The sequence below is a fragment of the Coregonus clupeaformis genome, unplaced genomic scaffold, assembly GCF_020615455.1.
Source record: "Coregonus clupeaformis isolate EN_2021a unplaced genomic scaffold, ASM2061545v1 scaf1238, whole genome shotgun sequence".
Lineage (NCBI taxonomy): Eukaryota > Metazoa > Chordata > Actinopteri > Salmoniformes > Salmonidae > Coregonus > Coregonus clupeaformis.
The window spans coordinates 31,181-103,269 of record NW_025534692.1 but is presented as its reverse complement, the minus strand read 5'-3'; the positions used below and the strand labels follow the sequence as shown (position 1 = coordinate 103,269).

At 46.4% G+C, this 72,089-nt stretch overlaps 2 protein-coding genes across 3 annotated transcripts in view; one reads left to right on the top strand and one right to left on the bottom strand.

Moving 5' to 3' along the window:
• Positions 1-28,560: 28,560 nt before the first annotated feature.
• LOC121561470 (profilin-2) lies at positions 28,561-36,692 on the bottom strand. 2 transcript variants are annotated; one of them, XM_041874019.1, is made up of 4 exons: positions 36,586-36,692; positions 36,143-36,355; positions 29,482-29,677; positions 28,561-28,928 (listed from the first exon to the last, which is right to left on the bottom strand). In XM_041874019.1, the coding sequence occupies exons 2-4, from the start codon at positions 36,278-36,280 to the stop codon at positions 28,831-28,833; spliced, it is 432 nt and encodes a 143-aa protein (XP_041729953.1). In that variant the 5' UTR covers positions 36,281-36,355; positions 36,586-36,692; the 3' UTR covers positions 28,561-28,830. The 2 variants fall into 2 exon arrangements, with proteins under 2 accessions (XP_041729953.1, XP_041729954.1); XM_041874020.1 differs by having other exon boundaries at positions 36,143-36,318; positions 36,586-36,685.
• A 34,785-nt stretch (positions 36,693-71,477) lies between these two features.
• LOC121561469 (motile sperm domain-containing protein 1-like) overlaps positions 71,478-72,089 on the top strand; it is a 5,546-nt gene continuing 4,934 nt past the window's right edge. The window contains exons 1-3 of the mRNA XM_041874018.2: positions 71,478-71,540; positions 71,682-71,838; positions 71,989-72,064. Coding sequence (XP_041729952.1) covers positions 71,478-71,540; positions 71,682-71,838; positions 71,989-72,064 — 296 coding nt within the window. The remainder of the gene's footprint in view (positions 71,541-71,681; positions 71,839-71,988; positions 72,065-72,089) is intronic.

The following is a 72,089-nucleotide window of genomic DNA, read 5'->3' as shown; positions in this document are numbered from 1 at the left end:
TTGAACACGGCAGCGTGACCTAGTTATACAGTTAACAGTCCTCAGGTTGAACACGGCAGCGTGACCTGGTTATACAGTTAACAGTCCTCAGGTTGAACACGGCAGCGTGACCTAGTTATACAGTTAACAGTCCTCAGGTTGAACACGGCAGCGTGACCTGGTTATACAGTTAACAGTCCTCAGGTTGAACACGGCAGCGTGACCTAGTTATACAGTTAACAGTCCTCAGGTTGAACACGGCAGCGTGACCTAGTTATACAGTTAACAGTCCTCAGGTTGAACACGGCAGCGTGACCTGGTTATACAGTTAACAGTCCTCAGGTTGAACACGGCAGCGTGACCTAGTTATACAGTTAACAGTCCTCAGGTTGAACACGGCAGCGTGACCTAGTTATACAGTTAACAGTCCTCAGGTTGAACACGGCAGCGTGACCTAGTTATACAGTTAACAGTCCTCAGGTTGAACACGGCAGCGTGACCTAGTTATACAGTTAACAGTCCTCAGGTTGAACACGGCAGCGTGACCTAGTTATACAGTTAACAGTCCTCAGGTTGAACACGGCAGCGTGACCTAGTTATACAGTTAACAGTCCTCAGGTTGAACACGGCAGCGTGACCTAGTTATACAGTTAACAGTCCTCAGGTTGAACACGGCAGCGTGACCTAGTTATACAGTTAACAGTCCTCAGGTTGAACACGGCAGCGTGACCTGGTTATACAGTTAACAGTCCTCAGGTTGAACACGGCAGCGTGACCTAGTTATACAGTTAACAGTCCTCAGGTTGAACACGGCAGCGTGACCTAGTTATACAGTTAACAGTCCTCAGGTTGAACACGGCAGCGTGACCTAGTTATACAGTTAACAGTCCTCAGGTTGAACACGGCAGCGTGACCTAGTTATACAGTTAACAGTCCTCAGGTTGAACACGGCAGCGTGACCTAGTTATACAGTTAACAGTCCTCAGGTTGAACACGGCAGCGTGACCTAGTTATACAGTTAACAGTCCTCAGGTTGAACACGGCAGCGTGACCTAGTTATACAGTTAACAGTCCTCAGGTTGAACACGGCAGCGTGACCTAGTTATACAGTTAACAGTCCTCAGGTTGAACACGGCAGCGTGACCTGGTTATACAGTTAACAGTCCTCAGGTTGAACACGGCAGCGTGACCTAGTTATACAGTTAACAGTCCTCAGGTTGAACACGGCAGCGTGACCTAGTTATACAGTTAACAGTCCTCAGGTTGAACACGGCAGCGTGACCTAGTTATACAGTTAACAGTCCTCAGGTTGAACACGGCAGCGTGACCTAGTTATACAGTTAACAGTCCTCAGGTTGAACACGGCAGCGTGACCTGGTTATACAGTTAACAGTCCTCAGGTTGAACACGGCAGCGTGACCTAGTTATACAGTTAACAGTCCTCAGGTTGAACACGGCAGCGTGACCTAGTTATACAGTTAACAGTCCTCAGGTTGAACACGGCAGCGTGACCTAGTTATACAGTTAACAGTCCTCAGGTTGAACACGGCAGCGTGACCTAGTTATACAGTTAACAGTCCTCAGGTTGAACACGGCAGCGTGACCTAGTTATACAGTTAACAGTCCTCAGGTTGAACACGGCAGCGTGACCTAGTTATACAGTTAACAGTCCTCAGGTTGAACACGGCAGCGTGACCTAGTTATACAGTTAACAGTCCTCAGGTTGAACACGGCAGCGTGACCTAGTTATACAGTTAACAGTCCTCAGGTTGAACACGGCAGCGTGACCTAGTTATACAGTTAACAGTCCTCAGGTTGAACACGGCAGCGTGACCTAGTTATACAGTTAACAGTCCTCAGGTTGAACACGGCAGCGTGACCTAGTTATACAGTTAACAGTCCTCAGGTTGAACACGGCAGCGTGACCTAGTTATACAGTTAACAGTCCTCAGGTTGAACACGGCAGCGTGACCTAGTTATACAGTTAACAGTCCTCAGGTTGAACACGGCAGCGTGACCTAGTTATACAGTTAACAGTCCTCAGGTTGAACACGGCAGCGTGACCTAGTTATACAGTTAACAGTCCTCAGGTTGAACACGGCAGCGTGACCTAGTTATACAGTTAACAGTCCTCAGGTTGAACACGGCAGCGTGACCTAGTTATACAGTTAACAGTCCTCAGGTTGAACACGGCAGCGTGACCTGGTTATACAGTTAACAGTCCTCAGGTTGAACACGGCAGCGTGACCTAGTTATACAGTTAACAGTCCTCAGGTTGAACACGGCAGCGTGACCTAGTTATACAGTTAACAGTCCTCAGGTTGAACACGGCAGCGTGACCTAGTTATACAGTTAACAGTCCTCAGGTTGAACACGGCAGCGTGACCTAGTTATACAGTTAACAGTCCTCAGGTTGAACACGGCAGCGTGACCTAGTTATACAGTTAACAGTCCTCAGGTTGAACACGGCAGCGTGACCTAGTTATACAGTTAACAGTCCTCAGGTTGAACACGGCAGCGTGACCTAGTTATACAGTTAACAGTCCTCAGGTTGAACACGGCAGCGTGACCTAGTTATACAGTTAACAGTCCTCAGGTTGAACACGGCAGCGTGACCTGGTTATACAGTTAACAGTCCTCAGGTTGAACACGGCAGCGTGACCTAGTTATACAGTTAACAGTCCTCAGGTTGAACACGGCAGCGTGACCTAGTTATACAGTTAACAGTCCTCAGGTTGAACACGGCAGCGTGACCTAGTTATACAGTTAACAGTCCTCAGGTTGAACACGGCAGCGTGACCTAGTTATACAGTTAACAGTCCTCAGGTTGAACACGGCAGCGTGACCTAGTTATACAGTTAACAGTCCTCAGGTTGAACACGGCAGCGTGACCTAGTTATACAGTTAACAGTCCTCAGGTTGAACACGGCAGCGTGACCTAGTTATACAGTTAACAGTCCTCAGGTTGAACACGGCAGCGTGACCTGGTTATACAGTTAACAGTCCTCAGGTTGAACACGGCAGCGTGACCTAGTTATACAGTTAACAGTCCTCAGGTTGAACACGGCAGCGTGACCTAGTTATACAGTTAACAGTCCTCAGGTTGAACACGGCAGCGTGACCTAGTTATACAGTTAACAGTCCTCAGGTTGAACACGGCAGCGTGACCTAGTTATACAGTTAACAGTCCTCAGGTTGAACACGGCAGCGTGACCTAGTTATACAGTTAACAGTCCTCAGGTTGAACACGGCAGCGTGACCTAGTTATACAGTTAACAGTCCTCAGGTTGAACACGGCAGCGTGACCTAGTTATACAGTTAACAGTCCTCAGGTTGAACACGGCAGCGTGACCTAGTTATACAGTTAACAGTCCTCAGGTTGAACACGGCAGCGTGACCTAGTTATACAGTTAACAGTCCTCAGGTTGAACACGGCAGCGTGACCTAGTTATACAGTTAACAGTCCTCAGGTTGAACACGGCAGCGTGACCTAGTTATACAGTTAACAGTCCTCAGGTTGAACACGGCAGCGTGACCTAGTTATACAGTTAACAGTCCTCAGGTTGAACACGGCAGCGTGACCTAGTTATACAGTTAACAGTCCTCAGGTTGAACACGGCAGCGTGACCTAGTTATACAGTTAACAGTCCTCAGGTTGAACACGGCAGCGTGACCTAGTTATACAGTTAACAGTCCTCAGGTTGAACACGGCAGCGTGACCTAGTTATACAGTTAACAGTCCTCAGGTTGAACACGGCAGCGTGACCTAGTTATACAGTTAACAGTCCTCAGGTTGAACACGGCAGCGTGACCTGGTTATACAGTTAACAGTCCTCAGGTTGAACACGGCAGCGTGACCTAGTTATACAGTTAACAGTCCTCAGGTTGAACACGGCAGCGTGACCTAGTTATACAGTTAACAGTCCTCAGGTTGAACACGGCAGCGTGACCTAGTTATACAGTTAACAGTCCTCAGGTTGAACACGGCAGCGTGACCTAGTTATACAGTTAACAGTCCTCAGGTTGAACACGGCAGCGTGACCTAGTTATACAGTTAACAGTCCTCAGGTTGAACACGGCAGCGTGACCTAGTTATACAGTTAACAGTCCTCAGGTTGAACACGGCAGCGTGACCTAGTTATACAGTTAACAGTCCTCAGGTTGAACACGGCAGCGTGACCTAGTTATACAGTTAACAGTCCTCAGGTTGAACACGGCAGCGTGACCTAGTTATACAGTTAACAGTCCTCAGGTTGAACACGGCAGCGTGACCTAGTTATACAGTTAACAGTCCTCAGGTTGAACACGGCAGCGTGACCTAGTTATACAGTTAACAGTCCTCAGGTTGAACACGGCAGCGTGACCTAGTTATACAGTTAACAGTCCTCAGGTTGAACACGGCAGCGTGACCTAGTTATACAGTTAACAGTCCTCAGGTTGAACACGGCAGCGTGACCTAGTTATACAGTTAACAGTCCTCAGGTTGAACACGGCAGCGTGACCTAGTTATACAGTTAACAGTCCTCAGGTTGAACACGGCAGCGTGACCTAGTTATACAGTTAACAGTCCTCAGGTTGAACACGGCAGCGTGACCTAGTTATACAGTTAACAGTCCTCAGGTTGAACACGGCAGCGTGACCTAGTTATACAGTTAACAGTCCTCAGGTTGAACACGGCAGCGTGACCTAGTTATACAGTTAACAGTCCTCAGGTTGAACACGGCAGCGTGACCTAGTTATACAGTTAACAGTCCTCAGGTTGAACACGGCAGCGTGACCTAGTTATACAGTTAACAGTCCTCAGGTTGAACACGGCAGCGTGACCTAGTTATACAGTTAACAGTCCTCAGGTTGAACACGGCAGCGTGACCTGGTTATACAGTTAACAGTCCTCAGGTTGAACACGGCAGCGTGACCTAGTTATACAGTTAACAGTCCTCAGGTTGAACACGGCAGCGTGACCTAGTTATACAGTTAACAGTCCTCAGGTTGAACACGGCAGCGTGACCTAGTTATACAGTTAACAGTCCTCAGGTTGAACACGGCAGCGTGACCTAGTTATACAGTTAACAGTCCTCAGGTTGAACACGGCAGCGTGACCTAGTTATACAGTTAACAGTCCTCAGGTTGAACACGGCAGCGTGACCTAGTTATACAGTTAACAGTCCTCAGGTTGAACACGGCAGCGTGACCTAGTTATACAGTTAACAGTCCTCAGGTTGAACACGGCAGCGTGACCTAGTTATACAGTTAACAGTCCTCAGGTTGAACACGGCAGCGTGACCTAGTTATACAGTTAACAGTCCTCAGGTTGAACACGGCAGCGTGACCTAGTTATACAGTTAACAGTCCTCAGGTTGAACACGGCAGCGTGACCTAGTTATACAGTTAACAGTCCTCAGGTTGAACACGGCAGCGTGACCTGGTTATACAGTTAACAGTCCTCAGGTTGAACACGGCAGCGTGACCTAGTTATACAGTTAACAGTCCTCAGGTTGAACACGGCAGCGTGACCTGGTTATACAGTTAACAGTCCTCAGGTTGAACACGGCAGCGTGACCTAGTTATACAGTTAACAGTCCTCAGGTTGAACACGGCAGCGTGACCTAGTTATACAGTTAACAGTCCTCAGGTTGAACACGGCAGCGTGACCTAGTTATACAGTTAACAGTCCTCAGGTTGAACACGGCAGCGTGACCTAGTTATACAGTTAACAGTCCTCAGGTTGAACACGGCAGCGTGACCTAGTTATACAGTTAACAGTCCTCAGGTTGAACACGGCAGCGTGACCTAGTTATACAGTTAACAGTCCTCAGGTTGAACACGGCAGCGTGACCTAGTTATACAGTTAACAGTCCTCAGGTTGAACACGGCAGCGTGACCTGGTTATACAGTTAACAGTCCTCAGGTTGAACACGGCAGCGTGACCTAGTTATACAGTTAACAGTCCTCAGGTTGAACACGGCAGCGTGACCTAGTTATACAGTTAACAGTCCTCAGGTTGAACACGGCAGCGTGACCTAGTTATACAGTTAACAGTCCTCAGGTTGAACACGGCAGCGTGACCTAGTTATACAGTTAACAGTCCTCAGGTTGAACACGGCAGCGTGACCTGGTTATACAGTTAACAGTCCTCAGGTTGAACACGGCAGCGTGACCTAGTTATACAGTTAACAGTCCTCAGGTTGAACACGGCAGCGTGACCTAGTTATACAGTTAACAGTCCTCAGGTTGAACACGGCAGCGTGACCTAGTTATACAGTTAACAGTCCTCAGGTTGAACACGGCAGCGTGACCTAGTTATACAGTTAACAGTCCTCAGGTTGAACACGGCAGCGTGACCTAGTTATACAGTTAACAGTCCTCAGGTTGAACACGGCAGCGTGACCTAGTTATACAGTTAACAGTCCTCAGGTTGAACACGGCAGCGTGACCTAGTTATACAGTTAACAGTCCTCAGGTTGAACACGGCAGCGTGACCTAGTTATACAGTTAACAGTCCTCAGGTTGAACACGGCAGCGTGACCTGGTTATACAGTTAACAGTCCTCAGGTTGAACACGGCAGCGTGACCTAGTTATACAGTTAACAGTCCTCAGGTTGAACACGGCAGCGTGACCTAGTTATACAGTTAACAGTCCTCAGGTTGAACACGGCAGCGTGACCTGGTTATACAGTTAACAGTCCTCAGGTTGAACACGGCAGCGTGACCTAGTTATACAGTTAACAGTCCTCAGGTTGAACACGGCAGCGTGACCTAGTTATACAGTTAACAGTCCTCAGGTTGAACACGGCAGCGTGACCTAGTTATACAGTTAACAGTCCTCAGGTTGAACACGGCAGCGTGACCTAGTTATACAGTTAACAGTCCTCAGGTTGAACACGGCAGCGTGACCTAGTTATACAGTTAACAGTCCTCAGGTTGAACACGGCAGCGTGACCTAGTTATACAGTTAACAGTCCTCAGGTTGAACACGGCAGCGTGACCTAGTTATACAGTTAACAGTCCTCAGGTTGAACACGGCAGCGTGACCTAGTTATACAGTTAACAGTCCTCAGGTTGAACACGGCAGCGTGACCTAGTTATACAGTTAACAGTCCTCAGGTTGAACACGGCAGCGTGACCTAGTTATACAGTTAACAGTCCTCAGGTTGAACACGGCAGCGTGACCTAGTTATACAGTTAACAGTCCTCAGGTTGAACACGGCAGCGTGACCTAGTTATACAGTTAACAGTCCTCAGGTTGAACACGGCAGCGTGACCTAGTTATACAGTTAACAGTCCTCAGGTTGAACACGGCAGCGTGACCTAGTTATACAGTTAACAGTCCTCAGGTTGAACACGGCAGCGTGACCTAGTTATACAGTTAACAGTCCTCAGGTTGAACACGGCAGCGTGACCTAGTTATACAGTTAACAGTCCTCAGGTTGAACACGGCAGCGTGACCTAGTTATACAGTTAACAGTCCTCAGGTTGAACACGGCAGCGTGACCTAGTTATACAGTTAACAGTCCTCAGGTTGAACACGGCAGCGTGACCTAGTTATACAGTTAACAGTCCTCAGGTTGAACACGGCAGCGTGACCTAGTTATACAGTTAACAGTCCTCAGGTTGAACACGGCAGCGTGACCTAGTTATACAGTTAACAGTCCTCAGGTTGAACACGGCAGCGTGACCTAGTTATACAGTTAACAGTCCTCAGGTTGAACACGGCAGCGTGACCTAGTTATACAGTTAACAGTCCTCAGGTTGAACACGGCAGCGTGACCTAGTTATACAGTTAACAGTCCTCAGGTTGAACACGGCAGCGTGACCTAGTTATACAGTTAACAGTCCTCAGGTTGAACACGGCAGCGTGACCTAGTTATACAGTTAACAGTCCTCAGGTTGAACACGGCAGCGTGACCTAGTTATACAGTTAACAGTCCTCAGGTTGAACACGGCAGCGTGACCTAGTTATACAGTTAACAGTCCTCAGGTTGAACACGGCAGCGTGACCTAGTTATACAGTTAACAGTCCTCAGGTTGAACACGGCAGCGTGACCTAGTTATACAGTTAACAGTCCTCAGGTTGAACACGGCAGCGTGACCTAGTTATACAGTTAACAGTCCTCAGGTTGAACACGGCAGCGTGACCTGGTTATACAGTTAACAGTCCTCAGGTTGAACACGGCAGCGTGACCTAGTTATACAGTTAACAGTCCTCAGGTTGAACACGGCAGCGTGACCTGGTTATACAGTTAACAGTCCTCAGGTTGAACACGGCAGCGTGACCTAGTTATACAGTTAACAGTCCTCAGGTTGAACACGGCAGCGTGACCTAGTTATACAGTTAACAGTCCTCAGGTTGAACACGGCAGCGTGACCTAGTTATACAGTTAACAGTCCTCAGGTTGAACACGGCAGCGTGACCTAGTTATACAGTTAACAGTCCTCAGGTTGAACACGGCAGCGTGACCTAGTTATACAGTTAACAGTCCTCAGGTTGAACACGGCAGCGTGACCTAGTTATACAGTTAACAGTCCTCAGGTTGAACACGGCAGCGTGACCTAGTTATACAGTTAACAGTCCTCAGGTTGAACACGGCAGCGTGACCTAGTTATACAGTTAACAGTCCTCAGGTTGAACACGGCAGCGTGACCTAGTTATACAGTTAACAGTCCTCAGGTTGAACACGGCAGCGTGACCTGGTTATACAGTTAACAGTCCTCAGGTTGAACACGGCAGCGTGACCTAGTTATACAGTTAACAGTCCTCAGGTTGAACACGGCAGCGTGACCTAGTTATACAGTTAACAGTCCTCAGGTTGAACACGGCAGCGTGACCTAGTTATACAGTTAACAGTCCTCAGGTTGAACACGGCAGCGTGACCTAGTTATACAGTTAACAGTCCTCAGGTTGAACACGGCAGCGTGACCTAGTTATACAGTTAACAGTCCTCAGGTTGAACACGGCAGCGTGACCTAGTTATACAGTTAACAGTCCTCAGGTTGAACACGGCAGCGTGACCTAGTTATACAGTTAACAGTCCTCAGGTTGAACACGGCAGCGTGACCTAGTTATACAGTTAACAGTCCTCAGGTTGAACACGGCAGCGTGACCTAGTTATACAGTTAACAGTCCTCAGGTTGAACACGGCAGCGTGACCTAGTTATACAGTTAACAGTCCTCAGGTTGAACACGGCAGCGTGACCTAGTTATACAGTTAACAGTCCTCAGGTTGAACACGGCAGCGTGACCTAGTTATACAGTTAACAGTCCTCAGGTTGAACACGGCAGCGTGACCTAGTTATACAGTTAACAGTCCTCAGGTTGAACACGGCAGCGTGACCTGGTTATACAGTTAACAGTCCTCAGGTTGAACACGGCAGCGTGACCTAGTTATACAGTTAACAGTCCTCAGGTTGAACACGGCAGCGTGACCTAGTTATACAGTTAACAGTCCTCAGGTTGAACACGGCAGCGTGACCTAGTTATACAGTTAACAGTCCTCAGGTTGAACACGGCAGCGTGACCTAGTTATACAGTTAACAGTCCTCAGGTTGAACACGGCAGCGTGACCTAGTTATACAGTTAACAGTCCTCAGGTTGAACACGGCAGCGTGACCTAGTTATACAGTTAACAGTCCTCAGGTTGAACACGGCAGCGTGACCTAGTTATACAGTTAACAGTCCTCAGGTTGAACACGGCAGCGTGACCTAGTTATACAGTTAACAGTCCTCAGGTTGAACACGGCAGCGTGACCTAGTTATACAGTTAACAGTCCTCAGGTTGAACACGGCAGCGTGACCTAGTTATACAGTTAACAGTCCTCAGGTTGAACACGGCAGCGTGACCTAGTTATACAGTTAACAGTCCTCAGGTTGAACACGGCAGCGTGACCTGGTTATACAGTTAACAGTCCTCAGGTTGAACACGGCAGCGTGACCTAGTTATACAGTTAACAGTCCTCAGGTTGAACACGGCAGCGTGACCTGGTTATACAGTTAACAGTCCTCAGGTTGAACACGGCAGCGTGACCTAGTTATACAGTTAACAGTCCTCAGGTTGAACACGGCAGCGTGACCTAGTTATACAGTTAACAGTCCTCAGGTTGAACACGGCAGCGTGACCTAGTTATACAGTTAACAGTCCTCAGGTTGAACACGGCAGCGTGACCTAGTTATACAGTTAACAGTCCTCAGGTTGAACACGGCAGCGTGACCTAGTTAAATTAACAGTCCTCAGGTTGAACACGGCAGCGTGACCAGTTATACAGTTAACAGTCCTCAGGTTGAACACGGCAGCGTGACCTGGTTATACAGTTAACAGTCCTCAGGTTGAACACGGCAGCGTGACCTAGTTATACAGTTAACAGTCCTCAGGTTGAACACGGCAGCGTGACCTAGTTATACAGTTAACAGTCCTCAGGTTGAACACGGCAGCGTGACCTAGTTATACAGTTAACAGTCCTCAGGTTGAACACGGCAGCGTGACCTAGTTATACAGTTAACAGTCCTCAGGTTGAACACGGCAGCGTGACCTAGTTATACAGTTAACAGCTCAGTTGAACAGCTCCTCAGGTTGTAACACCCGGGCACGCAGCGTGACCTAGTTATACAGTTAACAGTCCTCAGGTTGAACACGGCAGCGTGACCTAGTTATACAGTTAACAGTCCTCAGGTTGAACACGGCAGCGTGACCTAGTTATACAGTTAACAGTCCTCAGGTTGAACACGGCAGCGTGACCTAGTTATACAGTTAACAGTCCTCAGGTTGAACACGGCAGCGTGACCTAGTTATACAGTTAACAGTCCTCAGGTTGAACACGGCAGCGTGACCTAGTTATACAGTTAACAGTCCTCAGGTTGAACACGGCAGCGTGACCTAGTTATACAGTTAACAGTCCTCAGGTTGAACACGGCAGCGTGACCTAGTTATACAGTTAACAGTCCTCAGGTTGAACACGGCAGCGTGACCTAGTTATACAGTTAACAGTCCTCAGGTTGAACACGGCAGCGTGACCTAGTTATACAGTTAACAGTCCTCAGGTTGAACACGGCAGCGTGACCTAGTTATACAGTTAACAGTCCTCAGGTTGAACACGGCAGCGTGACCTAGTTATACAGTTAACAGTCCTCAGGTTGAACACGGCAGCGTGACCTAGTTATACAGTTAACAGTCCTCAGGTTGAACACGGCAGCGTGACCTAGTTATACAGTTAACAGTCCTCAGGTTGAACACGGCAGCGTGACCTAGTTATACAGTTAACAGTCCTCAGGTTGAACACGGCAGCGTGACCTAGTTATACAGTTAACAGTCCTCAGGTTGAACACGGCAGCGTGACCTAGTTATACAGTTAACAGTCCTCAGGTTGAACACGGCAGCGTGACCTAGTTATACAGTTAACAGTCCTCAGGTTGAACACGGCAGCGTGACCTAGTTATACAGTTAACAGTCCTCAGGTTGAACACGGCAGCGTGACCTAGTTATACAGTTAACAGTCCTCAGGTTGAACACGGCAGCGTGACCTAGTTATACAGTTAACAGTCCTCAGGTTGAACACGGCAGCGTGACCTAGTTATACAGTTAACAGTCCTCAGGTTGAACACGGCAGCGTGACCTAGTTATACAGTTAACAGTCCTCAGGTTGAACACGGCAGCGTGACCTAGTTATACAGTTAACAGTCCTCAGGTTGAACACGGCAGCGTGACCTAGTTATACAGTTAACAGTCCTCAGGTTGAACACGGCAGCGTGACCTAGTTATACAGTTAACAGTCCTCAGGTTGAACACGGCAGCGTGACCTAGTTATACAGTTAACAGTCCTCAGGTTGAACACGGCAGCGTGACCTAGTTATACAGTTAACAGTCCTCAGGTTGAACACGGCAGCGTGACCTAGTTATACAGTTAACAGTCCTCAGGTTGAACACGGCAGCGTGACCTAGTTATACAGTTAACAGTCCTCAGGTTGAACACGGCAGCGTGACCTAGTTATACAGTTAACAGTCCTCAGGTTGAACACGGCAGCGTGACCTAGTTATACAGTTAACAGTCCTCAGGTTGAACACGGCAGCGTGACCTAGTTATACAGTTAACAGTCCTCAGGTTGAACACGGCAGCGTGACCTAGTTATACAGTTAACAGTCCTCAGGTTGAACACGGCAGCGTGACCTAGTTATACAGTTAACAGTCCTCAGGTTGAACACGGCAGCGTGACCTGGTTATACAGTTAACAGTCCTCAGGTTGAACACGGCAGCGTGACCTAGTTATACAGTTAACAGTCCTCAGGTTGAACACGGCAGCGTGACCTAGTTATACAGTTAACAGTCCTCAGGTTGAACACGGCAGCGTGACCTAGTTATACAGTTAACAGTCCTCAGGTTGAACACGGCAGCGTGACCTAGTTATACAGTTAACAGTCCTCAGGTTGAACACGGCAGCGTGACCTAGTTATACAGTTAACAGTCCTCAGGTTGAACACGGCAGCGTGACCTAGTTATACAGTTAACAGTCCTCAGGTTGAACACGGCAGCGTGACCTAGTTATACAGTTAACAGTCCTCAGGTTGAACACGGCAGCGTGACCTAGTTATACAGTTAACAGTCCTCAGGTTGAACACGGCAGCGTGACCTAGTTATACAGTTAACAGTCCTCAGGTTGAACACGGCAGCGTGACCTAGTTATACAGTTAACAGTCCTCAGGTTGAACACGGCAGCGTGACCTAGTTATACAGTTAACAGTCCTCAGGTTGAACACGGCAGCGTGACCTAGTTATACAGTTAACAGTCCTCAGGTTGAACACGGCAGCGTGACCTAGTTATACAGTTAACAGTCCTCAGGTTGAACACGGCAGCGTGACCTAGTTATACAGTTAACAGTCCTCAGGTTGAACACGGCAGCGTGACCTAGTTATACAGTTAACAGTCCTCAGGTTGAACACGGCAGCGTGACCTAGTTATACAGTTAACAGTCCTCAGGTTGAACACGGCAGCGTGACCTAGTTATACAGTTAACAGTCCTCAGGTTGAACACGGCAGCGTGACCTAGTTATACAGTTAACAGTCCTCAGGTTGAACACGGCAGCGTGACCTAGTTATACAGTTAACAGTCCTCAGGTTGAACACGGCAGCGTGACCTAGTTATACAGTTAACAGTCCTCAGGTTGAACACGGCAGCGTGACCTAGTTATACAGTTAACAGTCCTCAGGTTGAACACGGCAGCGTGACCTAGTTATACAGTTAACAGTCCTCAGGTTGAACACGGCAGCGTGACCTAGTTATACAGTTAACAGTCCTCAGGTTGAACACGGCAGCGTGACCTAGTTATACAGTTAACAGTCCTCAGGTTGAACACGGCAGCGTGACCTAGTTATACAGTTAACAGTCCTCAGGTTGAACACGGCAGCGTGACCTAGTTATACAGTTAACAGTCCTCAGGTTGAACACGGCAGCGTGACCTAGTTATACAGTTAACAGTCCTCAGGTTGAACACGGCAGCGTGACCTAGTTATACAGTTAACAGTCCTCAGGTTGAACACGGCAGCGTGACCTAGTTATACAGTTAACAGTCCTCAGGTTGAACACGGCAGCGTGACCTAGTTATACAGTTAACAGTCCTCAGGTTGAACACGGCAGCGTGACCTAGTTATACAGTTAACAGTCCTCAGGTTGAACACGGCAGCGTGACCTAGTTATACAGTTAACAGTCCTCAGGTTGAACACGGCAGCGTGACCTAGTTATACAGTTAACAGTCCTCAGGTTGAACACGGCAGCGTGACCTAGTTATACAGTTAACAGTCCTCAGGTTGAACACGGCAGCGTGACCTAGTTATACAGTTAACAGTCCTCAGGTTGAACACGGCAGCGTGACCTAGTTATACAGTTAACAGTCCTCAGGTTGAACACGGCAGCGTGACCTAGTTATACAGTTAACAGTCCTCAGGTTGAACACGGCAGCGTGACCTAGTTATACAGTTAACAGTCCTCAGGTTGAACACGGCAGCGTGACCTAGTTATACAGTTAACAGTCCTCAGGTTGAACACGGCAGCGTGACCTAGTTATACAGTTAACAGTCCTCAGGTTGAACACGGCAGCGTGACCTAGTTATACAGTTAACAGTCCTCAGGTTGAACACGGCAGCGTGACCTAGTTATACAGTTAACAGTCCTCAGGTTGAACACGGCAGCGTGACCTAGTTATACAGTTAACAGTCCTCAGGTTGAACACGGCAGCGTGACCTAGTTATACAGTTAACAGTCCTCAGGTTGAACACGGCAGCGTGACCTAGTTATACAGTTAACAGTCCTCAGGTTGAACACGGCAGCGTGACCTAGTTATACAGTTAACAGTCCTCAGGTTGAACACGGCAGCGTGACCTGGTTATACAGTTAACAGTCCTCAGGTTGAACACGGCAGCGTGACCTAGTTATACAGTTAACAGTCCTCAGGTTGAACACGGCAGCGTGACCTAGTTATACAGTTAACAGTCCTCAGGTTGAACACGGCAGCGTGACCTAGTTATACAGTTAACAGTCCTCAGGTTGAACACGGCAGCGTGACCTAGTTATACAGTTAACAGTCCTCAGGTTGAACACGGCAGCGTGACCTAGTTATACAGTTAACAGTCCTCAGGTTGAACACGGCAGCGTGACCTAGTTATACAGTTAACAGTCCTCAGGTTGAACACGGCAGCGTGACCTAGTTATACAGTTAACAGTCCTCAGGTTGAACACGGCAGCGTGACCTAGTTATACAGTTAACAGTCCTCAGGTTGAACACGGCAGCGTGACCTAGTTATACAGTTAACAGTCCTCAGGTTGAACACGGCAGCGTGACCTAGTTATACAGTTAACAGTCCTCAGGTTGAACACGGCAGCGTGACCTAGTTATACAGTTAACAGTCCTCAGGTTGAACACGGCAGCGTGACCTAGTTATACAGTTAACAGTCCTCAGGTTGAACACGGCAGCGTGACCTAGTTATACAGTTAACAGTCCTCAGGTTGAACACGGCAGCGTGACCTGGTTATACAGTTAACAGTCCTCAGGTTGAACACGGCAGCGTGACCTAGTTATACAGTTAACAGTCCTCAGGTTGAACACGGCAGCGTGACCTGGTTATACAGTTAACAGTCCTCAGGTTGAACACGGCAGCGTGACCTAGTTATACAGTTAACAGTCCTCAGGTTGAACACGGCAGCGTGACCTAGTTATACAGTTAACAGTCCTCAGGTTGAACACGGCAGCGTGACCTAGTTATACAGTTAACAGTCCTCAGGTTGAACACGGCAGCGTGACCTAGTTATACAGTTAACAGTCCTCAGGTTGAACACGGCAGCGTGACCTAGTTATACAGTTAACAGTCCTCAGGTTGAACACGGCAGCGTGACCTAGTTATACAGTTAACAGTCCTCAGGTTGAACACGGCAGCGTGACCTAGTTATACAGTTAACAGTCCTCAGGTTGAACACGGCAGCGTGACCTAGTTATACAGTTAACAGTCCTCAGGTTGAACACGGCAGCGTGACCTAGTTATACAGTTAACAGTCCTCAGGTTGAACACGGCAGCGTGACCTAGTTATACAGTTAACAGTCCTCAGGTTGAACACGGCAGCGTGACCTAGTTATACAGTTAACAGTCCTCAGGTTGAACACGGCAGCGTGACCTAGTTATACAGTTAACAGTCCTCAGGTTGAACACGGCAGCGTGACCTAGTTATACAGTTAACAGTCCTCAGGTTGAACACGGCAGCGTGACCTAGTTATACAGTTAACAGTCCTCAGGTTGAACACGGCAGCGTGACCTAGTTATACAGTTAACAGTCCTCAGGTTGAACACGGCAGCGTGACCTGGTTATACAGTTAACAGTCCTCAGGTTGAACACGGCAGCGTGACCTAGTTATACAGTTAACAGTCCTCAGGTTGAACACGGCAGCGTGACCTAGTTATACAGTTAACAGTCCTCAGGTTGAACACGGCAGCGTGACCTAGTTATACAGTTAACAGTCCTCAGGTTGAACACGGCAGCGTGACCTAGTTATACAGTTAACAGTCCTCAGGTTGAACACGGCAGCGTGACCTAGTTATACAGTTAACAGTCCTCAGGTTGAACACGGCAGCGTGACCTAGTTATACAGTTAACAGTCCTCAGGTTGAACACGGCAGCGTGACCTAGTTATACAGTTAACAGTCCTCAGGTTGAACACGGCAGCGTGACCTAGTTATACAGTTAACAGTCCTCAGGTTGAACACGGCAGCGTGACCTAGTTATACAGTTAACAGTCCTCAGGTTGAACACGGCAGCGTGACCTAGTTATACAGTTAACAGTCCTCAGGTTGAACACGGCAGCGTGACCTAGTTATACAGTTAACAGTCCTCAGGTTGAACACGGCAGCGTGACCTAGTTATACAGTTAACAGTCCTCAGGTTGAACACGGCAGCGTGACCTGGTTATACAGTTAACAGTCCTCAGGTTGAACACGGCAGCGTGACCTGGTTATACAGTTAACAGTCCTCAGGTTGAACACGGCAGCGTGACCTAGTTATACAGTTAACAGTCCTCAGGTTGAACACGGCAGCGTGACCTAGTTATACAGTTAACAGTCCTCAGGTTGAACACGGCAGCGTGACCTAGTTATACAGTTAACAGTCCTCAGGTTGAACACGGCAGCGTGACCTAGTTATACAGTTAACAGTCCTCAGGTTGAACACGGCAGCGTGACCTAGTTATACAGTTAACAGTCCTCAGGTTGAACACGGCAGCGTGACCTAGTTATACAGTTAACAGTCCTCAGGTTGAACACGGCAGCGTGACCTAGTTATACAGTTAACAGTCCTCAGGTTGAACACGGCAGCGTGACCTAGTTATACAGTTAACAGTCCTCAGGTTGAACACGGCAGCGTGACCTAGTTATACAGTTAACAGTCCTCAGGTTGAACACGGCAGCGTGACCTAGTTATACAGTTAACAGTCCTCAGGTTGAACACGGCAGCGTGACCTAGTTATACAGTTAACAGTCCTCAGGTTGAACACGGCAGCGTGACCTAGTTATACAGTTAACAGTCCTCAGGTTGAACACGGCAGCGTGACCTAGTTATACAGTTAACAGTCCTCAGGTTGAACACGGCAGCGTGACCTAGTTATACAGTTAACAGTCCTCAGGTTGAACACGGCAGCGTGACCTAGTTATACAGTTAACAGTCCTCAGGTTGAACACGGCAGCGTGACCTAGTTATACAGTTAACAGTCCTCAGGTTGAACACGGCAGCGTGACCTAGTTATACAGTTAACAGTCCTCAGGTTGAACACGGCAGCGTGACCTAGTTATACAGTTAACAGTCCTCAGGTTGAACACGGCAGCGTGACCTAGTTATACAGTTAACAGTCCTCAGGTTGAACACGGCAGCGTGACCTAGTTATACAGTTAACAGTCCTCAGGTTGAACACGGCAGCGTGACCTAGTTATACAGTTAACAGTCCTCAGGTTGAACACGGCAGCGTGACCTAGTTATACAGTTAACAGTCCTCAGGTTGAACACGGCAGCGTGACCTAGTTATACAGTTAACAGTCCTCAGGTTGAACACGGCAGCGTGACCTGGTTATACAGTTAACAGTCCTCAGGTTGAACACGGCAGCGTGACCTAGTTATACAGTTAACAGTCCTCAGGTTGAACACGGCAGCGTGACCTAGTTATACAGTTAACAGTCCTCAGGTTGAACACGGCAGCGTGACCTAGTTATACAGTTAACAGTCCTCAGGTTGAACACGGCAGCGTGACCTAGTTATACAGTTAACAGTCCTCAGGTTGAACACGGCAGCGTGACCTAGTTATACAGTTAACAGTCCTCAGGTTGAACACGGCAGCGTGACCTAGTTATACAGTTAACAGTCCTCAGGTTGAACACGGCAGCGTGACCTAGTTATACAGTTAACAGTCCTCAGGTTGAACACGGCAGCGTGACCTAGTTATACAGTTAACAGTCCTCAGGTTGAACACGGCAGCGTGACCTAGTTATACAGTTAACAGTCCTCAGGTTGAACACGGCAGCGTGACCTAGTTATACAGTTAACAGTCCTCAGGTTGAACACGGCAGCGTGACCTAGTTATACAGTTAACAGTCCTCAGGTTGAACACGGCAGCGTGACCTAGTTATACAGTTAACAGTCCTCAGGTTGAACACGGCAGCGTGACCTAGTTATACAGTTAACAGTCCTCAGGTTGAACACGGCAGCGTGACCTAGTTATACAGTTAACAGTCCTCAGGTTGAACACGGCAGCGTGACCTAGTTATACAGTTAACAGTCCTCAGGTTGAACACGGCAGCGTGACCTGGTTATACAGTTAACAGTCCTCAGGTTGAACACGGCAGCGTGACCTAGTTATACAGTTAACAGTCCTCAGGTTGAACACGGCAGCGTGACCTAGTTATACAGTTAACAGTCCTCAGGTTGAACACGGCAGCGTGACCTAGTTATACAGTTAACAGTCCTCAGGTTGAACACGGCAGCGTGACCTAGTTATACAGTTAACAGTCCTCAGGTTGAACACGGCAGCGTGACCTAGTTATACAGTTAACAGTCCTCAGGTTGAACACGGCAGCGTGACCTAGTTATACAGTTAACAGTCCTCAGGTTGAACACGGCAGCGTGACCTAGTTATACAGTTAACAGTCCTCAGGTTGAACACGGCAGCGTGACCTAGTTATACAGTTAACAGTCCTCAGGTTGAACACGGCAGCGTGACCTAGTTATACAGTTAACAGTCCTCAGGTTGAACACGGCAGCGTGACCTAGTTATACAGTTAACAGTCCTCAGGTTGAACACGGCAGCGTGACCTAGTTATACAGTTAACAGTCCTCAGGTTGAACACGGCAGCGTGACCTAGTTATACAGTTAACAGTCCTCAGGTTGAACACGGCAGCGTGACCTGGTTATACAGTTAACAGTCCTCAGGTTGAACACGGCAGCGTGACCTAGTTATACAGTTAACAGTCCTCAGGTTGAACACGGCAGCGTGACCTAGTTATACAGTTAACAGTCCTCAGGTTGAACACGGCAGCGTGACCTAGTTATACAGTTAACAGTCCTCAGGTTGAACACGGCAGCGTGACCTAGTTATACAGTTAACAGTCCTCAGGTTGAACACGGCAGCGTGACCTAGTTATACAGTTAACAGTCCTCAGGTTGAACACGGCAGCGTGACCTAGTTATACCAGTTAACAGTCCTCAGGTTGAACACGGCAGCGTGACCTAGTTATACAGTTAACAGTCCTCAGGTTGAACACGGCAGCGTGACCTAGTTATACAGTTAACAGTCCTCAGGTTGAACACGGCAGCGTGACCTAGTTATACAGTTAACAGTCCTCAGGTTGAACACGGCAGCGTGACCTAGTTATACAGTTAACAGTCCTCAGGTTGAACACGGCAGCGTGACCTAGTTATACAGTTAACAGTCCTCAGGTTGAACACGGCAGCGTGACCTAGTTATACAGTTAACAGTCCTCAGGTTGAACACGGCAGCGTGACCTGGTTATACAGTTAACAGTCCTCAGGTTGAACACGGCAGCGTGACCTAGTTATACAGTTAACAGTCCTCAGGTTGAACACGGCAGCGTGACCTAGTTATACAGTTAACAGTCCTCAGGTTGAACACGGCAGCGTGACCTAGTTATACAGTTAACAGTCCTCAGGTTGAACACGGCAGCGTGACCTAGTTATACAGTTAACAGTCCTCAGGTTGAACACGGCAGCGTGACCTGGTTATACAGTTAACAGTCCTCAGGTTGAACACGGCAGCGTGACCTAGTTATACAGTTAACAGTCCTCAGGTTGAACACGGCAGCGTGACCTAGTTATACAGTTAACAGTCCTCAGGTTGAACACGGCAGCGTGACCTAGTTATACAGTTAACAGTCCTCAGGTTGAACACGGCAGCGTGACCTAGTTATACAGTTAACAGTCCTCAGGTTGAACACGGCAGCGTGACCTAGTTATACAGTTAACAGTCCTCAGGTTGAACACGGCAGCGTGACCTAGTTATACAGTTAACAGTCCTCAGGTTGAACACGGCAGCGTGACCTAGTTATACAGTTAACAGTCCTCAGGTTGAACACGGCAGCGTGACCTAGTTATACAGTTAACAGTCCTCAGGTTGAACACGGCAGCGTGACCTAGTTATACAGTTAACAGTCCTCAGGTTGAACACGGCAGCGTGACCTAGTTATACAGTTAACAGTCCTCAGGTTGAACACGGCAGCGTGACCTAGTTATACAGTTAACAGTCCTCAGGTTGAACACGGCAGCGTGACCTAGTTATACAGTTAACAGTCCTCAGGTTGAACACGGCAGCGTGACCTAGTTATACAGTTAACAGTCCTCAGGTTGAACACGGCAGCGTGACCTAGTTATACAGTTAACAGTCCTCAGGTTGAACACGGCAGCGTGACCTGGTTATACAGTTAACAGTCCTCAGGTTGAACACGGCAGCGTGACCTAGTTATACAGTTAACAGTCCTCAGGTTGAACACGGCAGCGTGACCTAGTTATACAGTTAACAGTCCTCAGGTTGAACACGGCAGCGTGACCTAGTTATACAGTTAACAGTCCTCAGGTTGAACACGGCAGCGTGACCTAGTTATACAGTTAACAGTCCTCAGGTTGAACACGGCAGCGTGACCTAGTTATACAGTTAACAGTCCTCAGGTTGAACACGGCAGCGTGACCTAGTTATACAGTTAACAGTCCTCAGGTTGAACACGGCAGCGTGACCTAGTTATACAGTTAACAGTCCTCAGGTTGAACACGGCAGCGTGACCTAGTTATACAGTTAACAGTCCTCAGGTTGAACACGGCAGCGTGACCTAGTTATACAGTTAACAGTCCTCAGGTTGAACACGGCAGCGTGACCTAGTTATACAGTTAACAGTCCTCAGGTTGAACACGGCAGCGTGACCTAGTTATACAGTTAACAGTCCTCAGGTTGAACACGGCAGCGTGACCTAGTTATACAGTTAACAGTCCTCAGGTTGAACACGGCAGCGTGACCTAGTTATACAGTTAACAGTCCTCAGGTTGAACACGGCAGCGTGACCTAGTTATACAGTTAACAGTCCTCAGGTTGAACACGGCAGCGTGACCTAGTTATACAGTTAACAGTCCTCAGGTTGAACACGGCAGCGTGACCTAGTTATACAGTTAACAGTCCTCAGGTTGAACACGGCAGCGTGACCTAGTTATACAGTTAACAGTCCTCAGGTTGAACACGGCAGCGTGACCTAGTTATACAGTTAACAGTCCTCAGGTTGAACACGGCAGCGTGACCTAGTTATACAGTTAACAGTCCTCAGGTTGAACACGGCAGCGTGACCTAGTTATACAGTTAACAGTCCTCAGGTTGAACACGGCAGCGTGACCTAGTTATACAGTTAACAGTCCTCAGGTTGAACACGGCAGCGTGACCTAGTTATACAGTTAACAGTCCTCAGGTTGAACACGGCAGCGTGACCTAGTTATACAGTTAACAGTCCTCAGGTTGAACACGGCAGCGTGACCTAGTTATACAGTTAACAGTCCTCAGGTTGAACACGGCAGCGTGACCTAGTTATACAGTTAACAGTCCTCAGGTTGAACACGGCAGCGTGACCTAGTTATACAGTTAACAGTCCTCAGGTTGAACACGGCAGCGTGACCTAGTTATACAGTTAACAGTCCTCAGGTTGAACACGGCAGCGTGACCTAGTTATACAGTTAACAGTCCTCAGGTTGAACACGGCAGCGTGACCTAGTTATACAGTTAACAGTCCTCAGGTTGAACACGGCAGCGTGACCTAGTTATACAGTTAACAGTCCTCAGGTTGAACACGGCAGCGTGACCTAGTTATACAGTTAACAGTCCTCAGGTTGAACACGGCAGCGTGACCTAGTTATACAGTTAACAGTCCTCAGGTTGAACACGGCAGCGTGACCTAGTTATACAGTTAACAGTCCTCAGGTTGAACACGGCAGCGTGACCTAGTTATACAGTTAACAGTCCTCAGGTTGAACACGGCAGCGTGACCTAGTTATACAGTTAACAGTCCTCAGGTTGAACACGGCAGCGTGACCTGGTTATACAGTTAACAGTCCTCAGGTTGAACACGGCAGCGTGACCTAGTTATACAGTTAACAGTCCTCAGGTTGAACACGGCAGCGTGACCTAGTTATACAGTTAACAGTCCTCAGGTTGAACACGGCAGCGTGACCTAGTTATACAGTTAACAGTCCTCAGGTTGAACACGGCAGCGTGACCTAGTTATACAGTTAACAGTCCTCAGGTTGAACACGGCAGCGTGACCTAGTTATACAGTTAACAGTCCTCAGGTTGAACACGGCAGCGTGACCTAGTTATACAGTTAACAGTCCTCAGGTTGAACACGGCAGCGTGACCTAGTTATACAGTTAACAGTCCTCAGGTTGAACACGGCAGCGTGACCTGGTTATACAGTTAACAGTCCTCAGGTTGAACACGGCAGCGTGACCTAGTTATACAGTTAACAGTCCTCAGGTTGAACACGGCAGCGTGACCTAGTTATACAGTTAACAGTCCTCAGGTTGAACACGGCAGCGTGACCTAGTTATACAGTTAACAGTCCTCAGGTTGAACACGGCAGCGTGACCTAGTTATACAGTTAACAGTCCTCAGGTTGAACACGGCAGCGTGACCTAGTTATACAGTTAACAGTCCTCAGGTTGAACACGGCAGCGTGACCTAGTTATACAGTTAACAGTCCTCAGGTTGAACACGGCAGCGTGACCTAGTTATACAGTTAACAGTCCTCAGGTTGAACACGGCAGCGTGACCTAGTTATACAGTTAACAGTCCTCAGGTTGAACACGGCAGCGTGACCTAGTTATACAGTTAACAGTCCTCAGGTTGAACACGGCAGCGTGACCTAGTTATACAGTTAACAGTCCTCAGGTTGAACACGGCAGCGTGACCTAGTTATACAGTTAACAGTCCTCAGGTTGAACACGGCAGCGTGACCTAGTTATACAGTTAACAGTCCTCAGGTTGAACACGGCAGCGTGACCTAGTTATACAGTTAACAGTCCTCAGGTTGAACACGGCAGCGTGACCTAGTTATACAGTTAACAGTCCTCAGGTTGAACACGGCAGCGTGACCTAGTTATACAGTTAACAGTCCTCAGGTTGAACACGGCAGCGTGACCTAGTTATACAGTTAACAGTCCTCAGGTTGAACACGGCAGCGTGACCTAGTTATACAGTTAACAGTCCTCAGGTTGAACACGGCAGCGTGACCTAGTTATACAGTTAACAGTCCTCAGGTTGAACACGGCAGCGTGACCTAGTTATACAGTTAACAGTCCTCAGGTTGAACACGGCAGCGTGACCTAGTTATACAGTTAACAGTCCTCAGGTTGAACACGGCAGCGTGACCTAGTTATACAGTTAACAGTCCTCAGGTTGAACACGGCAGCGTGACCTAGTTATACAGTTAACAGTCCTCAGGTTGAACACGGCAGCGTGACCTAGTTATACAGTTAACAGTCCTCAGGTTGAACACGGCAGCGTGACCTAGTTATACAGTTAACAGTCCTCAGGTTGAACACGGCAGCGTGACCTAGTTATACAGTTAACAGTCCTCAGGTTGAACACGGCAGCGTGACCTAGTTATACAGTTAACAGTCCTCAGGTTGAACACGGCAGCGTGACCTAGTTATACAGTTAACAGTCCTCAGGTTGAACACGGCAGCGTGACCTAGTTATACAGTTAACAGTCCTCAGGTTGAACACGGCAGCGTGACCTAGTTATACAGTTAACAGTCCTCAGGTTGAACACGGCAGCGTGACCTAGTTATACAGTTAACAGTCCTCAGGTTGAACACGGCAGCGTGACCTAGTTATACAGTTAACAGTCCTCAGGTTGAACACGGCAGCGTGACCTAGTTATACAGTTAACAGTCCTCAGGTTGAACACGGCAGCGTGACCTGGTTATACAGTTAACAGTCCTCAGGTTGAACACGGCAGCGTGACCTAGTTATACAGTTAACAGTCCTCAGGTTGAACACGGCAGCGTGACCTAGTTATACAGTTAACAGTCCTCAGGTTGAACACGGCAGCGTGACCTAGTTATACAGTTAACAGTCCTCAGGTTGAACACGGCAGCGTGACCTAGTTATACAGTTAACAGTCCTCAGGTTGAACACGGCAGCGTGACCTAGTTATACAGTTAACAGTCCTCAGGTTGAACACGGCAGCGTGACCTAGTTATACAGTTAACAGTCCTCAGGTTGAACACGGCAGCGTGACCTAGTTATACAGTTAACAGTCCTCAGGTTGAACACGGCAGCGTGACCTAGTTATACAGTTAACAGTCCTCAGGTTGAACACGGCAGCGTGACCTAGTTATACAGTTAACAGTCCTCAGGTTGAACACGGCAGCGTGACCTAGTTATACAGTTAACAGTCCTCAGGTTGAACACGGCAGCGTGACCTAGTTATACAGTTAACAGTCCTCAGGTTGAACACGGCAGCGTGACCTAGTTATACAGTTAACAGTCCTCAGGTTGAACACGGCAGCGTGACCTAGTTATACAGTTAACAGTCCTCAGGTTGAACACGGCAGCGTGACCTAGTTATACAGTTAACAGTCCTCAGGTTGAACACGGCAGCGTGACCTAGTTATACAGTTAACAGTCCTCAGGTTGAACACGGCAGCGTGACCTAGTTATACAGTTAACAGTCCTCAGGTTGAACACGGCAGCGTGACCTAGTTATACAGTTAACAGTCCTCAGGTTGAACACGGCAGCGTGACCTAGTTATACAGTTAACAGTCCTCAGGTTGAACACGGCAGCGTGACCTAGTTATACAGTTAACAGTCCTCAGGTTGAACACGGCAGCGTGACCTAGTTATACAGTTAACAGTCCTCAGGTTGAACACGGCAGCGTGACCTAGTTATACAGTTAACAGTCCTCAGGTTGAACACGGCAGCGTGACCTAGTTATACAGTTAACAGTCCTCAGGTTGAACACGGCAGCGTGACCTGGTTATACAGTTAACAGTCCTCAGGTTGAACACGGCAGCGTGACCTAGTTATACAGTTAACAGTCCTCAGGTTGAACACGGCAGCGTGACCTAGTTATACAGTTAACAGTCCTCAGGTTGAACACGGCAGCGTGACCTAGTTATACAGTTAACAGTCCTCAGGTTGAACACGGCAGCGTGACCTAGTTATACAGTTAACAGTCCTCAGGTTGAACACGGCAGCGTGACCTAGTTATACAGTTAACAGTCCTCAGGTTGAACACGGCAGCGTGACCTAGTTATACAGTTAACAGTCCTCAGGTTGAACACGGCAGCGTGACCTAGTTATACAGTTAACAGTCCTCAGGTTGAACACGGCAGCGTGACCTAGTTATACAGTTAACAGTCCTCAGGTTGAACACGGCAGCGTGACCTAGTTATACAGTTAACAGTCCTCAGGTTGAACACGGCAGCGTGACCTAGTTATACAGTTAACAGTCCTCAGGTTGAACACGGCAGCGTGACCTAGTTATACAGTTAACAGTCCTCAGGTTGAACACGGCAGCGTGACCTAGTTATACAGTTAACAGTCCTCAGGTTGAACACGGCAGCGTGACCTAGTTATACAGTTAACAGTCCTCAGGTTGAACACGGCAGCGTGACCTAGTTATACAGTTAACAGTCCTCAGGTTGAACACGGCAGCGTGACCTAGTTATACAGTTAACAGTCCTCAGGTTGAACACGGCAGCGTGACCTAGTTATACAGTTAACAGTCCTCAGGTTGAACACGGCAGCGTGACCTAGTTATACAGTTAACAGTCCTCAGGTTGAACACGGCAGCGTGACCTAGTTATACAGTTAACAGTCCTCAGGTTGAACACGGCAGCGTGACCTAGTTATACAGTTAACAGTCCTCAGGTTGAACACGGCAGCGTGACCTAGTTATACAGTTAACAGTCCTCAGGTTGAACACGGCAGCGTGACCTAGTTATACAGTTAACAGTCCTCAGGTTGAACACGGCAGCGTGACCTAGTTATACAGTTAACAGTCCTCAGGTTGAACACGGCAGCGTGACCTAGTTATACAGTTAACAGTCCTCAGGTTGAACACGGCAGCGTGACCTAGTTATACAGTTAACAGTCCTCAGGTTGAACACGGCAGCGTGACCTAGTTATACAGTTAACAGTCCTCAGGTTGAACACGGCAGCGTGACCTAGTTATACAGTTAACAGTCCTCAGGTTGAACACGGCAGCGTGACCTAGTTATACAGTTAACAGTCCTCAGGTTGAACACGGCAGCGTGACCTAGTTATACAGTTAACAGTCCTCAGGTTGAACACGGCAGCGTGACCTAGTTATACAGTTAACAGTCCTCAGGTTGAACACGGCAGCGTGACCTAGTTATACAGTTAACAGTCCTCAGGTTGAACACGGCAGCGTGACCTAGTTATACAGTTAACAGTCCTCAGGTTGAACACGGCAGCGTGACCTAGTTATACAGTTAACAGTCCTCAGGTTGAACACGGCAGCGTGACCTAGTTATACAGTTAACAGTCCTCAGGTTGAACACGGCAGCGTGACCTAGTTATACAGTTAACAGTCCTCAGGTTGAACACGGCAGCGTGACCTAGTTATACAGTTAACAGTCCTCAGGTTGAACACGGCAGCGTGACCTAGTTATACAGTTAACAGTCCTCAGGTTGAACACGGCAGCGTGACCTAGTTATACAGTTAACAGTCCTCAGGTTGAACACGGCAGCGTGACCTAGTTATACAGTTAACAGTCCTCAGGTTGAACACGGCAGCGTGACCTAGTTATACAGTTAACAGTCCTCAGGTTGAACACGGCAGCGTGACCTAGTTATACAGTTAACAGTCCTCAGGTTGAACACGGCAGCGTGACCTAGTTATACAGTTAACAGTCCTCAGGTTGAACACGGCAGCGTGACCTAGTTATACAGTTAACAGTCCTCAGGTTGAACACGGCAGCGTGACCTAGTTATACAGTTAACAGTCCTCAGGTTGAACACGGCAGCGTGACCTAGTTATACAGTTAACAGTCCTCAGGTTGAACACGGCAGCGTGACCTAGTTATACAGTTAACAGTCCTCAGGTTGAACACGGCAGCGTGACCTAGTTATACAGTTAACAGTCCTCAGGTTGAACACGGCAGCGTGACCTAGTTATACAGTTAACAGTCCTCAGGTTGAACACGGCAGCGTGACCTAGTTATACAGTTAACAGTCCTCAGGTTGAACACGGCAGCGTGACCTAGTTATACAGTTAACAGTCCTCAGGTTGAACACGGCAGCGTGACCTAGTTATACAGTTAACAGTCCTCAGGTTGAACACGGCAGCGTGACCTAGTTATACAGTTAACAGTCCTCAGGTTGAACACGGCAGCGTGACCTGGTTATACAGTTAACAGTCCTCAGGTTGAACACGGCAGCGTGACCTAGTTATACAGTTAACAGTCCTCAGGTTGAACACGGCAGCGTGACCTAGTTATACAGTTAACAGTCCTCAGGTTGAACACGGCAGCGTGACCCAGTTATACAGTTAACAGTCCTCAGGTTGAACACGGCAGCGTGACCTAGTTATACAGTTAACAGTCCTCAGGTTGAACACGGCAGCGTGACCTAGTTATACAGTTAACAGTCCTCAGGTTGAACACGGCAGCGTGACCTAGTTATACAGTTAACAGTCCTCAGGTTGAACACGGCAGCGTGACCTAGTTATACAGTTAACAGTCCTCAGGTTGAACACGGCAGCGTGACCTGGTTATACAGTTAACAGTCCTCAGGTTGAACACGGCAGCGTGACCTAGTTATACAGTTAACAGTCCTCAGGTTGAACACGGCAGCGTGACCTAGTTATACAGTTAACAGTCCTCAGGTTGAACACGGCAGCGTGACCTAGTTATACAGTTAACAGTCCTCAGGTTGAACACGGCAGCGTGACCCTAGTTATACAGTTAACAGTCCTCAGGTTGAACACGGCAGCGTGACCTAGTTATACAGTTAACAGTCCTCAGGTTGAACACGGCAGCGTGACCTAGTTATACAGTTAACAGTCCTCAGGTTGAACACGGCAGCGTGACCTAGTTATACAGTTAACAGTCCTCAGGTTGAACACGGCAGCGTGACCTAGTTATACAGTTAACAGTCCTCAGGTTGAACACGGCAGCGTGACCTAGTTATACAGTTAACAGTCCTCAGGTTGAACACGGCAGCGTGACCTAGTTATACAGTTAACAGTCCTCAGGTTGAACACGGCAGCGTGACCTAGTTATACAGTTAACAGTCCTCAGGTTGAACACGGCAGCGTGACCTAGTTATACAGTTAACAGTCCTCAGGTTGAACACGGCAGCGTGACCTAGTTATACAGTTAACAGTCCTCAGGTTGAACACGGCAGCGTGACCTAGTTATACAGAGAGAGAACGAGAGAGAGACACAGTACACACACCGACACACACTACTCATTAACATAAGTAATTTAACCACATTTCACAGTAAGTGCATTTTTCCACAATAAAGAATTAATCAGCAGTCAGAATAAATATTTTCTTAGAATAAATCTGTTTATTTTATTTGCCGCTATAATAATTTCACGTTTGTTCATTTGCATTTCATCATCATCATCATCATCTAAAACAACAAGGCACTGAGGCTGCTGGGATGAAACGTCCACTAGGCACAGATGGGCTTCCATTCCCCCAATCCTAACCTTAGAGGGGGAACGCTAAACTGATCCAGGATCAGCATCTAAGAGCAGCTTCACTCAACACGGGGGGGGCAGGGGTCAGGGGTCAGGGGTCAGGGGTCAGGCGTTAGAAGCCACTCTTCCTCAGGTACTGCATCATGTCGGAGGCCTTTATGTTGATCTTTCCTCCAGGAATGTCCTTCATCCCTTTAACAATGATCAGAGCTGAGAGAGAGAGAGAGAGAGAGACAGAGACAGAGACAGAGACAGAGACAGAGACAGAGAGAGAGAGACAGAGAGAGAGACAGAGAGAGAGACAGAGACAGAGACAGAGACAGAGAGAGACAGAGAGAGAGACAGAGAGAGAGACAGAGACAGAGACAGAGACAGAGACAGAGACAGAGAGAGAGAGAGAGAGAGAGAGAGACAGAGACAGAGACAGAGAGAGAGACAGAGAGAGAGACAGAGACAGAGACAGAGACAGAGACAGAGACAGAGACAGAGAGACAGAGAGAGAGACAGAGACAGAGACAGAGACAGAGACAGAGAGAGAGAGACAGAGGGAGGGAGGTGGAGAGGGAGGGGGGGAGGGAGGGGGGGAGGTAGAGAGAGGGGGAGGGAGGGAGGTGGAGAGAGAGACATAGTAAACCTTTATTTGTCTCCATATGAACATATTCTCATATACACAGTTTATTACTGGCCAGGGTGGTGTCCCTAATAAACAGTATAATCCAATACAGGAAAACATCAGAAGACTGTGTGTTGGTGTGGTACGTACTCTGGCCACTCTTAGCGATGGTGATGCTGTAGGGGTTGGGATCAGTAGCGGTGGGTCTCATCTTAACGTCTAAAGTGTGGTCGCCTTCAGTATGGAGATTATCTCTAAGGACAGTACACTTGTTCCCACTGAGATGAAGACCACTGGCGAACAGAGGAGAACGATCCAATGACATCATGGTCTTGATCTCTGCAGCCTGGGGATGGGGGAGAGGGGGATCAATACCTTATTGTCATACCAACTGCAGTTGTTAGGGATTTGATTTAGAGTAACAATACACAGACATCAGGGATTTCCTCAATTAATTTAGGTGCCGCTTTATCACCTGGGGGACTGGCTGCATCCCTGATACATTGATATATTTGAATGGCCTATAGACATACAGTATCCACATTACACATGGTAGAAGAGTTAGAGAGAACGTTAGAGAGGCGGAGAGGGTGACAGAGCGGGAGACAGGGTGACAGAGGGGGAGACAGGGTGACAGAGGGGGAAAGAGGGTGACAGAGCGGGAAAGAGGGTGACAGAGGGGGAAAGAGGGTGACAGAGGGGGAAAGAGGGTGACAGAGCGGGAAAGAGGGTGACAGAGGGGGAAAGAGGGTGACAGAGGGGGAAAGAGGGTGACAGAGGGGGAAAGAGGGTGACAGAGCAGGAAAGAGGGTGACAGAGCGGGAAAGAGGGTGACAGAGGGGGAAAGAGGGTGACAGAGGGGGAAAGAGGGTGACAGAGCAGGAAAGAGGGTGACAGGGAGACAGAGCGGGAAAGAGGGTGACAGAGGGGGAAAGAGGGTGACAGAGGGGGAAAGAGGGTGACAGAGCAGGAAAGAGGGTGACAGGGAGACAGAGCGGGAAAGAGGGTGACAGAGGGGGAAATAGGGTGACAGAGGGGGAGACAGGGTGACAGAGCGGGAAAGAGGGTGACAGGGTGACAGAGGGGGAAACAGGGTGACAGAGGGGGAAATAGGGTGACAGAGGGGGGAGACAGGGTGACAGAGGGGGAGACAGGGTGACAGAGGGGGAGACAGGGTGACAGAGGGGGGAGACAGGGTGACAGAGGGGGGGAGACAGGGTGACAGAGGGGGAGACAGGGTGACAGAGGGGGAGACAGGGTGACAGAGGGGGAGACAGGGTGACAGGGGGGGAGACAGGGTGACAGAGGGGGAGACAGGGTGACAGAGGGGGAGACAGGGTGACAGAGGGGGAGACAGGGGTGACAGGGGGGAGACAGGGTGACAGAGGGGTGACAGAGGGGGAAACAGGGTGACAGAGGGGAAAGAGGGTGACAGAGGGGGAGACAGGGTGACAGGGGGAGACAGGGTGACAGGGTCTTGGGGACCCAAAGCAGCGAACCGTTTTGTTTTTGCCGTGGCACTACACAGCCCAGTTCACTAATGAACTCATCATCAAGCTATGCAGCAGCTCACTCATTTCACTGACAACCAAAACACACCAGTCAGTCACATTCAGTTACTCTCAATGCACATTGCCACTGCTACTCCTCTCCCTCGGTCTCTGTTGCCGTCGCCACCCTGCAGTGCCCCCTAGTGGTAGTGTAGGTGTTCTACAGCTAGAGAGCTGCCTAACCCTGTTCCCTGTTCCTGGAGATCTACCCTCCAGTTCTGTAGGTTTAGTCCAACCATAACCTAACCCTAACGTCCCAAATGGCATCCTATTCCCTACAGCCTTATGGACTCTGGTCAAAATGATTAAATAGGAAATATGGTACCATTTGGCACACATCCCTAAAGTACATTACTATGTAACTATCCGTATTTACATAACAATCTACGTAACTATAAACATAACTAGTGGATTAATGTAGTATTTCCTATGATACAGTATATATCAACATTTAGAAATGACACACACATTTCTACACAAACTCAGAGAGAACAGTGAGAGAAACACAGGGATGAAGAGGGAGAGAGATACAGTGTACATGCTCAAACAGGTTCCTGCTTTTTTTTTTGAAGGATTCAAACTTTTCACTCCCATCAATCTCTCCCTCTCCTCTCACTCTACCCCCTCTCTCTCCCTCTCCTCTCTCCTCCTTCTCTCTCTCTGCCTCTCCTCTCTGCCTCTCTCTCCCTCTCTCTGCCCTCTCTCTGCCTCTCCTCTCTGCCTCTCCTCTCTCCTTCTACCCCCCCTCTCTCTCCCTCTCCTCTCTCCTCCTTCTCTCTCTCTGCCTCTCCTCTCTGCCTCTCCTCTCTGCCTCTCTCTCTCTCTCTCTCTGCCCTCTCTCTGCCTCTCCTCTCTCCTTCTACCCCTCCTCTCTTTCCCTCTCCTCTCTCCCTCCCTCTCTCCTCTCGCTCCCCTTCTCTCCCCCTCTCCTGAAATTTCCCAGATTTCCAGTTTAGGAATTCCAACCGTTCTAGTCCAGTCATGCCCACCCTGAGCCTCCAGCTTAGACCACACCCCATACACACACTCATACCCCATACACACACTCATACCCCATACACACACTCATACCCCATACACACACTCATACCCCCATAAGCCTTGTCCCAGCCACCACTACCCATAAGCCTTGTCCCAGCCACCACTACCCATAAGCCTTGTCCCAGCCACCACTACCCATAAGCCTTGTCCCAGCCACCACTACCCATAAGCCTTGTCCCAGCCACCACTACCCATAAGCCTTGTCCCAGCCACCACTACCCATAAGCCTTGTCCCAGCCACCACTACCCATAAGGCAGCAGTCTATCTCCTGTTTCTGTAGTGAGGCAGCTTGATATACAGGACAACCCCTGGACAGGACACCAGTCTATGGCAGGGCCTTACCACAAATCTATCTCCTTAATAGATCTGGTAAATTGCGATAAATTGCCTGAATTGATTTAAGGATAAATAGAAGGATAAGTTTAGAACAGTTATTTTTTATTATCCTTTAAACTACTACTACTAGTTGGATGGTTGGATGGTTGGATGGTTGGATGGTTGGATGGTTGGATGGTTGGATGGTTGCAGCCATCAGTTGTTTAACAATCAGCCATATTAGTTAATTTATTTCATTTCAAACTTCACATTTCTCTAGTTTCTCATTTCATTTCTCTCTCTCTCTCGGCTACTTACCGTAATGAACAATATCAGAAAAATGCCTGCAAAAAGTGGTCGCTATTGTCAGTGTTGATAATTTAACTGGGGATCGTACCCCCAACCTACCAGTATTTAACCACAACTTAGTTAGCTATATTACATCTAGCTCCAGTGACACTGCACTGCACTTCTCCACCACTAAGAGACAGTATTTCACCACTATGTTACTACCAACAGCATAAAGATCAGCTTTACCATTAAGATCATCTTCAGCACTGAGAGGTTGTGGTCACAAAAAACTCACACTCACAGACACACACACAGACACACTCACAGACACACACACAGACACACACACAGACACGCACACAGACACACACACAGACACGCACACAGACACACACACAGACACACTCACAGACACACACACAGACACGCGCACAGACACGCACACAGACACACACACAGACACACACACAGACACACACACAGACACGCACACAGACACGCGCACAGACACGCACACAGACACGCACACAGACACACACACAGACACACACACAGACACGCGCACAGACACGCACACAGACACGCACACAGACACGCGCACAGACACGCACACAGACACGCGCACAGACACGCACACAGACACGCACACAGACACGCACACAGACACGCGCACAGACACGCGCACAGACACGCACACAGACACGCGCACAGACACGCGCACAGACACGCACACAGACACACACACAGACACGCGCACAGACACGCACACAGACACGCGCACAGACACGCGCACAGACACGCGCACAGACACGCACACAGACACGCGCACAGACACGCGCACAGACACGCACACAGACACGCACACAGACACGCGCACAGACACGCACACAGACACGCGCACAGACACGCGCACAGACACGCGCACAGACACACTCACAGACACACACACAGACACGCGCACAGACACGCACACAGACACGCGCACAGACAACAGAGAGATGGAGAGAAGAGATGGAAAGAGAGCGAGAAAGAATGAAAGATGCAAGTCCTGAAAGAGAGGAGAACTCTGCACAAGTCCTGACGGGGGAAAGAGAGGAGAGCTCTGCACAAGTCCTGACTTGTCCACAAAACACACGCTGCTGTCTTCAGAGCTCAACTGACTTCCTGAAAGTGTAACAACTAGAGCAGAGAGAGATAGAGATAGGAGGGGGAAGAGAGAGAGAGATAGAGAGAGACAGAGACAGAGACAGAGACAGAGAGAGAGAGAGAGAGAGAGAGAGAGAGAGAGAGAGAGAGAGAGAGAGAGAGACAGAGAGAGTGTGAGAAGGAGGGGAAGACAGAGAAGAGGAGGGGAGACAGAGAAGAGGGGGAGATAGAGAAGAGGGGGAGAGAGAGAGAGAAGAGGAGGGGGAGAAGGGGGGTGACATTAACTCTGGACATTAAAGAGGATTCTCTTCTACCAAAAGGTCTCCCTCTCTCCTCTTGGGTAATCTGCCTACTGGCTGTTTGCTCAATCCTTTGTGTGTGTGCGTGTGTGTGTGTGTGGTGTGTGTGGTGTGTGTGTGTGTGTGTGTGTGTGTGTGGTGTGGGTGTTAGAGCGCTGTGGAGAAAGACTGCAGGTTTGTTTACAAACACCACACCCATCACCCTGAGCTTCCAAACCCTGAAATGTCTGTGACACACACACACACACACACACACACACACACACACACACACACACACACACACACACACACACACACACACACACACACACACACACACCGTCAGACACAGGCCATTCTCAGAGCAAACACATCTTCATGTGACTGGCTGTAGGGTGGTGTGTGTGTGTGTGTGTGTGTGTGTGTGTGTGTGTGTGTGTGTGTGTGTGTGTGTGTGTGTGTGTGTGTGTGTGTGTGTGTGTGTGTGTGTGTGTGTGTGTGTGTGTGTGTGTGTGTTGCAGAAGTTCTTGATGGGGGAAGTGGCTCATAGAAGGTGCTCTCTTCACTTCCTATATGTTGTGGTGTGTGTGTGTGCGTGTGTGTGTGTGTGTGTGTCTCAAGTTGCTGTGTGCAACATGACCAAATAAGGAGCTCAGAATCTAACTCAAAACACGGAACTGCCCTAGACACCATTCTGCAATATGAATAGTTAAATAATGCAGCTGTCACATTTGAAGACTTTTACCAGAAGTCAGGGGAGGTCACAGAGAGTAGTAACTTTACTAAATATTATCTAGTTTATAAAAGAACCAGATTGAAGTGATTCAGACAAATCAGTCTGCTACATGTTAACAAACCCTATCCCTATACCCTAAAGCCTAAACCCTAACCCTATACCCTAAACCCTATCCCTATACCCTAAACCCTAACCCTAAAGCCTAAACCCTAACCCGAGCCCTATACCCTAAACCCTATCCCTATACCCTAAACCCTATCCCTATACCCTAAAGCCTAAACCCTAACCCGAGCCCTATACCCTAAACCCTAACCCGAGCCCTATACCCTAAACCCTATCCCTAAACCCTAACCCGAGCCCTATCCCCTATACCCTAAACCCTAACCACAGCCCTATACCCTATACCCTAACCCGAGCCCTATACCCTAAACCCTATCCCTATACCCTAAACCCTAACCCAAGCCCTATACCCTAACCCCAGCCCTATACCCTAACCCCAGCCCTATACCCTAAACCCTAACCCTATACCCTAACCCCAGCCCTATACCCTATACCCTAACCCGAGCCCTATACCCTAAACCCTATCCCTATACCCTAACCCGAGCCCTATACCCTAAACCCTAGCCCTATACCCTAAACCCTATCCCTATACCCTAACCCGAGCCCTATACCCTATACCCTAGCCCTATACCCTAAACCCTATCCCTATACCCTATACCCTAACCTGAGCCCTATACCCTAGCCCTATACCCTAAACCCTATCCCTATACCCTATACCCTAACCCGAGCCCTATACCCTAAACCCTAGCCCTATACCCTAAACCCTATCCCTATACCCTATACCCTAACCCTGAGCCCATCCCTCTCTAGGAGCCCTCTCCTCTCCACCCTAACCCTATACCCTAAACCCTAACCCCAGCCCTCTCCTCTCCACCCTAACCCTATATGCCTCCAGTATCCCAGCCATCAAACCAATAGCCTGTAGATCAAACTGAGAAAGACAGGCTTGACCACCAGCCTCCCTAATCTGCTTGTTGTGACATGTGACAGTGTCAAAATTGCCCAAGCTCATCCCCTTCCTCCCTCCCTCCCTCCCTCCCTCCCTCCCTCCCTCCCCCTCCCTCCCTCCCTCCCTCCCTCCCTCCCTCCCTCCTCCCTCCCTCACTCCCTCCCTCCCTCCCTCCCTCCCTCCCTCCCTGTCAGTTGGCTACTTTCTGGTTGAGGGGTCAACTATAGGAAAACACCCCGTGATGTCAGATCCACCTGTGATGTCAGAGACACCAGTGATGTCAGAGACACCAGTGATGTCAGACACACCAGGAAACATCAAACCCCCAAACTAGCAAACCTTTAAACCAACCATCACTTCAACAGCCGCCCAAATTAAACACCTAGGACTAAGTGCACACACACACACACACACCCTACCCGTGTTAGCTAGCCTACTTACCGTCACACCAGCCAGTTGGCCTCCAGGTGTTGCTGCCCAGACCGACTCCTTCCCAGCCTCAGATCCACAGATAGCTGCCTCTTCCACGAAGGGAGGTGTTCCCGCCATCAGGTTGGTTATATAGCCATCCCACGCCATGGTTCTAGAGCACTGATTTTACTATAAACACCTATAGACTAGGGGGGAGATGGAGAAGAGAAGAGAGGAGACAGGCTGAAGAGAGGAGAGGAGATGTGGGGTGGGGTGGACGAGGGGAAGAGAGGAACCAACATTCTGAACATTCAACCTACCGAGTCTACTGCATTAAATCGTGCTCTGCGCAGTGTGAGTAAAAGGTAGAATTTAGCACAAATCACCAAGGAGAACAGATAATCATAAAGATGTGTAGGCCTATAAAGTGTGTGTGTGTGTGTGTGTGTGTGTGTCGGGGTTCAAGTTCTTACCTTAGCGGCTCGCAGGGACCGGGGAGTGAAGCGGGAAGATGAGCAGGCGCACGGTTATATATACGGTGTCGCGCCCACCCCTCCGGACTTCCTCATTCAGCGAGACGCCGGGCTGCGTTCAGTTCATTCAACGTACCGTTCCGTAACGTAATGTAGAGTACTGAAGGCCCCTTTTTTCCCGAAAACATTTCTTCAACAGTCTCGTAGGCTACAGCAAAATTCGTTCAGCAGCCCCCTAAACCAGCGCCCTCCACGTCACCTTAATTACAACGATTTTCAACTGGTCGTTCAGAACAACTGGTCGGTCAGTACAGCACCATTAATTAAACGTTGCACACCGTTGTGTCCTGATGAACGGGTCAGCGGACTCGCAGAAGCACACGGGGATTTACATAGGGCTTCATTGTATCAGGCTGCTGCAGACATCATATTCAGTTGTAAACGAGATAGAGAAAGAATGTCCTGGCATTCTCTTGAGGAAGCTTTTGCTCTCTTGGTTTTAGCAATGTAACATTAGAAGTATTAACACCTTGACACCAATTCCAAACTAGTCTACACTTTTCGTACAAAGCAGCGCTGTTTCACGGTTTCATACGCCCATTTTCTTTGTTTGTTAAATTGTAGGTTATTAACATTTTATTCCCACTAAAACGTTTCCAATATTTATTTTAGAATGGTGATGAATAAAGTTGACAGACTGTTCTCTCTCTGCACATGCACAGCATTCCACACAGTCCCACACACCTCTGGGCTTCTCAGACCTGGCCCAGCAGAACGCACTGTGTGTGTGTGTGTGTGTGTGTGTGTGTGTGTGTGTGTGTGTGTGTGTTTGATGGCTTAGAACTGTCTGTTCAGCCTCTTGGTCAGTCTCCTGTATCCAGGTGTTATTGTCTGAAGGGGTGTGTGTATTGTGGGTAAAGCACACACAGATACACAGACACACAGACACACACACAGACACAGACACACACAGACACACACACAGACACACACAGACACACACACAGACACACACACACACAGACAGACACACACAGACACAGACACACACAGACACACACACACACAGACACACACACACACACAGACACACAGACACAGACAGACACAGACAGACACACACACAGACACACACAGACATACAGACACACAGACACACACAGACACACACACAGACACACACACAGACACACACACACACACAGACACAGACACACACAGACACACACACAGACACACACAGACACACACAGACACACACACAGACACACACACAGACACACACACACACAGACACAGACACACACAGACACACACACACAGAGACACACACACACACAGACACACAGACACAGACAGACACAGACAGACACACACACACAGACACACACAGACATACAGACACACAGACACACACACAGATACACACAGACACAGACACACACAGACACACACACAGACACACACAGACACACACACAGACACACAGACACAGACATACACAGACAGACGCTTGCAGGAGACCACATCCTGTAACTTACTGAGAGAAGGAGAAAGCAAGATGGAGTGGAGAAATAAAAGGGGTGAGATGACAGAGAGAAGGAGGGGGAGGGAGGGAGGGAGGGAGGGAGGGAGGGAGGGAGGGAGGGAGGGAGGGAGGGAGGGAGGGAGGGGAGATAGAACTGAGAATCTTTAGAAGTATCCTGACCTGTCAGAAAAGTGGCTCAGTTGGTAGAGCATGGATCTTGCCCTGCCAGGATCGTGGGTTCGATTCCCGGGACCATCCATATGAAAATGTATTCACCCACTACTGTAAGTCACTTTGGATAAAAGCTAAATGGCATACAATATATAGTACTATCCTAACCTGTCTTCTAATCAGGGGAGAGAAGGGCTGATATATAGAAGTATCCTGACCTGTCTTCTAATCAGGAGAGAGAAGGGCTGATATATAGAAGCATCCTGACCTGTCTTCTAATCAGGGGAGAGAAGGGCTGATATATAGAAGCATCCTGACCTGTCTTCTAATCAGGAGAGAGAAGGGCTGATATATAGAAGCATCCTGACCTGTCTTCTAATCAGGAGAGAGAAGGGCTGATATATAGAAGCATCCTGACCTGTCTTCTAATCAGGGGAGAGAAGGGCTGATATATAGAAGCATCCTGACCTGTCTTCTAATCAGGAGAGAGAAGGGCTGATATATAGAAGCATCCTGACCTGTCTTCTAATCAGGGGAGAGAAGGGCTGATATATAGAAGTATCCTGACCTGTCTTCTAATCAGGGGAGAGAAGGGCTGATATATAGAAGCATCCTGACCTGTCTTCTAATCAGGAGAGAGAGTAGCATTGCACAGAGTATCAGGGGCGTGTTAGTGCAAGTCTAATTACACACACACAGCTACAGAATCCACCTCGTCAGGCAGACCTTGTAGACAACATGTACAGACACACCCCCTCTCTCCTCTCTCTCCCTTTCTCCTCCCCTCTCTGCTTTTCTAACACACACACACAGTGATGGAGAAGGTAGACACACACACACACACACACACAGTTCTGTGTAAGCATTCACCTGAAGTTGTTCTAAGATGCCATATAAACTAGCCAGTGTAAGGGCTCAGCTATGGGGAATGAGAAGCTGATCAGTAAACACACAGACTTCCTGTAGCTAACGGTACTCTGGCTTCCTGACTCATTTTGAGAGAATGAAGACGAGAGGAAGTGGTCACAAACATCACACACACACACACACACACACACACACACACACACACACACACACACACACACACACACACACACACACACACACACACACACACACACCTTTAACTAGAAGAGTTCTTAACCTTTTCTCACCATAGCTGTCAGTGTCTGATTGGTGTTAGTCTGTCTCCTTATTTGGCAAAACAGGAAGAGAGAAGAAGGAGAGAAGAAGAGCAAGAGAGTGAGAGAAAGAGAAAGAGTGAGAGAGAAAGCGAGAGAGAGAGAGAGAGAGAGAGACCACTGTGACTGACCCAAACCTAAGGAAAGTTTTGACTATGTACAGACTCAGTGAGCATAGCCTTGCTATTGAGAAAGGCCGCCGTAGGCAGACCTGGCTCTCAAGAGAAAACAGGCTATGTGCACACTGCCCACAAAATGAGGTGGAAACTGAGCTGCACTTCCTAACCTCCTGCCAAATGTATGACCATATTAGAGACACATATTTCCCTCAGATTACAGAGATCCACAAAGAATTCGAAAACAAATCCAATTTTGATAAACTCCCTTATCTACTGGGTGAAATACCACAGTGTGCCATCACAGCTGCAAGATTTGTGACCTGTTGCCACAAGAAAAGGGCAACCAGTGAAGAACAAAAACCATTGGAAATACAACCCATATTTATGTTGATTTATTTTCCCATTTGTACTTTAACTATTTGCACATTGTTACAACACTGTATATAGACATAATATGACATTTGAAATGTCTTTATTCTTTTGGAACTTATGTGAGTGTAATGTTTACTGTTCATTTTGTATTATTATCTACTTCACTTCCTTTGGCAATGTTAACATATGCTTCCCATGCCAATGAATTGAACTGAACTGAGAGAGAGAGAGAGCGAGAGCGAGAGACAGAGAGAGGGGGAAAGAGAGAGAGAGACAATGTAATGTCAATAATATTTCCCATTTAGTTTTGTCTTTCATACCATGTCATGTGTCTTCTCAGTCAGGTTGAGACTGGTCGACTACTATTGCTTTAATGTATTGTTATTCTCATTAATATTGTTGTTGTAGTTGCTGTTAATGGTAATCCCATTTCCACTACTACTATTATTATTGCTGTTGGTCCCACCATTTTTGTTATATGTATAGTTTGACAATGTAAGTAATTTAACTTGCCATGTCAAAAAAGGCTATTGAATTGAATTGAATTGAGAGAGGGAGAGAGAGGGAGAGAGAGGGAGAGAGAGAGAGAGGGAGAGAGAGGGAGAGAGAGGGAGAGAGAGGGAGAGAGAGACAGAGACAGAGACAGAGACAGAGAGAGACAGAGACAGAGAGAGAGAGAGAGAGAGTTTCACGTTTCAGGAGAAGACCCTGATGAAGACAGTGTCGAAGTAACAAAAGTTGATTACAAAAAGGTACAGAACGGCAGGCAGGCTCAGGGTCAGGGCAGGCAGAGGTCAATAATCCAGGGTGGTGTGACAAGGTACAGAACGGCAGGCAGTCTCAGGGTCAGGGCAGGCAGGATGGTCAAAACGGGGATAACTAGAAAACAGGAACTTGAACAAGACAGGGGAAAACCGAAAGAAAACGAACAACAGACAAACAGAGAACACAGGTATAAATACACTGGGGATAATGGGGAAGATGGGCGACACCTGGAGGGGGGTGGAGACAATCACAAAGACAGCTGAAACAGATCAGGGTGTGACATGTAGACATTTGAAATGTCTTTATTCTTTTGGAACTTTTGTGAGTGTAACGTTTACTGTTAATATTTAATGTTTATTTCACTTCTGTTTATTATCTACTTCACTTGCTTTGGCAATGTTAACATATAATATAATAATAATATTCCATTTAGCAGACGCTTTTATCCAAAGCGACTTACAGTTTTTATGTATTGGGTGGTCGAACCGACTACCCTGGCGTTACAAGCGCCATGCTCTACCGATTGAGCTACAGAGGACCACATATGTTTCCCATGCCAATAAAGCTCTTCAATTGAATTGAAATAAATTGAGAGACAGAGAGCGAACAATAAATAAATGAAAAGCTAAAATCTATAAAACCAAAGAAGGCTTGTGGTCTAGATAACATCAGAAATTAAATGCTGAAAAACATCACACCTGAGTTGCAAAATGCTGTGCTTAAAGTGTTCAATATGGTACTAACTTCTGGCTGCTTCCCTGATGTCTGGAACCAGGGGCCCATCTCCCCTATCCACAAAAGTGGAGACAAATCAGACCCCAATAATTACAGGGGAATTTGCGTAAACAGCAACTTGGGAAAGGTTTTCTGTAGCATTTTGAATTCAAGAATTCAAACCTTTCTTCAAGAAAAAAATGTAATAAGTAAGTGTCAAATTGGCTTTCTCCCCAACCATCGCACTACTGACCATATATACACCTTACACACACTAATTAATAAACACGTCCACCAAAAAAAAGAGGGCCAAATCTTGTTTCTCAATACTTTGTTATATACCCTTTGTTGGCAATGACACAGGTCAAACGTTTTCTGTAAGTCTTCACAAGGTTTTCACACACTGTTGCTGGTATTTTGGCCCATTCCTCCATGCAGATCTCCTCTAGAGCAGTGATGTTTTGGGGCTGTCGCTGGGCAACACAGACTTTCAACTCCCTCCAAAGATTTTCTATGGGGTTGAGATCTGGAGACTGGCTAAGCCACTCCAGGACCTTGAAATGCTTCTTACGAAGCCACTCCTTCGTTGCCCGGGCGGTGTGTTTGGGATCATTGTCATGCTGAAAGACCCAGCCACGTTTAATCTTCAATGCCCTTGCTGATGGAAGGAGGTTTTCACTCAGAATCTCACGATACATGGCCCCATTCATTCTTTCCTTTACACGGATCAGTCGTCCTGGTCCCTTTGCAGAAAAACAGCCCCAAAGCATGATGTTTCCACCCCCATGCTTCACAGTAGGTATGGTGTTCTTTGGATGCAACTCAGCATTCTTTGTCCTCCAAACACGACGAGTTGAGTTTTTACCAAAAAGTTATATTTTGGTTTCATCTGACCATGTGACATTCTCCCAATCCTCTTCTGGATCATCCAAATGCACTCTAGCAAACTTCAGATGGGCCTGGACATGTACTGGCTTAAGCAGGGGGACATGTCTGGCACTGCAGGATTTGAGTCCCTGGCGGCGTAGTGTGTTACTGATGGTAGGCTTTGTTACTTCGAATCCAAGATGGCGTAGTAGTGCAGTTCTGCTTTTGTCGTGTGTCTGTAAATAGCCTGTAAATACCCTGTTATTTCCCTATCAGACTTTTCATCCTTCTACAAAATATACTTTCCTGCAACCCGCCTCACTCAATGTGGAACGGATTCTATTATTGACTTACCTTTTATCTAGAATCTCCAGTTGAAACTAGCTAGCCAGCTAACTAGCTACTTGCTATTAGCCACAGTTAGCGGTATTTCACCCAGAACATTGGATTTTTTTTCTGCGGGATTAATCTAATCACTGGACATTAATCACCGGATCGCAACTAGCTAGCCGCAACCGAATGGATGTTGCTGTCTGGCTAATCACCACTGCCCCCGATGCAAGCACCAGTTAGCCTCGAGCTAGCCTAGATCCAGGCTCATATCTACCTCTAGGTGTACCGGACGGGAGTAGCCAGCTAACTAGCTACTTGCTATCAGCTACCGTTAGCGGTTTTTCACCATTGTCCGTGGCCTGCACCACTCACCAGCCAGCTCAAGTCTGGACTATTATTCGGCCAGTCTGCACAGCGCGTTATCGACCCAGAACATATCAGTCTTTCTGCCGGAATCACTGATTCATCGCTACCAGCTAGCTGCAACAAAATGGACGCTGTGGTCTGGCTAATCATCCTGAGCTAGGCCCATCTCCCGGCTATCTACATCTCTGTCAACCGGACGGGACCACCTAGTGTTGACACGGAGCCCCGCCGATCCTACACGACTGGTCTGCCAACGAAATCGTCTGATGTGGTTACGACGTCGACCACGAAGATTCCATCTGCTAGCCCCGGCCCGCTAGCACACGCTAGCCGTGGCCTCTTACTCGCTAGTGCTTTAGCAGCCTCCGAACTATCCTATTGCTGTTCACCGGACCTTATGATAACTCAGCTATACAGCTGATGTCTGCTGGACTGTTCCTTTTACGGTACTACATCCTGTTTATGTTTAGCCTCAGCCCAAACATGGTTAGCTTATTGTTGTTTCGAGTTATTTCTAATTGTACTATTTCACTGTAGATCCCCCAGCCCAGCTATACCTGCCTTAGATAGCTCCTTTGTCCCACCCCCCATACACGCGGAGACCGACTCAATTGGTGCCTCCAGCGATGCTATCTCTTTCATTGTTACCCAACGCTTAGGTTTACCTCCACTTTACTCATATCCTTCCATATCCTTGTCTGTACATAATGCCCTGAATCTTTTCTACAACACCCGGAAATCTGCCCCCTTTATTCTATGTACCCAACGCACTAGAAGACCAGTTCTTAAAGCCTTTAGCCGTATCCTTATTCTAGTCCTCCTCTGTTCCTCTGGTGATGTAGAGGCTAACCCAGGCCCTGCAGCCCTCAGTATCACTCCTACTCCCCAGGCGCTATCATTTGCTGACTTCTGTAATCGCAAAAGTCTTGGTTTCTTGCACGTAAATATCAGAAGTCTACTTCCTAAGTTTGAGTTATTCACTGCGTTAGCACACTCCGCCAACCCTGATGTTCTAGCAGTGTCTGAATCCTGGCTCAGGAAGGCCACCCAAAATTCTGAAATTTCCATCCCCAACTACAACATTTTCCGTCTAGATAGAACTGCCAAAGGGGGTGGAGTTGCAATCTACTGTAGAGATAGCCTGCAGAGCTCTATCATACTATCCAGGTCTGTGCCCAAACAGTTTGAGCTTCTACTTCTAAAAATCCACCTTTCCAGAAATAAGTCTCTCACTGTTGCCGCTTGCTACAGACCCCCCTCAGCCCCCAGCTGTGCCCTGGACACCATATGTGAATTGATTGCCCCCCATTTATCCTCAGAGTTCGTACTGCTTGGTGACCTAAATTGGGATATGCTTAATACCCCGGCCATCCTACAATCCAAACTAGATGCCCTCAATCTCACGCAAATTATCAACGAACCTACCAGGTACAACCCTAAATCCGTAAACATGGGTACCCTCATAGATATCATCCTGACTAACATACCCTCTAAATACACCTCAGCTGTCTTCAACCAGGATCTCAGCGATCACTGCCTTATTGCCTGCGTCCGTAACGGGTCCGCGGTCAAACGACCACCCCTCATCACTGTCAAACGCTCCCTAAAACACTTTAGCGAGCAGGCCTTTCTAATTGACCTGGCCCAGGTATCCTGGATGGATATAGATCTCATTCCGTCAGTAGAGGATGCCTGGTTGTTCCTTAAAAGTAATTTCCTCTCAATCTTAAATAAACATGCCCCATTCAAAAAATACAGAACTAAGAACCGATATAGCCCCTGGTTCTCCTCAGACTTGACTGCCCTTGACCAGCACAAAAACATCCTGTGGCGTACTGCATTAGCATCAAATAGCCCCCGCGATATGCAACTTTTCAGGGAAGTTAAGAACCAATATACACAAGCAGTCAGGAAAGCAAAGGCTAACTTTTTCAAACAGAAATTTGCATCCTGTAGCACTAACTCCAAAAAGTTTTGGGACACTGTAAAGTCCATGGAGAATAAGAGCACTTCCTCCCAGTTGCCCACTGCACTGAGGCTAGGAAACACTATCACCACCGATAAATCTACAATAATCGAGAATTTCAACAAGCATTTTGCTACAGCTGGCCATGCTTTCCATCTGGCTACCACTACCCCGGCCACCAACTCTGCACCCATGCCCCCCCCCCGCTTCTCCTTCACACAAATTCAGACAGCTGATGTTCTGAAAGAGCTGCAAAATCTGGACCCCTACAAATCAGCTGGGCTAGACAATCTGGACCCTTTCTTTCTAAAACTAGCCGCCGAAATTGTCGCCACCCCCTATTACTAGTCTGTTCAACCTCTCTTTCATAACGTCTGAGATCCCCAGAGATTGGAAAGCTGCCGCGGTCATCCCCCCTCTTCAAAGGGGGGGTGACACTCTAGATCCAAACTGCTACAGACCTATATCCATCCTGCCCTGCCTTTCGAAAGTATTTGAAAGCCAAGTTAACAAACAGATCACCGACCATTTCGAATACCACCGTACCTTCTCCGCTATGCAATCCGGTTTCCGAGCTGGTCACGGGTGCACTTCAGCCACGCTCAAGGTCCTAAACGATATTATAACCGCAATTGATAATAGACAGTACTGTGCAGCCGTCTTCATCGACCTGGCCAAGGCCTTCGACTCTGTCAACCACCGCATTCTTATTGGCAGAGTAAATAGCCTTGGTTTCTCAAATGACTGCCTCGCCTGGTTCACCAACTACTTCTCAGATAGAGTTCAGTGTGTCAAATCGGAGGGCCTGTTGTCTGGACCTATGGCAGTCTCTATGGGGGTGCCACAGGGTTCAATTCTTGGGCTGACACTTTTCTCCGTGTATATCAATGATGTCGCTCTTGCTGCTGGTGACTCTCAGATCCACCTCTACGCAGACGACACCATTTTGTATACATCTGGCCCTTCATTGGACACTGTGTTAACAAACCTCCAAACGAGCTTCAATGCCATACAACAATCCTTCAGTAGCCTTCAACTGCTCTTAAACACTAGTAAAACTAAATGCATGCTTTTCAATCGAACGCTGCTAGCACCCGCCCACCCGACTAGAATCACCACTCTCGACGGGTCTGACCTAGAGTATGTGGACAACTACAAATATCTAGGTGTCTGGTTAGACTGTAAACTCAACTTCCAGACTCACATAAAGAATCTCCAATCCAAAGTTAAATCTAGAATCGGCTTCCTATTTCGCAACAAAGCCTCCTTCACTCATGCTGCCAAACATGCCCTCGTAAAACTGACTATCCTACCGATCCTTGACTTCGGCGATGTCATTTACAAAATAGCCTCCAACACTCTACTCAGCAAATTGGATGTAGTCTATCACAGTGCCATCCGTTTTGTCTCCAAAGCCCCATACACTACCCACCACTGTGACCTGTACGCTCTTGTTGGCTGGTCCTCACTACATGTTCGTCGTCAAACCCACTGGCTCCAGGCCATCTATAAATCACTGCTAGGCAAATCCCCGCCCTATCTTAGCTCATTGGTCACCATAGCAGCACCCACCCGTAGTCTGCGCTCCAGCAGGTATATCTCACTGGTCATTCCCAAAGCCAACACCTCCTTTGGCCGCCATTCCTTCCAGTTCTCTGCTGCCAATGACTGGAACGAATTGCAAAAATCTCTGAAGCTGGAGACTCTTATCTCCCCCAATAACTTTAAGCATCAGTTGTCAGAGCACCTTACCGATCACTGCACCTGTACACAGCCCATCTGAAATTAGCCCACCCAACTACCTCATCCCTATATTGTTATTTAATTTGCTATTTTGCACCCCAGTATCTCTATTTGCACATAATCTCTTGCACATCTAGCATTCCAGTGTTAATACTATTGTAATTATTCTGCACTATAGCCCATTTATTGCCTTACCTCCATAACTTGCTACATTTGCACACACTGTATATATATTTTCTGTTGTATTTTCTGACTTTATGTTTTTTTTCTTTACCCCATATGTAACTCTGTGTTGTTTTTATTGCACTACTTTGCTTTATCTTGGCCAGGTCGCAGTTGTAAATGAGAACCTGTTCTCAACTGGCTTACCTGGTTAAATAAAGGTGAAATAAAAAAAAATAAAAAAATAAAATAAAAAAAAGTGAATGTATTCAAAGAAAAAGCCCGCATAGCATTGTATCTAATAAAAATGAAATTATTCCAAATCAACATCCCAATTAGAATTTGGACCAAAATATTTGACAGCGTAATCATACAAATAGCTCTTTACGGAAGTGAAGTTTGGGGGCCACTCAATAAACTGGACTTTAAAATGTGGGACAAACATCCAATTGAAGCCCTACATGCTGAATTCTGTCCAGAGAAATACACCAACTAATGCATGTAGGGCAGAATTGGGCCGCTTTCCAGTGGTTATGAAAATACAGAAAATATCATTACAATTTTGTCAACACCTAAATTCAAGTCCAAATTCAAGTCTGCAATTTAAAGCACTTCAAACCCAAGAGCTGAGCCCAGAAACGAGCCCTCTCAGTCAGCTGGTGTTGGACCGAACCAACCAAGCTGACACCAGCACTGCTTCAAAACAAAGAATTCCAATGAACAAAATCATGAACCAATCAAAGTACACATATTTACAACACTGGGAAAACTAAATTAAATCCCAAAGCCGACTAAATTGCTATCTGACCCTAACAGAGAATATGAATTGGCTGATTATCTCTACTCTGTCAGAGATACGAAGCAGAGACAGATCCTTACCAAGTAAAGGCTGAGTGACCATCAATTGGCAATAGAAACCGGCAGACATAAAAAGACATGGCTACCCAAAGAGGAGCGTGTATGTGGTCACTGCACGACAGGGGAGGTAGAAACAGAGATGCACTTTCTCCTTTACTGTGATAAATATTCCTCACTAAGAGATTCATTATTCACAGAAATTACTACATTTATTCCAAATGTTAACTTATTAAACCCAGAGGAAAAACTAAAAATACTCATGGGTGAAGGAGAAATGGCTCCTCTTGCAGCCAAATATGTATTTGCCTGCCATAGCCTGAGGGACACTGAATAATAACATCTGCATAGTAAACAGTAACTTACTTATTAGTAGTATTATTATTATTACTATTATTATTATTATTATTATTATTATTATTATTGTTGTGATTATTATTCTAAATAGTAGTGGTACGGGTAGTAGGGGTGATGGTAATGATAGCAGTTTAATGGTGGTGGTAGTAGTAGTAATGATGATGGTAGTAGGGGTGATGGTAATGATAGCAGTTTAATGATGGTGGTGGTAGTAGTAGTAGTAATGATGATGGTAGTAGGGGTGATGGTAATGATAGCAGTTTAATGATGGTGGTGGTGGTAGTAGTAGTAATGATGATGGTAGTAGGGGTGATGGTAATGATAGCAGTTTAATGATGGTGGTGGTGGTAGTAGTAGTAATGATGATGGTAGTAGGGGTGATGGTAATGATAGCAGTTTAATGATGGTGGTGGTAGTAGTAGTAGTAATGATGATGGTAGTAATGATGATGTAATGGTGAGGATGACAGTTAGTTAGTTACAGAGCCTTCGGAAAGTATTCAGACCCCTTGACTTTTTCCACATTTTGTTAAATTACAGCCTTATTCTAAAATGGATTAAGTTGTTTTTCCCCCTCATCAATCTACACATAATATCCCATAATGACAAAGCAAGAATATGTTTTTAGAAATTTATAGAAATGTATAAAAAAACAACAACTGAAATATCACATTTACATATGTTTTCAGACCCTTTATGCAGTACTTTGCTGAAGCACCTTTGGCAGCGATTACAGCCTTGAGTCTTCTTGGGTATGACGCTACAAGCTTTGCACACCTGTTTTTGGGGAGATTCTCCCATTCTTCTCTGCAGATCCTCTCAAGCTCTGTCAGGTTGGATGGGGAGCGTCGCTGCACAGCTATTTTGAAGCCTCTGGCTGGGCCACTCAAGGACATTCAGAGACTTGTCCCGAAGCCACTCCTGTGTTGTCTTGGCTGTGTGCTTAGGGTCATTGTCCTGTTGGAAGGTGAACCTTCGCCCCAGTCTGAGGTCCTGAGCGCTCTGGAGCAGGTTTTCATCAAGGATCTCTCTGTACTTTGCTCCGTTTATCTTTCCCTCGATCCTGACTAGTTTCCCAGTCCCTGCAGCTGAAAAACATTCCCACAGCATGATGCTGCCACCACCATGCTTCAACGTAGGGATGGTGCCATGTTTCCTCCAGACATGACACTTTTGGCAAACTCCAAGCGGGCTGTCGTGCCTTTTACTGAGGAGTGGCTTCCATCTGGTCACTCTACCATAAAGGCCTGATTGGTGGAGTGCTGCAGAGATGGTTGTCCTTCTGGAAGGTTCTCCCATCTCCACAGAGGAACTCTGGAGCTCTGTCAGAGTGACCATCGGGTTCTTGGTCACCTCCCTGACCAAGGCCCTTCTCCCCTGATTGCTCAGTTTGGCCGGGCGGCCAGCTCTAGGAAGAGTCTTGGTGATTCCAAATGTCTTTCATTTAGGAATGATGGAGCCCACTGTGTTCTTGGGGACCTTCAATACTGCAGACATTTTTTGGTACCTTTCCCCAGATCTGTGCCTCTACACAATCCTGTCTCGGAGCTCTACGGACAATTCCTTCGACCTCATGGCTTGTTTCTTGCTCTGACATGCACTGTCAACTGTGGGACCTTATATAGACAGGTGTGCCTTTCCAAATCATGTCCAATCAATTGAATTTACCACAGGTGGACTCCAATCAAGTTGTAGAAACATCTCAAGGATGATCAATGGAAACAGGATGCACCTGAGCTCAATTTTGAGTCTCATAGCAAAGGGTCTGAATACTTATGCAAATAAGGTATTTCAGTTTTTTTATTTTAATACATTTGCAAAAATTTATAATTTTTTTTATAAAAACCAGTTTTCACTTTGTCATTATGGGGTATTGTGTGTAGATTGATGAGGATTTTGATTTATTTAATCCATTTTAGAATAAGGCTGTAACGTAACAAAATGTGGAAAAAGGGAAGAGGTCTGAATAATTTCCGAAGACACTGAATAAGTTAGTTATAGTTCCACGTTTAGCCTTTTATGGTTATTATATTTCCACCATTTTATTGTTGTTATTTGTTTTATTTTTTGTTAAAAAAATATATAATTATTTACTATTATTTTATATTATTATTTTGTATTCTTTATTCTTTTATTACAATGTTTATTGTTATGTTGCTATAACAATATTGACCAGATGTTTTTCATGCCAATAAAGCAGCTTGAATTTGAGAGAGAGAGAGAGAGAGAGAGAGGCAGAGAGAGAGAGAGAGAGAGAGAGAGAGAGAGAGAGAGAGAGAGAGAGAGAGAGAGAGGGGGGAGAGAGATACTTTTTTTCCTAAAGAAAATATCTCCTTCCTCTGCGTGATAAAGAGAGAGAGTGTAGAAATTCACCTTTCAGCAGGACAATAACATAAAACACTTGGCCAAATATGCACTGGAGTTGCTTACCAAGACGACATTGAATGACATTGAATGTTCCTGAGTGGCCTAGTTAAAGTTTGGACTTAAATCAGCTTTAAAATCTATGTCAAGACTTGAAAATAGCTGTCTAGCAATGATCAACATCCAACTTGACAGAGCTTGAATTTAGAAAATAATAAGGTGTAAATATTGCACAATCCAGCTCTTAGAGACCCAGAAAGACTCACAGCTATAATTTGGTGTCTTTTGCTTCAAGAATTAATGTTGGTGAGTTGTTTGTATTTTTTTTGTATTTATTATAGATCCCCATTAGTTCCTGCCAGGGCAGCAGCTACTCTTCCTGGGGTTTATTATGGATCCCCATTAGTTCCTGCCAAGGCAGCAGTTACTCTTCCTGGGGTTTATTATGGATCCCCATTAGTTCCTGCCAGGGCAGCAGCTACTCTTCCTGGGGTTTATTATGGATCCCCATTAGTTCCTGCCAAGGCAGCAGTTACTCTTCCTGGGGTTTATTATGGATCCCCATTAGTTCCTGCCAAGGCAGCAGTTACTCTTCCTGGGGTTTATTATGGATCCCCATTAGTTCCTGCCAAGGCAGCAGCTACTCTTCCTGGGGTTTATTATAGATCCCCATTAGTTCCTGCCAAGGCAGCAGCTATTCTTCCTGGAGTCCAGCAACATTAAGGCAGTTACAGTGGGGAAAAAAAGTATTTAGTCAGCCACCAATTGTGCAAGTTCTCCCACTTAAAAAGATGAGAGAGGCCTGTAATTTTCATCATAGGTACACGTCAACTATGACAGACAAATTGAGGAAAAAAAATCCAGAAAATCCCATTGTAGGATTTTTAATGAATTTATTTGCAAATTATGGTGGAAAATAAGTATTTGGTCACCTACAAACAAGCAAGATTTCTGGCTCTCACAGACCTGTAACTTCTTCTTTAAGAGGCTCCTCTGTCCTCCACTCATTACCTGTATTAATGGCACCTGTTTGAACTTGTTATCAGTATAAAATGCACCTGTCCACAACCTCAAACAGTCACACTCCAAACTTCACAATGGCCAAGACCAAAGAGCTGTCAAAGGACACCAAAAACAAAATTGTAGACCTGCACCAGGCTGGGAAGACTGAATCTGCAATAGGTAAGCAGCTTGGTTTGAAGAAATCAACTGTGGGAGCAATTATTAGGAAATGGAAGACATACAAGACCACTGATAATCTCCCTCGATCTGGGGCTCCACGCAAGATCTCACCCCATGGGGTCAAAATGATCACAAGAACGGTGAGCAAAAATCCCAGAACCACACGGGGGGACCTAGTGAATGACCTGCAGAGAGCTGGGACCAAAGTAACAAAGCCAACCATCAGTAACACACTACGCCGCCAGGGACTCAAATCCTGCAGTTTCAGACGTGTCCCCCTGCTTAAGCCAGTACATGTCCAGGCCTGTCTGAAGTGCATTTGGATGATCCAGAAGAGGATTGGGAGAATGTCATATGGTCAGATGAAACCAAAATATAACTTTTTGGTAAAAACTCAACTCGTCATGTTTGGAGGACAAAGAATGCTGAGTTGCATCCAAAGAACACCATACCTACTGTGAAGCATGGGGTTGGAAACATCATGCTTTGGGGCTGTTTTTCTGCAAAGGGACCAGGACGACTGATCCGTGTAAAGGAAAGAATGAATGGGGCCATGTATCGTGAGATTTTGAGTGAAACCCTCCTTCCATCAGCAAGGGCATTGAAGATGAAACGTGGCTGGGTCTTTCAGCATGACAATGATCCCAAACACACCGCCCGGGCAACGAAGGAGTGGCTTCGTAAGAAGCATTTCACGGTCCTGGAGTTGCCTAGCCAGTCTCCAGATCTCAACCCCATAGAAAAGCTTTGGAGGGAGTTGAAAGTCTGTGTTGCCCAGCGACAGCCCCAAAACATCACTGCTCTAGAGGAGATCTGCATGGAGGAATGGGCCAAAATACCAGCAACAGTGTGTGAAAACCTTGTGAAGACTTACAGAAAACGTTTGACCTGTGTCATTGCCAACAAAGGGTATATAACAAAGTATTGAGAAACTTTTGTTATTGACCAAATACTTATTTTCCACCATCATATGCCAATAAATTCATTAAAAATCCTACAATGTGATTTTCTGGATTTTTTTTCTCATTTTGTCTGTCATAGTTGACGTGTACCTATGATGAAAATTACAGGCCTCTCTCATCTTTTTAAGTGGGAGAACTTGCACAATTGGTGGCTGACTAAATACTTTTTTCCCCCACTGTATATACAATTAAAAATATTACAGGCTACTATTCCATTATCAATTATCTACAATACAACATCCATGTGTACGTGTGTGTAGAGTGCATGTCTTATCATGTGTCTGTACCTGTGTGTGTCTCTTCACAGTCCTACAGATTTCACAACACACTAAGTGCCCTCAGGCCCCTACTCCACTACCACATATCTACAACACAAAATCCATGTGTACGTGTGTGTATAGTGCGTATGTTATCGTGTGTGTGTGCATGTGTCTGTGTCTATGTTTGTGTTGCTTCACAGTCCCCGCTGTTCCATAAGGTGTATTTTTATCTGTTTTTTTTAAAAAATCTGATTCTACTGCTTGCATCAGTTACCTGATGTGGAATAGAGTTCTATGTAGTCATGGCTCTATGTAGTACTGTGAGCCTCCCATAGTCTGTTCTGGACTTGGGGACTGTGAAGAGACCTCTGGTGGCATGTCTTGTGGGGTATGCATGGGTGGCCTCCTGTAGCTCAGTTAGTAGAGAATGCGCTTGCAACGCCAGGGTTGTGGGTTCGACTCCCACGGAGGGCCAGTATGAAAAAATGTATGCACTCACTAACTGTAAGTCGCTCTGGATAAGAGCGTCTGCTAAAATGACTGAAATGTAAAACAAAATGTAAAATGTGTCCGAGCTGTGTGCTAGTCGTTTAAACAGACACCTCGGTGCATTCAACATGTCAACACTTCTTACAAAAACAAGTAGTGATGAAGTCAATCTCTCCTCCACTTTGATCCATGAGAGATTTACATTCATACTGTATTATTAATGTTAGCTCACCTTGTACATTTAAGGGCCAGCCGTGCTGCCCTGTTCTGAGCCAATTTTCCGAGGTCCCTCTTTGTGGCACCTGACCACACGACTGAACAGTAGTCCAGGTGTGACAAAACTAGAGCCTGTAGGACCTGCCTTGTTGATAGTGCTGTTAAGAAGGTAGAGCTGCACTTTATTATGGACAGACTTCTCCCCATCTTAGCTACTGTTATATCAATATGTTTTAACCATGACAGTTTACAATCCAGGGTTACTCCAAGCAGTTTAGTCACCTCAACTTGCTCAATTTCCACATTATTCATTACAAGATTTAGTTTAGGTTTAGGGTTTAGTGAATTATTTGTCCCAAATACAATGCTTTTAGTTTTTGAAATATTTAGGACTAACCTATTCCTTGCCACCCATTCTGAAACTAACTGCAGCTCTTTGTTAAGTGTTGCAGTGATTTCACTCAATGTAGTAGCTGACGTGTATTGTGTTGAGTCATCCGCATACATAGACACACTGGCTTTACTCAAAGCCAGTGGCATGTCGTTAGTAAAGATTGAAAAGAGTAAGGGGCCTAGACAGCTGCCCTGGGGAATTCCTGATTCTACCTGGATTATGTTGGAGAGGCTTCCATTAAAGAACACCCTCTGTGTTCTGTTAGACAGGTAACTCTTTATCCACAATATAGCATGGGGTGTAAAGCCATAACACATACGTTTTTTCAGCAGCAGACTATGATCGATAATGTCAAAAGCTGCACTGAAGTCCCCACATAAAAGAAAAAGCCGCATTGAAGTCTAACAAAACAGCCCCCACAATCTTTTCATCAGTCAATTTCTCTCAGCCAACCATCAGTCATTTGTGTAAGTGCTTGTTGAATGTCCTTCCCTATAAGCGTGCTGAAATAGCAAAATAGCATTGTGTCTGGTTAAACACAATTTTTTCCTAAAGATAACTAAGGGTTGGAAACAGGCAGATTGGTCGGCTATTTAAGCCAGTTAAGGGGGCTTTACTATTCTTGGGTAACATAATGACTTTTGCTTCCCTCCAGGACTGAGGGCACACACTTTCTAGTAGGCTTAGATTAAAGATATGGCAAATAGGACTGGCAATATCGTCTGCTATTATCCTCAGTAAATGTCAATCCAAATTGTCAGTGTCCCAGTGGCTTGTCATTGTTGATAGACAACAAAAATGAACTTCTTCCACAGTCACTTTACAGAATTCAAAGTTACAATGCTTGTCTTGAAGAATTTGATCAGTTACATTTGGATGTGTATTGTCAGCATTTGTTGCTGGCATGTCATATCTAAGTTTGCTAATCTTGCCAATTAAAAAATAATTAAAGTAATTGCCAATATCAGTGGGTTTTGTGATGAATGAGCCATCTGATTCAACGAATGATGGAGCTGAGTTTGCCTTTTTGCCCCAAAATGTCATTTAAGGTGCTCCAAAGCTTTTTACTATAATTCTTTATATCATTTATCCTTGTTTCATAGTGGAGTTTCTTCTTATTTTTATTCACTTTAGTCACATGATTTCCCAATTTGCAATATGTTTCCCAATCAGTTGTGCAGCCTAGACTTATTTGCCATACCTTTTGCCTCATCCCTCTCAACCATACAATTTTTCAATTCCTCATCAATCCACAGAGATTTAACAGTTTTTACAGTCATTTTCTTTATGGGTGCATTTTTATTAGTAACTGCAATAAGTAATCTCATAAATATGTCAAGTACAGCGTCTGGTTGCTCCTCTTTACACACCACAGACCAGCAAATATTATTTACATCATCAACATAATAATCACTACAAAACGTATTGTATGACCTCTTATACACTATATTAGGCCCAGCCTTTTGAACTTTGGTTTTCCTAGATATGGCTACTACATTGTGATCACTACATCCAATGGATTTGGATACTGCTTTCAAGCACATTTCTGGAGCATTAGTAAAGACATGATCAATACATGTTGATGATTTCATTCCTGTGCTGTTTGTAACTACCCTGGTAGGTTGACTGATAACCTGAACCAGGTTGCAGGTTACAGTTTGATGAAAGCCATGTAATGGACATACACAAAATAGTCAAAATTGGTGAAGTGAAATTTAAAAAATAACTTGTTTCAAAACATTCTACAAAATTATTAATGGAAAAGTGGTGCGTGCATATGTATTCACCCCCTTTGCTATGAAGCCCCTAAATAAGATCTGGTGCCACCTATTACCTTCAGAAGTCACATAATTAGTTAAATAAAGTCCACCTGTATGCAATATAAGTGTCACATGATCTGTCACATGATCTCAGTATATATACACCTGTTCTGAAAGGCCCCAGAGTCTGCAACACCACTAAGCAAGGGGCACCACCAAGCAAGAGGCACCATGAAGACCAAGGAGCTCTCCAAACAGGTCAGGGACAAAGTTGTGGAGAAGTACAGATCAGGGTTGGGTTGTAAAAAAAAATATCTGAAACTTTGAACATCCCACGGAGCACCATTAAATCCATTATTTAAAAATTGAAAGAATATGGCACCACAACAAACCTGCCAAGAGAGGGCCGCCCACCAAAACTCACGGACCAGGCAAGGAGGGCATTAATCAGAGAGGCAACAAAGAGACCAAAGATAACCCTGAAGGAGCTGCAAAGCTCCACAGCGGAGATTGGAGTATCTGTCCATAGGACCACTTTAAGCCATACACTCCACAGAGCTGGGCTTTACGGAAGAGTGGCCAGAAAAAAGCCATTGCTTGAAGACAAAAATAAGCAAACACGTTTGGTGTTCGCCAAAAGCCATGTGGGAGACTCCCCAAACATATGGAAGAAAGTACTCTGGTCAGATGAGACTAAAATTGAGCTTTTTGGCCATCAAGGAAAACGCTATGTCTGGCGCAAACCCAACACCTCTCATCACCCCGAGAACACCATCCCCACAGTGAAGCATGGTGGTGGCAGCATCATGCTGTGGGGATGTTTTTCATCGGCAGGGACTGGGAAACTGGTCAGAATTGAAGGAATGATGGATGGCACTAAATACAGCGAATATCTTGACGGAAACCTGTTTCAGTCTTCCAGAGATTTGAGACCGGGACGGAGGTTCACCTTCCAGCAGGACAATGACCCCAAGCATACTGCGGAGGTTCACCTTCCAGCAGGACAATGACCCCAAGCATACTGCGGAGGTTCACCTTCCAGCAGGACAATGATCCCAAGCATACTGCTAAAACAACACTCTAGTGGTTGTACCTGTCATTTTGTGGAAAAATCCCCCTGATTAACTCTTTAGTATTATCCCAGTTTACCTATTTGCTTATGGCCTTACCTATACCTAGCGAACAGTTTTTTTAATTATATGAGAAAAATATATTCCATTTTATTTGGAATGGCAAGCCAGACAAAATTAAACGGGCCAATTTATATAATGAATATGAATTATGAGGACTGAAATTATTAAATATTAAAGCATTAGACCTATCACTAAAAGCTTCAGTCATACAAAGATTATACTTAAATCCGAACTGGTTCTCTAGCAAACTAGTAAGATTACAACCCCTCACTTTCAGGTATTTGAAAAGGAAATCATGTCCCAAATATCACTATTTCTAAAACAAGCCATAGAAAGTTGGTTGCAATTTCAATTTAATTGACAGAACAAATAATGCAACAAATATTGTGGTTAAACTCAAATATACTAATTGATTAAAAAAACGTTATTTTTTTAGATAAAAAATAAAAAAGGTATAATCTTCGTAAATGATATTATCGGTAGGAATGGTGGAGTTATGTCACACATGCAGCTAACAAAAACATATGGAAATGTCTGCTCTACCCAAAATTACAACCAAATAATTGCAGCATTACCGCAAAAATGGAAGAGGAAAGTGGAAGGGGGAAAAAGTAAGGAACCTGTTTGCCGGCCCTGCATTAAAGAACATAAATGGTTAAAGAATATTATGATAAATAAAAAAGTTTACCAGTTTCATTTAAGGACCAAAGGCTTGACAGCCGTCCCATATAGATTGCAAAATAGTTGGGAAGAGATTTTTGACGTACCGATCCCATGGCACAGTGTTTATGAACTGAAACGCAAAACGACGCCGGATTCAAAACTTTATTATTATATAAAATTATTGCTACCAATAGAATGTTATTTATATGGGGGATACAATCTTCCCAGCTCTGCAGATTTGGCTGTGAAGAGACAGACTCATTACATCATTTGTTTTGGTACTGTCCATTTGTAGCTTGTTTCTGGACACAGGTCCAGGAATGGCAGAAAGATTGCAATATTTGCATGGAGCTGACCCTGCAGATAGCACTACTGGGTGATCTGAAAAGTCATAGTCAATCGATCAATAATATAATAATACTTTTAGCAAAAATGTTTATTTTCAATTCACAAACTGTAGAAACAATGAGAATAGAAGGGTTCAGAACTTTTGTAAAACATCACAGTACAGTTGAAATATGTATGGCAAATAGAAATCCAATATGGATGGTGTTAAGAGATAGATGGGAGGTGTTGAATGGAGCTGAAGGATGGGACTAATAACAACAACTAATAACAACAAGATAACTAATGTAAAGCATACTGTGTCCATAATAAGTATATAGGTTATATATTGTGAGCTTTTGTGAAAGAGCACAGTTAGAAAGATATGGCATATAGAAGCAAACCGGATGGACATCATGAAAATGATCGGAGAGGTTGAGAGTAGAGGAAGTTCAGGAGAAAAAAACAAACAAAATATAATTATTGTAAAATTGACTGTGTCCATAAGGTGTATATAGCACACCGGATGGACATCATGGAGTAAATGAACGAAATATAATTAGTGACTGTGTCCATAAAATGTAAGCACCATCTCTTTTAGGATATATCTGGCAGTAGTAAGCCTGAAGATCAGATAGGCTCATACAGTGAGGGAAAAAAGTATTTGATCCCCTGCTGATATTGTACGTTTGCCCACTGACAAAGACATGATCAGTCTATAATTTTAATGGTAGGTTTATTTGAACAGTGAGAGACAGAATAACAACAAAAAAATCCAGAAAAACGCATGTCAAAAATGTTATAAATTGATTTGCATTTTAATGAGGGAAATAAGTATTTGAACCCTCTGCAAAACATGACTTAGTACTTGGTGGCAAAACCCTTGTTGGCAATCACAGAGGTCAGACGTTTCTTGTAGTTGGCCACCAGGTTTGCACACATCTCAGGAGGGATTTTGTCCCACTCCTCTTTGCAGATCTTCTCCAAGTCATTAAAGTTTTGAGGCTGACGTTTGGCAACTCGAACCTTCAGCTCCCTCCACAGATTTTCTATGGGATTAAGGTCTGGAGACTGGCTAGGCCACTCCAGGACCTTGATGTGCTTCTTCTTGAGCCACTCCTTTGTTGCCTTGGCCGTGTGTTTTGGGTCATTGTCATGCTGGAATACCCATCCACGACCCATTTTCAATGCCCTGGCTGAGGGAAGGAGGTTCTCACCCAAGATTTGACGGTACATGGCCCCGTCCATCGTCCCTTTGATGCGTTGAAGTTGACCTGTCCCCTTAGCAGAAAAACACCCCCAAAGCATAATGTTTCCACCTCCATGTTTGATGGTGGAGATGGTGTTCTTGGGGTCATAGGCAGCATTCCTCCTCCTCCAAACACGGCGAGTTGAGTTGATGCCAAAGAGCTCGATTTTGGTCTCATCTGACCACAACACTTTCACCCAGTTCTCCTCTGAATCATTCAGATGTTCATTGGCAAACTTTAGACGGGCCTGTATATGTGCTTTCTTGAGCAGGTGGATCTTGCGGGCGCTGCATGATTTCAGTCCTTCACGTTGTAATGTGTTACCAATTGTTTTCTTGGTGACTATGGTCCCAGCTGCCTTGAAATCATTGACAAGATCCTCCTGTGTAGTTCTGGGCTGATTCCTCACCGTTCTCATGATCATTGCAACTCCACGAGGTGAGATCTTGCATGGAGCCCCAGGCCAAGGGAGATTGACAGTTCTTTTGTGTTTCTTCCATTTGCGAATAATCGCACCAACTGTTGTCACCTTCTCACCAAGCTGCTTGGCGATGGTCTTGTAGCCCATTCCAGCCTTGTGTAGGTCTACAATCTTGTCCCTGACATCCTTGGAGAGCTCTTTGGTCTTGGCCATGGTGGAGAGTTTGGAATCTGATTGATTGCTTCTGTGGACAGGTGTCCTTTATACAGGTAACACACTGAGATTACATTTACATTACATTTTAGTCATTTAGCAGACGCTCTTATGCAGAGCGACTTACAGTTAGTGAATACATGTATATATTTTATACTGGCCCCGCGTGGGAATCGAACCCACAACCCTGGCGTTGCAAACGGCATGCTCTATCAACTGAGCTACATCCCTGCCGGCCATTCCCTCCCCTACCCTGGACGACGCTGGGCCAATTGTGCGCCGCCCATGAGTCTCCCGGTCGTGGCCGGCTGCGACAGAGCCTGGATTCGAACCAGGATCTCTAGTGGCACAGTTAGCACTGCGATGCGGCGCCTTAGACCACTGCGCCACTCAAGGAGCACACTCCCTTTAAGAGTGTGCTCCTAATCTCAGCTCGTTACCTGTATAAAAGACTCCTGGGAGACAGAAATCTTTCTGATTGCGAGGTGGTCAAATACTTATTTCCCTCATTAAAATGCGAATCAATTTATAACATTTTTGACATGTATTTTTCTGGATTTTTTTGTTGTTATTCTGTCTCTCACTGTTCAAATAAACCTACCATTAAATTTATAGACTGATAATTTCTTTGTCAGTGGGCAAACGTTCAAAATCAGCAGGGGATCAAATACTTTTTTCCCTCAAAAATGAAATGTCCTTGTTTTCCATGAAAACATACATGAAATTAGTTTGAATGCGAAATATAGCAAAATGAACAGGAAATATAGTCATTGACAAGGTTAGAAATAATGATTTTTAATTTAAATAATAATTGTGACCTTCAAACTTTGGCTTACGTTAAAGAATCCTCAATTTGCAGCAATTACAGCCTTGCAGACCTTTGGCATTCTAGTTATCAATTTGTTGAGGTAATCTGAAGAGATTTCACCCCATGCTTCCTGAAGCACCTCCCACAAATTGGATTGGCTTGAAGGGCACTTCTTACGTACGATTTGTCTGTTCATAACACTTTCTTTACAATCTTCCTCTGTCCAGTGTCTGTGTTCTTTTGCCCATCTCAATCTTTTATTTTTATTGGCCAGTGTCACGATCGTCATATGGAACAGACCAAGGCGCAGCGTGATGAACAAACATACTTTAATTAGTTAAAGTTTAAACACAATACAAAACAAGAAACGACTCGTGACGTCCAACGGTATCAATGACCGAACACGGAACAAAAACCCACAAACACAAAGGGAAAACAGACAGTTTAAATATGGCTCCCAATCAGAGACAACCAGCCAACAGCTGACACTCGTTGCCTCTGATTGGGAGTCACTCAGGCAAACATAGAATACAACAAACTAGAATGAACACCACAGAATGAACACACCCTGGCTCAACATATAGGGTCCCAGAGCCAGGGTGTGACAGTACCCCCCCCTAAAGGCGCGGACTGCGACCGCGCCTCAACTAAAACAAAACAGGGGAGGGCTGGGCGGGCATACCTCCTCGGCGGCGGTTCTGGCTCCGGCCTTGACCCCCACCCTCCAATCAACCCCCCATAGCGCCCCTGGTCCAGTCTGGCCCCGCTGGCTGGAGCTGAACTTGACACTGGTGGAGCGGATTGCTCTAGCTCCGGCGCGAAGCATCTGACCGGTGCCGGACCAGCCACCGGTGGAACAGGCACGGCCCGTGCCGGACTGACGACGCACACCACTGGCTTGGTGTGGGGAGCAGGAGCGGGCCACGCCGGGCTGACGAAACGCACCACTGACTTGGTGCGGGGAGCAGGAGCGGGCCGGACCGTACTGGGAACACACACCACTGGCCCTACGTGGGGATCAGGAACAGGCCGGACCAGACTGGCAACACACGCCAGTACCTCTCGCCGTGCCTCTACATCCTCCTTCCCCCTGGTGACCAGTGACTCCCGTAACCTGGCGGCTTGAAGGGCACTTCTTACGTACGATTTGTCTGTTCATAACACTTTCTTTACAATCTTCCTCTGTCCAGTGTCTGTGTTCTTTTGCCCATCTCAATCTTTTATTTTTATTGGCCAGTGTCACGATTGTCATATGGAACAGACCAAGGCGCAGCGTGATGAACAAACATACTTGAATTAGTTAAAGTTTAAACACAATACAAAACAAGAAACGACTCGTGACGTCCAACGGTATCAATGACCGAACACGGAACAAAAACCCACAAACACAAAGGGAAAACAGACAGTTTAAATATGGCTCCCAATCAGAGACAACCAGCCAACAGCTGACACTCGTTGCCTCTGATTGGGAGTCACTCAGGCAAACATAGAATACAACAAACTAGAATGAACACCACAGAATGAACACACCCTGGCTCAACATATAGGGTCCCAGAGCCAGGGTGTGACAGCCAGTCTGAGATATGGCTTTTTCTTTGCAACTCTGCCTAGAAGGTCAGCATCCCGGAGTCGCCTCTTCACTGGTGACGTTGAGACTGGTGTTTTGCGGGTACTATTTAATGAAGCTGCCAGTTGAGGACCTGTGAGGCGCCTGTTTCTCAAACTAGACACTCTAATGTATTTGTCCTCTTGCTCAGTTGTGCACCGGGGCCTCCCACTCCTCTTTCTATTCTGGTTAGAGCCAGTTTGCGCTGTTTTGTGAAGGGAGTAGTACACAGCGTTGTACGAGATCTTCAGTTTCTTGGCAATTTCTCGCATGGAATAGCCTTCATTTCTCAGAACAAGGATAGACTGACGAGTTTCAGTAGAAAGTTATTTTTTTCTGGCCATTTTGAGCCTGTAATCGAACACACAATTGCTGATGCTCCAGATACTAAACTAGTCTCAAGAAGGCCAGTTTTATTGCTTCTTTAATCAGCACAACAGTTTTCAGCTGTGCTAACATAATTGCAAAAGGGTTTTCTAATGATCAATTAGCCTTTTAAAATGATAAACTTGGATTAGCAAACACAATGTGCCATTGGAACACAGGACTGATGGTTGCTGATAATGGTCCTCTGTACGCCTATGTAGATATTCCATTATACATCAGCCGTTTCCAGCTACAATAGCCATTTACAACATTAACAATGTCTACACTGTATTGTATGTAGTTCTGTCCTTGAGCTGTTGTCTATTAATGTTCTGTATTATGTCGTGTTTCAGGTTCTGTGTGTCCCCAGGAAGAGTAGCTGCTGCTTTCACAACAGCTAATGGGGATCCCTAATAAACCCCAGGAAGAGTAGCTGCTGCTTTCACAACAGCTAATGGGGATCCCTAATAAACCCCAGGAAGAGTAGCTGCTGCTTTCACAACAGCTAATGGGGATCCCTAATAAACCCCAGGAAGAGTAGCTGCTGCTTTCACAACAGCTAATGGGGATCCCAATAAAATACCAAATGGCAAATACAATACAGTGGCTTGCGAAAGTATTCACCCCCCTTGGCATTTTTCCTATTTTGTTGCCTTACAACCTTGATTTTTTGGGGGTTTGTATCATTTGATTTACACAACATGCCTACCACTTTGAAGATGCAAAATAATTTTTGGGGTAATCTCCCGAGTGATGCAGTGGTCTAAGGCACTGCATTGCAGTGCTAGCTGTGCCACTAGAGATCCTGGTTCGAATCCAGGCTCTGTCGTAGCCGGCCGCGACCGGGAGACCCATGGGGCGGCGCGCAATTGGCCTAGCGTTGTCCAGGGTCGGGGAGGGAATGGCCGGCAGGGATGTAGCTCAGTTGATAGAGCATGGCGTTTGCAACGCCAGGGTTGTGGGTTTGATTCCCACAGGGGGTATGAAGAAAAAATAAATAATGTATGCACTAACTAACTGTAAGTCGTGGATGGGATGCTGACGGGAGAGGTTGTGTTTTGTTTTCTCTAGCAGGAGGTAAGCTTGGCTTCTTATATGGTGTTGAGTAAAGCTTAAACCATGTATTTAGATTGTAGGTAGGTATTGTAGTTAGGTAGTATAGGTAGTTTACTCAGGTAGTTATTGTAAGTTATTGTAGGTAATTATTGTAGGTAAGGACTGTATTCGGCGGACCCCGGCGAAGCACGAGGCTAGCCTACCCACTACTTGGACCAACAAAGCTAGCTAGCTAGCGGGTAGCTACCGGTAACTTTTAGCAACTGTGGTTAGCTGTTTCCAATGTTATTTCACGCTTAAGAGTACCTGTAATTGAGCCAGCTAGCTGCCACCTTCAGCTGTTTTTCTAACCTCATTATCATTAACGTTAGGTGGTTGGTAGCTGCTGTACTTAATTTCGGCTACTGATTGCAGTCTGCCAGTTTGGCTTTATACATAGCTTGGGCTTTGTCGAGTAAGGCTTAAACTATGTATTTAGATTGTAGTTAGGTACTATAGGTAGGCATCGTGGGCTGTATATTATTAAGTAGTATAGGTAGGCATCGTGGGCTGTTGTGGATAGCTGTTGTGTAGTTATTGTAGGTTACTTTTGTATTCGGCGGTGCCGGATGTAGCACGAAGCTAGCTAGCTAACTCACCTCCTGGATTAGCTGGCGAGTTGCTATTAGCAACGGTTGCAACTAAAAACAATATCCTTTTAGCCAGCTACATTCGTTCGCAGCGACGCCGTTTTTCAAACAAAGTCAACACAGTAGCCATTGCTAGCCAGCCAACACTACCAGCAGGCTGTACTGTGGTAGCTAAATACAATATCTTTGTGCTAGCTACCCAACGTTTAATCGTTGCTGCGTTATGAAAGGTAAGCTTGGCTTCTTATATGGTGTTGAGTTAAGCTTAAACCATGTATTTAGATTGTAGGTAGGTATTGTAGTTTGGTATTATAGGTAGCTTACTCAGGTAGTTATTGAAGGTTATTGTAGGTAATTATTGTAGGTAAGGACTGTATTCGGCGGACTCCGGCGAAGCACGAGGCTACCTTACCCACTACTTGGACCAACAAAGCTAGCTAGCTAGCTAGCTAGCGGGTAGCTACTGGTAACTTTTTGCAACTGTGGTTAATTGTTTCCAATGTTATTTCATGCTTAAGAGTACCTGTGATTGAGCCAGCTAGCTGCTACCATTCAGCTGTTTTTCTAACCTCATCCGAGGCATTAACGTTAGGTGGTTGGTAGCTGCTGTACTTAATTACAGCTACTGATAACAGTCTGCTGTAGTTTACAACAATTCTAATTTCTAAAGTGGAAGTTGGGAGAGTTTTACTCGGGTGGTTCAGTGAAACAATTATAGTTTCTGAGGTGGAAGTTGGGAGAGTTATATATATATATATTTTTTTGTGGTGAGGGAGGCCTGCTCTCTCCTTTCCCTGATGTTTAGTTCATTTCATCCCGATCTCCTCTGCATTATTGTAGCCATCTGCTGCAGCCTGTCAACTATGCCTCTGCCTATCCCTGTTCTCTCCTCTCCGCACAGGCTACACAAACGCCTCACACCGCGTGGCTGCTGCCTCTCTAACCTGGTGGTCCCTGCACACACCACACACCTGGAGTTCCAGGTCTCAGGCAGCCTCTGGAACTGCCGTTCTGCCGCCAACAAGGCTGACTTCATCCCAGCCTATGCTACCCTCCAGTCCCTCGACTTCCTGGCACTGACGGAAACATGGATTACCACTGAAAACACTGCTACTCCTACTGCTCTCTCCTCGTCTGACCATGTGTTCTCGCATACCCCGAGAGCATCTGGTCAGAGGGGGTGGTGGCACAGGAATCCTCATCTCTCCCAAGTGGTCATTCTCAATTTTTCCCCTAACCCATCTGTCTATCTCCTCATTTGAATTCCACGCTGTCACAGTCACTAGCCCATTTAAGCTTAATATCCTTGTCATCTATCGCCCTCCAGGTTCCCTTGGAGAGTTCATCAATGAGCTTGACGCCTTGATAAGTTCCTTTCCTGAGGATGGCTCACCCTTCACAGTTTTGGGGATTTCAACCTCCCCCACGTCTACATTTGACTAATTTCTCTCTGCCTCCTTCTTTCCACTCCTCTCCTCTTTTGACCTCACCCTCTCACCATCCCCCCACTCACAAGGCAGGCAATACGCTTGACTTCATCTTTACTAGATGTTGCTCTTCTACTAATCTCACTGCAACTCCCCTCCATGTCTCCGACCACTACTTTGTATCCTTTTCTCTCTCGCTCTCCTCCAACACTACTCACTCTGCCCCTACACAGATGGTAGCACGCCGCCGCAACCTTCGCTCTCTCTCTCCCACTACTCTCTCCTCTTCCATCCTATCATCTCTTCCCTCTGCTCAATCCTTCTCCCTCCAATCTCCTGATTCTGCCTCCTCAACCCTCCTCTCCTCCCTTTCTGCATCCTTTGACTCCCTGTGTCCCCTATCCTCCCGGCCGGCTCGGTCCTCCCCTCCAGCTCTGTGGCTTGATGACTCATTGCGAGCTCACAGAACAGAGCTCCGGGCAGCTGAGCGGAAATGGAAGAAAACTAAACTCCCTGCCGACCTGGCATCTTTTCACTCCCTCCTCTCTACATTTTCTTCATCTGTTTCTGCTGCTAAGGCCACTTTCTACCACTCTAAATTCCAAGCATCTGCCTCTAACCCTAGGAAGCTCTTTGCCACATTCTCCTCACTGCTGAATCCTCCCCCCCCTCCTCCCTCTCTGTGGATGACTTTGTCAACCACTTTGAAAAGAAGGTTGACGACATCCGATCCTCGTTTGTTAAGTCTAATGACACTGCTGGTCCTGCTCACACTGCCCTACCCTATGCTTTGACTTCTTTCTCCCCTCTCTCTCCAGATAAAATCTTGCGACTAGTGACTGCAGGCCGCCCAACAACCTGCCCGCTTGACCCCATCCCCTCCTCTCTTCTCCAGACCATCTCCGGTGACCTTCTCCCCTACCTCACCTCGCTGATCAACTCATCCTTGACCGCTGGCCATGTCCCTTCCGTCTTCAAGAGAGCGAGAGTTGCACCCCTTCTCAAAAAACCAACACTCGATCCCACTGATGTCAACAACTACAGACCAGTATCCCTTCTTTTTTCTTTCCAAAACTATTGAGCGTGCCGTCTTTAGCCAACTCTCTTGCTATCTCTCTCAGAATGACCTTCTTGATCCAAACCAGTCAGGTTTCAGGACTGGTCATTCAACTGAGACTACTCTTCTCTGTGTCACGGAGGCTCTCCGCACTGCTAAAGCTAACTCTCTCTCCTCTGCTCTTGTCCTTCTAGACCTGTCTGCTGCCTTTGATACAGTGAACCATCAGATCCTCCTCTCCACCCTCTCCGAGCTGGGCATCTCCGGCGCGGCTCACTCCTGGATTGCGTCCTACCTGACCGGTCGCTCCTACCAAGTGGCGTGGCGAGAAGCTGTCTCCGCACCACGTGCTCTCACCACTGGTGTCCCCCAGGGCTCAGTTCTAGGCCCTCTCCTTTTCTCCCTATACACCAAGTCACTTGGCTCTGTCATATCCTCACATGGCCTCTCCTATCATTGCTACGCTGACGATACACAACTAATCTTCTCCTTTCCCCCCTTCTGATAACCAGGTGGCGAATCGCATCTCTGCATGTCTGGCCGACATATCAGTATGGATGACGGATCACCACCTCAAGCTGAACCCTGGCAAGACGGAGCTGCTCTTCCTCCCGGGGAAGGACTGCCCGTTCCATGATCTCGCCATCACGGTTGACAACTCCGTTGTGTCCTCCTCCCAGAGTGCGAAGAGCCTTGGCGTGACCCTGGACAACACCCTGTCGTTCTCCGCCAACATCAAGGCGGTGACCCGATCCTGCAGGTTCATGCTCTACAACATTCGAGAGTACGACCCTGCCTTACACAGGAAGCGGCACAGGTCCTAATCCAGGCACTTGTCATCTCCCGTCTGGATTACTGCAACTTGCTGTTGGCTGGGCTCCCTGCCTGTGCCATTAAACCCCTACAACTCATCCAGAATGCCGCAGCCCGTCTGGTGTTCAACCTTCCCAAGTTCTCTCACGTCACCCCCCTCCTCCGCACACTCCACTGGCTTCCAGTTGAAGCTCGCATCCGTTACAAGACCATGGTGCTTGCCTATGGAGCAGTGAGGGGAACGGCACCTCCGTACCTTCAGGCTCTGATCAGTCCCTACACCCAGGCGAGGGCATTGCGTTCATCCACCTCTGGCCTGCTGGCTCCCCTTCCTCTGCGGAAGCATAGTTCCCGCTCAGCCCAGTCAAAGCTGTTCGCTGCTCTGGCACCCCAATGGTGGAACAAGCTCCCTCACGACGCCAGGACAGCGGAGTCACTCACCACCTTCCGGAGACATTTGAAACCCCACCTCTTTAAGGAACACCTGGGATAGGATAAAGTAATCCTTCTACCCCCCTCTTATCCAGAGCGACTACAAATTGGTGCATTCACCCTATAGCCAGTGGGATAACCACTTTACAAATATACTTTTTTTTTTTTTTTTTTTTTTTTTGCCCCCCAAAAAAACAAAAGTATATTTGTAAAGTGGTTATCCCACTGGCTATAGGGTGAATGCACCAATTTGTAGTCGCTCTGGATAAGAGCGTCTGCTAAATGACGTAAATGTGCCCTTGAGCAAGGCACTTAACCCTAATTGCTCCTGTAAGTCGCTCTGGATAAGAGCGTCTGCTAAATGACTAAAATGTAAATGTAAATGTATAAGAGCATCTGCTAAATGTCTAAAATGTAAATGGGTGAAACAAACAAGAAATAAGACAAAAAAACGGAAAACTTGAGCGTGCATAACTATTCACCCCCTCAAAGTCAATACTTTGTAGAGCCACCTTTTGCAACAATTACAGCTGCAAGTCTCTTGGGGTATGTCTCTATAAGCTTGGCACATCTAGCCACTGGGATTTTTGCCCATTCTTCAAGGCAAAACTGCTCCAGCTCCTTCAAGTTGAATGGGTTCCACTGGTGTACAGCAATCTTTAAGTCATACCACAGATTCTCAATTGGATTGAGGTCTGGGCTTTGACTAGGCCATTCCAAGACATTTAAATAAATTAAATTCTAACTTGGGGTCACAGCCGTCAGTAACCACGGTGTTGAGCATGTTAACACACTTGGCAGAGAAGTAATGTCAGTAAAACGTTGTGTAGAAGTCATTAAATTAATTTGCCATTGTCTTTTTGTCTGTTGTATACAGTGGTTTTCTGGTGGGAGTCGTATTAGTGATGGATTTTATTGTTAACCCTTGTCCTTGAGTACTCTTCATTCAAAGCTGGTTTGTTGCCCAATTCTACCAGAGTAATTATATTGAGCCAAACACAATTTTATTGTCATCATCTGATGATAGTCAAATAGATGCCATGAGTTAAAATAAAACATATTGTTAAATGAAAAACCGGTTTACGGCTGTTTACTGCCCAATTATACAAGAGTAATTATAATGAGCCAAACACAATTTGATTGTCATCATCAGATGATAGCTGAACAGACGTCATAATGAGTTATAGGCCTAATAATGAAGATTTATTGGTAAATTACTTTTATTTTCGTATTTAGACTGTAAGTGAGGTGTTTGTTGTGTGTTTTGTTAACATTCAAATGGGACAGTATGATTCTCTATCAACAATACACTGCCTTTTAGCTGTCCCAGTCTTGTTTCACATTGTCAGGAACTGACCAATAAAAACGTGTTAAGAAACGAAAAAACAACATGCTCAATCAAAACCGTCTAAGCAGGTAGCTTAGTGGTTAAGAGCGTTGTGCCAGTAACCGAAAGGTCGCTGGTTCTAATCCCCGAGCCGACTAGGTGAAAAATCTGCCGATGTGCCCTTGAGCAAGGCACTTAACCCTAATTGCTCCCGTAAGTCGCTCTGGATAAGAGCGTCTGTTAAAATGTAAGCAATTACAGGTGTAAGGCCTATCGCTGTTGATCCCGCCACATCTGTTGACAGGCCCACTTTCAGATACACTCCACAGTTGTTTCTCAAAATGCATACTACTGCGCTCCGAGGACGGTAGTGCCGGAGTATGAATCCAAATCGAAGTATGCCAAACGGGGCACCGAAGGCGCTTCTCCAACGCGTCCTCCGTTTAGGACGTATATTGACGCAAACTTCAACGGAAGATATGACACAACCACGTAACAAATGATGCAGAATTTATTGAAATGGCGGCCATTATTTGAACTGAAGCGAGAGAAAATACAAACCGACTTCAGAATGAAATGTTGCCCTCTTCACATCTCATATGTTACCTGACTACAATATTTTATCATGATACGTTAATAAATACATGCTTTGTTAATTTTGGCATGTTTACCTGCCTACGTAACGTAGATCACAAGCACATAATAAGTCAATAGGGCTAACAGGCTAGCTCCTAGTACTGTTAGCTAGCCAGATAGCCAGAAAGGATTGTTAGCTAGCTACCCACAAATAATTGACATCTATCTTGCATAATTTTAGTTTTAGGTCAGTTTTGCCTGTTAAACTATCTGGTTAGCTACATTATTATGATTCACATATAGCTATCTGATAGTTCTGAAGTAAAACGGTTGCTTTGTGTGTATCTTGTTTCGTCTCTATTGCCATTGTTGTCCTGGCTGGAAGACGGTTCAGTGAATGGATAAACCATAGGGCTAACTGGCTCAGAGCATGAGAGTGTGGAGCACGCTAGTAAGCATATTGAGAAACACCCCACGTATGCAGTTACCCATACATACTTGAGCTCTATGGCAGTAAGTTTCAGTTACCCATACATACTTGAGCTCTATGGCAGTAAGTTTCAGTTACCCATACATACTTGAGCTCTATGGCAGTAAGTTTCAGTTACCCATAAATACTTGAGCTCTATGGCAGTAAGTTTCAGTTACCCATACATACTTGAGCTCTATGGCAGTAAGTTTCAGTTACCCATACATACTTGAGCTCTATGGCAGTAAGTTTCAGTTACCCATACATACTTGAGCTCTATGGCAGTAAGTTTCAGTTACCCATACATACTTGAGCTCTATGGCAGTAAGTTTCAGTTACCCATACATACTTGAGCTCTATGGCAGTAAGTTTCAGCTCATCACGCCTCTCCTGGCAAACCAATCAGCGGACAGGAAAGGCGGGCGTTGGCGCTGTCACTGCACAAAACGTAAACACGGAAAAACACTCGGATGGACACGAGAACTTACCAATGAAACGGCAGCGTTGACTCGGTACGCTTCCTTCATTGGTGTATTTCAATAGAGGGCGGGTTCTGAAGTAGAACAGGCACAGAAGATAGGAGAGAGGTAAATCGGCGAACGAGCTCTACTTTACTGTACTTGTGTATGTTTTAACCGTCTATACGGTAGTGATAGTTAGTATAACAGGTCAGAGTGTTTTTTTTAGCCTCTATCTGTCATGTTTTGTGCGCAGAGATCTTCGTTAAGCTCGCTATCTGCAGCCTGTTAGCTAACGTAACATTACCTGATAGCTACAGACAGAGGTAACGTTAGCTAGGGATGCTAGTGAGGTTTGGCTGGAGCGTTCTGGATAACTTGGTGAAGCCAGTCGATATGGATAGATAACTTGTTTAATTAACTAGACAAACAGATGGCAACCAATTAGCTAACTGTGAGATGGATGCATAACAACATGACGAGGGTATAGATGCGGAAACGAAGTCTTCATCCATCTGCAGGGATCACAAAGAGATGAGGAATAACGTTATCTGAAATAAAGCTCTGCTTTTAAACTTCTCAGACGAGTAACCTTAGCTAACATGAATACCAGAGGAAACTACTGTAATTTTCTCTAACCCAAAGCTATCTCTCCTTCTGGCCGCCAGATGTCGCTGTTGTAACGTCACCGCCACTGTTTGTGAGCCAATCAGATCATGACTGAGGACCCGTCGTCATGCAGCAGCAGCCAATGAAAGGGCAGGAGAGCGGGTCCAGGGGCAAGGCTGAGGTTGGTGGGGTAAAGTGGAGGGGTGAGAGAGGTGACCCTGCCTCCCCCTCTCACCCCCAGTCTCCCCCATCTCTCCCCCATCTCCTCCCTGCCTCCCCCTCTCACCCCCAGTCTCCCCCATCTCTCCCCAGTCTCCCCCATCTCCTCCCAGTCTCCCCCTCTCACCCCCAGTCTCCCCCATCTCCTCCCAGCCCTCTTCCTATCTTCCTGTTTCCATCTGAACTTGTGTTCTACTCTGATCAGAGGAGTTCCCACAGGAGAGTCCTGACTCTCTACAACCCTTACACCTTCACCATCAGATTCAAGAGTAAGAACCCTACCTACCTCTAACCTTTAACCCCTGACCTGTTGTGAACATCTCTGTATTCTGTGGTAAAGGCAGAGAGCAGTCTGAGAGCCAAGTCCTGCGTTGACCTTTAACCCCTGACCTCTAACCCCATAACCTCTCTCTCTATAGTGTTGTGTACAGCCCCATCGCTGTATTCAGTGGTGGAGGCAGAGGGCAGTGTCAGAGCCAAGTCCTGTGTTGACCTGTGAGTATCATTAAGCATAATACAA

What these genes read in the sequence shown, in the direction of transcription:
- LOC121561470 (XM_041874019.1), bottom strand. Translation starts at nt 36,280, where the DNA reads ATGGCGTGGGATGGCTATATAACCAACCTGATGGCGGGAACACCTCCC. An exon ending in GCCAACTGGCTGGTGTGACG is followed by an intron (nt 29,678 to 36,142) that starts GTAAGTAGGCTA and finishes CCCCATCCCCAG; the next exon opens with GCTGCAGAGATCAAGACCAT. An exon ending in CATCGCTAAGAGTGGCCAGA is followed by an intron (nt 28,929 to 29,481) that starts GTACGTACCACA and finishes TCTCTCTCTCAG; the next exon opens with CTCTGATCATTGTTAAAGGG.